The sequence below is a fragment of the Apodemus sylvaticus genome, chromosome 3, assembly GCF_947179515.1.
Source record: "Apodemus sylvaticus chromosome 3, mApoSyl1.1, whole genome shotgun sequence".
Classification (NCBI taxonomy): Eukaryota; Metazoa; Chordata; class Mammalia; order Rodentia; family Muridae; genus Apodemus; species Apodemus sylvaticus.
Genome location: NC_067474.1, coordinates 35228251 through 35296412, shown reverse-complemented (window position 1 = coordinate 35296412; position 68162 = coordinate 35228251). Strand labels below are relative to the sequence as shown.

General features: G+C 42.1%; 2 protein-coding genes and 1 long non-coding RNA gene across 5 annotated transcripts in view; 1 reads left to right on the top strand and 2 right to left on the bottom strand.

The window, feature by feature from the left end:
- Positions 1 to 5270, top strand: part of Tstd3 (thiosulfate sulfurtransferase like domain containing 3) — a 9694-nt gene extending 4424 nt beyond the window's left edge. The window contains exons 2-4 of the mRNA XM_052176144.1: positions 2463 to 2636; positions 2935 to 3094; positions 4382 to 5270. Of these exons, the coding sequence (XP_052032104.1) occupies positions 2463 to 2636; positions 2935 to 3094; positions 4382 to 4454 (407 nt within the window). The 3' untranslated portion in view covers positions 4455 to 5270. The remainder of the gene's footprint in view (positions 1 to 2462; positions 2637 to 2934; positions 3095 to 4381) is intronic.
- Positions 5271 to 7689: 2419 nt separating this feature from the next.
- On the bottom strand, positions 7690 to 9196 carry LOC127679840 (uncharacterized). Of its 2 annotated transcripts, none has more exons than XR_007976914.1 (3): positions 8769 to 9196; positions 8299 to 8585; positions 7690 to 7817 (listed from the first exon to the last, which is right to left on the bottom strand). It is a non-coding gene; the product is annotated as an uncharacterized LOC127679840 (long non-coding RNA). The 2 variants fall into 2 exon arrangements; XR_007976913.1 differs by having other exon boundaries at positions 8299 to 8547.
- A 6733-nt stretch (positions 9197 to 15929) lies between these two features.
- On the bottom strand, positions 15930 to 32531 carry Ccnc (cyclin C). Of its 2 annotated transcripts, XM_052176143.1 has the most exons (13): positions 32288 to 32531; positions 30776 to 30882; positions 29926 to 30010; positions 29687 to 29756; positions 28416 to 28467; positions 25897 to 25952; positions 24571 to 24606; positions 23858 to 23949; positions 23233 to 23300; positions 20338 to 20417; positions 19993 to 20111; positions 19087 to 19180; positions 15930 to 18546 (listed from the first exon to the last, which is right to left on the bottom strand). In XM_052176143.1, exons 1-12 carry the CDS (start codon positions 32317 to 32319, stop codon positions 19129 to 19131), a joined length of 849 nt encoding a protein of 282 aa, XP_052032103.1. In that variant the 5' UTR covers positions 32320 to 32531; the 3' UTR covers positions 15930 to 18546; positions 19087 to 19128. The 2 variants fall into 2 exon arrangements, with proteins under 2 accessions (XP_052032103.1, XP_052032102.1); XM_052176142.1 differs by lacking the exon at positions 19087 to 19180.
- Between the last annotated feature and the right edge of the window lie 35631 nt (positions 32532 to 68162).

Sequence of the window (68162 nt, the reverse complement as noted above, 5' to 3'; positions counted from 1 at the left end):
CTCCTGCTCCACACCTTTCTGGAAGCTGCCATGCTCCTGCATTGATGATAATAGACTGAAACTGTAAGCCAACCCTAATTAAATGTTGTCCTTCTAAGAGTTGCCTTGGTCATGCTGTCTGGTTACAGCAGTGAAACCCTAACTAACAATGCCAAATATTGTTGTTGAGGGCATGGGGAAATGGATTGCTCAGACACTGTCATGAAGAACTCTTAAAGGGGGACTGGAGAGATGGCTCAGTGGTTTAAAGCACTTACTATGTTTGATTCCAACATTTGATGGTGGTTCACAAAAAGAAAAACAGACAAGCAAACAAAAAATTGGACTCTGACCTATTGAAATTAGAGACAGCAGGCTGAATTCACACTTTTCTTGTGTGGCATGGTAAGAAACTGGAAAACTACATAATTTCATAAATTTTGTTAAGCCTGATTCTACAATTATTTATCAACCCTGGAAAATGTAATCATACCCACAATAGTAACTCTTGAAACTGGGTCAAATATAATTTCTTTTCCTTGTAGTCATTAAACTGACTTTTAACTTGCTAAAATTCAGTTTTCCTCACTCGTGAGGTAGTAGGTATGAAGATGGCTTTTCTTGCCTTCCCAACTCAATGATCAAAGCCTGAAGCAACCATGCATTTTCCTTTGGTCTTGTTTTCCCTAACACTCTCAGTTTGGAGTTAGATACATATTTAGCTCTTTAAAACTGCATATATTCCATAGTGGGGATGAACTATAGTACAGTAACCACTTATAGAAAATTGGCTACATCTTACCTCTCTGCTGTCCCCGTTCCAAAGAGGACTAACTCTTTCCCGCTTCCTCTCTCCTTCCCTCCAACCCAGAAGTCCCGCCTACTCACCCAGTGATTGGCTCCTTTATTCATTAGGGGATTGGTTCTCAAGAACAGCCCTAGATCCATCCACAACATTAATGAATTATGCATATAACTCAATTATTAAATATTTGATATGTTTCTAAACTCTTGCTAACTAAAGGGTCTGGAGAGAATCTGGAGATGGCAGAAGGCCAGCTGCCAAGCATTCAGAGCAAAATGATGGGCTGCATCCTGTTGTTCAGTCAGAATGTGTGCATATTGGAAAATACTTTTGTGATCTGCTCATGACACCTTTTTCTTTTTAGGGTATATAGGGTGGAGCCAGGGGCCTTACATATTAAAAGAGAGCACTTTACTACTGAGCTATCTCCCCATATAGCTTCCAACATCAAATGTATAGTTTTCCTACACCAAGTTAATTTTCTAATAATCTGAGTCCTAAATTTTAACTCTGAACCAACTACCCAGAGTTAATAAAGACACCAGTAAGGGCTTTCTAACAAAATGGTCCCCACTATAGACACTAAACCCAAGTCCAGGGCTCTCTTATTTCTGACCATCTGACTATAAATCGAAGATACCCATGACTCCTTCCTCGGTTTCATTAATTTGCTAACAACTCAGAGAAGCATCTTAATTAGCTTATTTTAAGATATTAAAGAATACAGATGAATAACCTGTGGAAAGAAGTCATGATATGTTATGTAGAGGAAGTCATGGTATGGGATCTAGAGGAGTCTTACATGTATGTGTTTCCATCTTCCTGGAGCTGGGGTGTGCCATGTTCCAACACATGGATGTGTTAACACAGCAGATCTCCAACTCCCTAGATAGAAGATTTGAATGGAAGCATTAAGATGCTTCCTGATACAGCACTGTTTTACTAATTCAATCTTCTAACCTTGTTCCACTGCACAGAAGACCAAACCTGAAGGTTCCACATTCTATTCATTGATTGGTGTTTTTAAAACGAAAGCCCAAATGTTTGATTTCACCAAATGAAGACTCGGGAGCCAGATGCTGTGAAAGCCTGCAGGCTCGGAAAGGCAGAGAAACACCTAATTGACCTTCCTCCTCAGTCCATGTCCCAGAACAAAAAGAACCAGATCTCCTTCTCCACACCACCTTAAAAACCCTTCCAACGGAATGTCCGTCCCTTCTTCTTCCTGTGAATCTCTTTATCTGTCCTTCTTGCTCCCTCCCACTCTGTTTCCACTCCCTGTCAACTAGTTGCTTGCCCCACCTCTTGACCTATAGTTGACTTTATTCAATCTGCTTTTACAATAACCAGAAGGCTCTCAGATTAAAGGTGTGTGCTGGAGCTGAGTCACACCTCAGCTGGGGATTTTTTCTAGTATACAGTCTCACCGTGTGATCAAATAACGTGCAACAGCTTGATCTTTCTGGCAGTCAGTGTCACCCTGAAGTTGTTTGGGTCAAAGTCAATCTCATTAAAACACAGGCATCATATATCATCCTCAGAAATTCTATGTACCAGGAACAGAGTATGTATTAGAGTAAAAAGGTAAACTCAGTTCAGTTACATCATCTAACTCTAACCTACTTATAGCTGTTAGTACCAGTGTCTCTTTACAGTTGTCTAAACTTATTTCTTTCAGGTTTGAAGTCAATATGGGCAAGCAGCCAACACTTTTGTTCTACTCCTCCCAAGGGTGTGACTTACAGTGAACTAAAAAGCCTACTGAACTCCAAAGATATTATGTTAATTGATGTTAGAAATACATGGGAAATTACTGAGCATGGAAAAATACCTGGATCAATCAACATACCATGTAAGTGATAATGTGTTTTTAAAGAGATTCATTTGGGACTAGAGAGGTGGCTCAGCAGTTAAGAGCTCTGACTGCTCTTCTGAAGGTCCCGAGTTCAAATCCCAGCAACCACATGGTGGCTCACAACCATCTGTAACAAGATCTGACTCCCTTTTCTGGAGTGTCTGAAGACAGCTACAGTGTACTTACATATAGTAAATAAGTAAATTTTTAAAAAAATTTTTAAAAAGAGATTCATTTGTATTCTTAATAACTGATTATCCAAAACTTAATTGAATGCCTTAACATTTTCTTCCAGTGGATGAGGTGGGTGAAGCTCTACAGATGCACCCGAGGGACTTCAAAGAGAAGTACTGTGAAGTGAAGCCATCCAAATCTGACCGTCTAGTGTTTTCTTGTTTAGCCGGAGTGAGAAGTAAGAAGGCTATGGACACAGCAATATCACTGGGCTTTAACAGGTGTGCGCATGAAGGAAAAGCAGATCGAGCACCATGTGCTGCAATATGACATTTGGGAGGCTGGGGCTATAGGTCAATGGTAGTGTGATTGCTTAATATGTGAAAAGCCAGGGCTGGAGAGACGGCTCAGCAGTTAAGAGCACTGACTGCTCTTCCAGAGGTCCTGAGTCCCAGTAACCACATGGTGGCTAATAACCATCTGTAATGGAATATGATGCCCTCTTCTGGTGTGTCTGAAGACAGCTACAGTGTACTCATATAAATAAAATCAAATAAGAGCAGTTGTTTCTCTTAAAAAAAAAAAAAGACTGACAACTAGAAATATTAAAAAAAAAAAAAGTGAAATGCCCTGGATTAAATGCCCAGTGTACCAAAATTAAAAAGAAGCATGACTTACTTTACTTAAGAATGTCTTGGAGAAGGGGCAGGACTGGAGAAATTGCACAATGGCGAAGAGCACTGTCTACAATTCTAGAGGACCCAGGTTTGATTCCCAGCACCTACATGGCACCTCATAGCTGTCTGTAACTCCACTTCCAGGAGATCTGCTGCCCTCTTCTGGCCTTTCTGAGCCACATATGCAAATACCTATACATATATATTATATTTATATATTATATATATTATATTTATATATATTATATATTATATTTATATATTATGTATAACAAAAATTTAAAATTCAAGGCCAGTCAGTACTACAATTATTTTTTAAAGATTTATTTATTTATTAATGTATATGAGTGCACTGTAGCTGTCTTCAGACATACCAGAAGAGGGCATCAGATCCCATTACAGATGGTTATGAGCCACTATGTGGTCGCTGGGAATTGAACTCAGGACCTCTGGAAGAGCGGAGTGTGCTTTTAACCACTGAGCCATCTCTCCAGCCCCCTATGATTGATACTTTGTCTCCAAAAAAAAAGTTTCTTGGAGTTGGTGATATTTAAAAAAAAAAAATACTGTTAATAAAAGCAGTATAACCAGGCAGTGGTGGTGTATGTCTGTAATTCCAATGCTCAGGAAGCAGAGACAGGAGGATCTCTGTGAGTTTGAGACCAGTCTGGTCTACAGAGTTCCAGAACAGCCAGGGCTATACAGAGAAACCCTGTCTTGAAAAGCCAAACAAACAAACAAACAAATACATGTAATATAGGGACCAAGAGCCTGTGTCTTTCCAACCTACTTTAAAACATTTTTAAGAGATGCAGACTCTAAATAATATGATGTGTGGCTATTGCAAAGTTCTTCTGTTGTAAAACAACACTAACTGATATATCTTTTCAGTGCTCAACATTATGTTGGAGGATGGAAGGAATGGGAAAGCTATGAAACTTCAGAGAAGAACCAAGAAAGTTGACTTTTGGAATAGCAGACTCTGTGTTCATATATACAAGGATGATGGGTTAAGCAAAAGAAAAACCTAGTCTTGGCACCAAAGGCTAATAGATTCTGTATGACTATTTGGTGACTGTTTTCCTCATCTGAGAACTGAGGGTGCTGCTTCCCTGAACATCTTCAAAGTCTACTGCACACTGAGACAATATGGATTGCCACTGAAATATATTTTACAGTTCATTTTTTTATTCTTTTCTCATAGATTACATCCCAAACCACAGTTTCTCCTCCCTCTTGTATTTTGGTATTCCAAAAAGATCAGATCATGTGTGAACATGGCTGTGAGCAAAAACAGTGTGTTAACAAGCAGACCGATTGTAAACAGTTACTGAGCTTCTGGTTTGAGCCCCGTATTTGTAGGTCCAGTGCTTGAAAGATGGAGGCAAGGAAGATTGGCAGAGTGTGAGTCCAGCTGGGACTACGGAGACCCTGTTTCTAAAGAAAAGACTCTGGGGTCTGGGGAAGTCAGCTCTACTCAGGGAATCCCATTCACTGCATCTGGAGACTCATGGCAGTGTATGGCCAGAATAGTAATGAGGCGACTCATTTAAAAAAATTATAATTAATGTAAGGCTAAGAATCGAAACTGGTTATGACTGTGGAGAGCAAAGTAACCTAGAAGAGGTCAGGAAACTGTGTGGGATACTAGAGATGTTCTGTGGCATGACAGAAATGTCAGTAGTGTGTGTCAAAACTCATTAAAGCAAACAAAAATGTTTTTTCCAAGTCATATACCTCAATTTCAAAACTAATAAAATATTAAAGTTTGACTCCCTTAGCATACATGAATTTCTTTAAAATGTTGTTATATGCTTGCTAGTGGGCTGGTATAATAGTAACAAGGTAAATTGTGTTTTCCCACCTGCTTCTTCTGACCATTTTTTTAAACTCTCATGTGTGTAGTTATTTAGAGCATGTAGGACCCACCTAGCAAAGCTCTTCAGGTACTTTCTTGTCCAAAATAAGTGGAAGCCATTGTAAAATGTGGAAATACAAACATTTGAGCATCTGTCTGATTTCTTGATTGTTCCTTCTACTAGGACTAGGAATGCTACAACACACACACACACACACACACACACACACCACCACCACCACCACCACCACCACCACCAGCAGCAGCAGCAGCAGCAGCAGTAGCAGCAGCAGCAGCAGCAGCAGCAGCACAGGTTAGTATACTTAAAGGCATTACTGAAGCAGCAAGGCTTTGGAGGATCTATGATCTTAAGGAGAAAGCAAACTGTAGAGGATAAACCCAAACTGTAGTAGTGGGCCCATGGAAGCACAGCTTTTAGTTACAATTAATGGTGCAGATAAGCCACAAATAGACCAGTCCCCTCAAGAACTAAATGTCAACTAAACTCCAAATGCAGGTGTCTTCCTGATCCTCTGCTAGATGAATATATAAATGTGACTACACTCCAGTAAAGTTTCATAAGGACATTAAAGTAGGAATTTTATGTTTCATGTGTCACCAAATGTTCTTTAAACTATTTAGAACTATAGTAAACATTCTTACCTTAAGGCCAGGCCAAAAGCAGGTGGCAAACCAGGTCTTGCCTATAGGACACAGTTTGTGGTTGTCTGAATAAGAGCCAAAGGCTATCTCAAGTTTTCATATAAAATGCCCAGACTTTTATCAAAATTTGCTAGTCACAACAGTAGTCAGGATCTTTTTTGGTTTGTTTCTGTTTTGAGACACTATCTTACTGTGTAGCTGTAGCTGGCCTGGAACTCATATGTACACCAGGCTGGCCTCAAACTCCTAGAGATTGTTTGCCTCTGCTTTCCAGATGCTGGGATTCAACGTGTGGGCCACCAGCAGTAAATAGTATCTTATAATTGAAAAGTAACTGGAAAAAAAAAGAGCTGGTATGGTGGCATATGCTAATAACTTCAACACTTGGGAGGTATAAGCAGAGGATTCAAGGTCCTCGGTTACACGGAGAGTAAAAGGCCAGCTTGAGCTATGTGAGGCCCTGCCTCAGAGGAAACAAAAGAATAGAAACAGAGCAATAGGGGATTTACATATTGGACTTTCAGACATAAGGATTAAAGTAACTGGGTTTCTATTTCTGTGAACAAACACCATGGCCACAACAATTCTTATAAAGGAAAACATTTAACTGGGGCTGGCTTACAGTTCAGAGGTTTAGTCTATTATTGTTATGACAGGAGACATGGTGGCATACAGGCAGACATGCTGCTGGAGAGAGGTCTACATCTTCATCTGAAGACAGTCAGTATGGTAGTTTTGAATATGCTAGGCCCGAGGAGTGGCACTATTAGGAGGTGTGGTCTTGTTGGAGGAAATGTGTCATTGTGGTCATGGGCCTTAAGACCCTCATCCTACCTGCCTGGAAGTCAGTCATCTCCTAGTCGCCTTTAGAACAAGAGGTCAAACTCTCAGCTCCTTCAGCCCCAATCTGTCTAGATGTTGCCATGAGAGTTCTACATCTTGATTCCCAGCAGGAAAAGGCTGTGAGCCATGGAGCCTGGGCATTAGCTTCTGAGACCGCAAACCCTATCCCCACAATGACACACTTCCTCCAACAAGGCCACACCTACCCCAACAAGACCACATCCACTCCCCTATGGATCAAGCATTCAAACACATGAGACTATGGAGGCCACTACTATTGAAATCACCTTAGTAAGTGCAACTAAAAAAAGTAAAGTAACTAAAACACATTCAGTAATTTGATGACTTAAGTGAGGGGCACTATATCACAAGACAGGAAGTATCAAATAGAGATTGTAGAATTTAAAATACAGTAACTAGGCCAGGTGCATTGGAGCATGGGGTAAGCTCAGCGACTCTAGAGGCCTGGGCCGAAGGACTGTGAGTTCAAAGGCAACCTGGGCAAACTAATGAGAACCTGTCTCAAAAACTGAAAATGGGGTAGGTATGCAGCTTAGTGATAGCATAGTTAGCTAGGATCACAAGGACCTGGTTTGATTCCTGGTAACCAAATAGAACAAAAGTTAGCAAACATCCAACAGATGGTAAATAGTTTTAACACAGATTAGACATAGTAAGTGTAACTAAAAAAAGTAAAGTAACTAAAACACATTCAGTAAATTTGATGACTTAAGTAAGGGGCTTAATATCAATGAAAAAGTAGAGATTTACATATTAATATTATAATGTTGAAAAGAACAAATTACAGAAACATACTATGTAGTCTAGGTTTTTTTTAAAAAGGTTTATTTATTTATGTGAGTATGTTGTCACTGTCTTCAAACACACTAGAAGAGGGCATCAGATTCCATTACAGACGGTTGTGAGCCACCATGTGATTGCTGGGAGTTGAACTCAGGACCTCTGGAAAAGCAATGAGTGCTCTTAACTGCTGAGCCATCTCTCCAGCCCAGTAGTCTAGTTTAAACCATGAGATAGCATAAGTCATTTCAACGTAGCTATGGAAGTAATGAATGCCAATTTCAGAATGCTTTCCACTGAGGGAAGAAAGACACAGGTCTTAACAACATTGCTAACAGTCTATTTAATGGTTGCTACTTATTATTGCCACTTTATGTAGGGGATAGGGATTATTGAGTTAGAGGTACATACAGAGAGGAAAAGTGAGACTCGGCTCCTTAGGAAGGTTTCTCTCTCTCTCTCTCTCTCTCTCTCTCTCTCTCTCTCTCTCTCTCAACTTTTTAAAAATATTTTCTTTATTTACATTTCAAATGTTTTTCCCTTTCCAAGTCTTCCCTCTAGAAACCCCCTATCCCATCCCCCCTCCCCTGCCTCTATGAGGGTGCTCCCCCACCCACCCGCACACCCACTCCTGCCTTCCTACCCTGGCATTCCCCTACACTGGGTCATCAAACACCCTCAGGCCCAGGGGCAGCTCTTCCTACTGATGATCAAACAAGGCCATCCTCTGACACATAAGCGGCCGGAGGCATGCGTCCCTCCATTTGTAGTCTTTGGTTGGTGGTCCAGTCTGCAGGAGCTTTGGGAGGGGTCTGACCGGTTGACACTGTTTCTCCCGCAATGGGGCTGCAACCCCCTCAGCTTTTGGAAGGTCTCTTGTTCCCAGAAAACACTGTGAGGAAATGGCCAGGAAGGCATGAGGCTAGGTATCTAAATGGAGCAACAGGGGGAAGGAGAGGCTCTAGAGGGCCTATAAGCCAACCCAGAGTTCATCTAGCAAACTCCCAGCACCTGGGTGCCTCCCATCCCACACGGAGCTGTTTGCTTGTTTGAGCAAAGCTATGGCAGTATCTTGCTGGGGAGGAAAGATAAGAGGGCAGGGTCCTTGCTTACCTCGTCTGGTGTTCCTTTGTCCCAGTACCCGTTGGGCTATATGCCTGTGTCTTCCTTGTGGTATCTATTGCTGTGGATCGTCACCTTGATCACAGCAACACTCATAAAGAAAAGCACTGGGGTTGTTTACACTTTAGAGATATAGTCAAAAGTCTGTTATCAGAACGGCGGGAAGCATGGTGGCACAAAGGCAGACATAGTACTGGAGAAGGAGTTTAGACCTCCACATCTGGATCTGCAGGCAGCAGGAAGCGGGGAGGGGAAAGGGAGGGAAGGGGAGAGGCAGGGGGGAAGGGGAGAGAAGGGGGAGGGGGAGGAGAGGGAAGGGGAGGGGGAAAGGGAGAGACTGGGCCTGGCTTGGGCTTCTGTAACCTCAGGAGCTTAGAGTTCCACATCTGGATCTGCAGACAGTGGGAAGAGGTGGGGAGGGGGAGGGGCTGGGGGATGGGAGGGAGAGGGAATGGGAGGGGAAGGGGAGGGGAGGGAGGAGAAGGGAGAGGGAGGAGGAGGAGGGAGGGGAAGAGGAGGGAGAGGGGGAGGAAGAGGGGGAAGAGGAGGGAGGGGAGAGAGGGAGAGGGGGAGAGAGAGGGAAGGGGGAAGAGGAGGAGGAGGGGGAGAGGGAGAGGGAGAGGGAGGGGGAGGGGGAAGGGGAGGGGAGGGAAGGGGGAGGGGGAGAGGGAGGGGGACGGGGAGAGGGAGAGGGAGACAGAGATGGAGACATGGAGAGGGAGGAGACTGGGCCTGGCTTGGGCTTCTGTAAGCTCAAAACCTATCTCAGTGACACACATCCTCCAACAAGGCCACAGCTCCTAATGATTTCCAAATATAGCACTCCCTGATGATTAAGCATTCAAATATATAATCCTGTGGGGACTATACGCTGAAAATCACAACCTGGGAAAGGACTATGGGAAAGATCACACCTCCGCTCTACCGCTTCCTCACCCCACACCCAGATACTCTGATGCCTTTTCTAGAGTTACATGGAGTTGGTCCTTCTTTTTTTTTGTTTTTGTTTTTGTTTTTTGGTTTTGGGTTTTTTTTTTTTTTTGATTTGGTTTTTTTTCGAGACAGGGTTTCTCTGTATAGCCCTGGCTGTCCTGGAACTCACTCTGTAGACCAGGATGGCCTCGAACTCAGAAATCTGTCTGCCTCCCAGAGTGCTGGGACTACAGGCGTGCGCCACCACCGCCCAGCTAGCAAGGCTAGCTTCTTGTGTCATATTTTTAGAAGATGCCAGATCAATGGATAATATCTGGGCTAGAGGTACTGTGCTGGTTTTTACCAAATTGACAAAAACCTGGACATATCTGGGAAAAGGGAAAAGTTCATATCTCAACTGAAGAACTGCCTCCATTAGACTGTCTTCTGGAAATGTCTGTGGAGCATTTTCTTCATTGATGTGCGAGGGCCCCCTTACTGTGGGCAGTGCCACACCTGAACAGGTGGTCCTAGGTAATATAAGAAAGCAGGCGTGGGCTGGAGAGATGGCTCAGAGGTGCTGAGTTCCCAGCAATCACATGGTAGTTTACAGCATTCTGTAATGGAATCTGATGCCCTCTTCTGGTGTCTGAAGAGAGCTACAGTGTACTTGCATATATAAAATAATAAATCTTAAAAAAAAAAAAAAAAGGCTCAGCAAGCTCTGGGGAGCAAGTCAGTAAGTGGTGTTCCTTGACGTCTCCAGTTTGTGCCTCCAGGTTCCTGCTTTGAGCGCCTGCTCTGATTTTCCTCAATGATGCACTGTGACGTAGAAGTATAAACCGAAATCAACCCTTTCTTCTCCCTAGTTGTTTTCAGTCAGAGGTTTGTCACAGCGACAAAGCAGCAGCATATGAGTTCTGGCAGCTTTTAAAATGAAAAAGGAATAGTGAAAAAGGTCCCTCGTGGTGCTAAGGCATATCCCTATCAATACTCTTCTGCTTGGCCTGCGTCAGGCGTCTTAGGAAGCTTGCGAGCACGTGTAGTCCTTGAGCTCAAATGGACAAACGTTAATCTTTTTAAAAATCCATCAGGAACAAGTTCATGTTCTGTCCGTAACCCATTTTTCCACTGCGTGTGGAGGGTGGGGGGGACTATTTATCAATACTTCCCAATGCTGAGTCTCTATAGTCTGCCCTTGCCCTGGTTGCTACTGCCAAGGAATCTCCAGAGGTTAGAAGATGCTGCCTGTCACCCCAGTGGCTGTGGTATTCTTGCAGACGTCAACTGGTTGCACTATGGGCCCTTCTAATCTTTTGTCCGCTCTTTGGGACACAGTCTCTCTGTATAGCTTGGGCTGTCCTGGAACTCACTCTGTAGGACCAGACAACCATGCATGGCTCACCAAAGACCCGCCTATCCTGATGGCCCTTGGCACATGGCTATTCTTTTGTTCTCCCAATTAAATGCCCCCTACCCCACCAGGCATGGCCTCTCCCCACTGAGGATCTACCATTACTGATACGCTTTTGTAAACCCTTTCTAGTAAGGAAACAGATGGCAAATAAAGTGTGTTGAGAAATGGTAGCACCAAAAGTATCTTACATCCAAACAGGCCCGGGCAGGCAGCTACACGGCTGGCATGGTTCTGCCAAATAAGACTAATGTGGGAACTGAGAGAAGACAGGGACTGAGCCAGGGTGGGTGTGGAAGCCCCACAACCTACTGGGACAGATTATACCACACTGCCTGTTAGCAGGCTGGGCACAGGACCCATCCCCAGTGGCCTAGGGGATATGGGTAGGGAAGTGGCAACCCTAGTCTAAGACTTCTCTGAGGTCTTCTCCTCATTGCAGATGGACAGATGCCAAGGTTTCTCTGAAGTTCTCCACTTGGCTGCCTTCTTAAATAGAGTAGAATTAGACCCTCAGACACTCAAACAAAAACCCTGATATTCTTTTGTTAGGAGGCATTGCTCCCATATCCCCTGGGTGATGGCAAAACAAACAAACCTGCTTTGGGCTGTAGGGATGGCTCAGCAGTTAAGAGCACTGTCTGCTCTTCCAGAGGTCCTGAGTTTAATTCCCAACAACCACAATAGTGTACTCACATTTAAAAAAAACAAAAAACAAAAAACTTTTAAAAAAGATAGATCTTAAAAGAATAAACAAAAAGTGTGCCTAGGGACCCTCAAATATGCACTATCCTTTCATTATAGGCCAGTTCTGGGGGGAGGGGGGAGAAATGGTCCTTTATCTGGTCTCCCAAGAAAGTCCTTTCCCCAGGGACTGGGATTTAAACAGAAGCCCCATTCCCTAGGACACTTGTAGAAAATTCCTGCTTACTAAAAAGGGAGTCATTTTTCTTATCTCTGGCAAGAGACACTCAAGGCTCTCTGCTGACAGGACTGTGGTGCCTATTAACTTGTCAAGGCCAGTCCTGACCCTTACTCTCTGCTCATACACCCAGCCCCAGCTCACAAGGCCCCTTTCTTCTGTTCCCATTTAATCTGGAAATCTTTCCAGCTGCTTCTCCTTGCTTTCCCAGGAGACAGCCTTGGCAGTTTGGAATACACTTTTCCCCTTTTCACACACAGAGTGCCCATTTTCATTCTGGCCCAAGGCTCAACTTTAGTCTTTGACAACACGTGAAACTGGCCTGCTACAGTTGGGTAGAGCCCATTTATTTTGACAGTCATCTGTGCTAAGTTTCAAATCCAGGACATCCATCCAAGGTGCCACATATCAAAGTAGACCTGGCCTGCAGGTTCTCCCAGCAGCCCTCAATCCCTTCCTGTGACAGGATAAGGCTGGCACACCCAACCCTCCGCCCTGAACTCTCCACAACCCAGGGCCTAGGCTGCCCTTCCCTTCACAGTCTTCCCTAGATAATCCACACATTTTGGTTACCCACTCCTCTTATGTACCTTTGGCCTTCTGGCCACTGTACTAGATGTGTGTCCCATCTACCTACTTCCCATATGGTGTTTCCCATGTGGACGTCCCCAAACGTGTCTGCCTCTGACTACTGTCTCCCACAGATCTATAATAAACTTTTCCCTCCACCAAACTTAGAAGCAGTCATGCCCCCTTCTTTCTCTTCCTTCTTTCCTTCCTTCCTTCCTCCCTCCCTCCCTTCCTTCCTGACATGAGACACAGGACAGTACCAGTTCTATCCCGGAAACAAGTTCTGGTCAAGATACCAAGGAGCTGCCTCCATTAGGAAGATCCTTACCCTGTACTTTTATCTGTTCCACAACAGAGTCAGCAGCACCCTAGCTGCCCCTGCCAGCATTCCAGTCCCTTTACACTGTTTGCTCTAGGCCACACTGAAAACAAGGCTAATACCCTTGAGAGTCTGACGCTCTTGTTTTCTACACCTGAGTCCTTACATGATTCTCCAGTCATGGTCTCCGGTGCTCTTCAACTCAAGATCCTCTTACCCCAGGCCCCCAACTGCTAAAGGGCCTACCACTTTCATCCCGATATTAAAAACATTACTAACACACAGCCAGAGGCCTCAAAATGTACATCATCCTGATATTAAATACATTTCTAACATAGTGTCAGAGGTCTCAAAATGACATATAACGCCTTATTTTTAGGGTAGCCGTTTTAGCCCCATCATGGGAGAAGATTGTGTTGATAAAGAGGACAAAATTCTGAACTGATCCCACATCTCTGCTTCCCTTCATTCTCGTCTTCTCCACCTACCTCGTGACTTCCATGAGGTCTTTTCAACTCTGTGAGAATGTATTTTGCTTTTTACTACGGATGTGTCATAACACTTAATGGATACAGGTTCAGCACCTAATCTATTGGAAGTTTTGTAGTTTTAAAAAAGTTTGCATATGTGAGTCTGTTTCTCCTGCACTTGGTAGTTCACACACGTATGCAGTAGCCATAGATGACAGAAAAAGGAGCTGAATCTCCTGGAACTTTTGTTACAGATGGTTGGCAGCTGACATGTGGGTGTTGGCAACTAAACCCTGGGTCCTCTCTAAGAGTAACAAATATTCTTAAATTCCTGAGCTATCTCTCTTACCCTAAATACCATAATTTTAAAAATACTTTTTATGTTTTATTATTATCATTATTATTATTGTTATTAGTTGCTGTTGTTGTGAGATAGGGTTTCTCTGTGTAACAGCCCTGACTGTTCTGGAACTCAATTTGTAGATCAGGCTGGCCCGGAACTCAGAGATCCACCTGCCTATGCCTCCCAAGTGCTGGGTTTAAAGACCTATGCTACTACAGGCAGCTTTAAAATACCTTTTAATTATTACTTTTATGTGTGAAGGTATTTTGCTTGCATGAATGTATGCATATCTGTGCATTACTTGCATGACTGGTCCCTGCAGAGGTCAGAAGGGGTAAGGTCTCTCCTGGAACTAGGATTACACAATAGTCACATAGGTGCTGAAAATTCAACCTAGCAGCTAGTGCTGTTACCTGCTGAGCTCTCTTCAGCCTAAATGATATATTCTTATTTTATTTTTTTGGTTTTGGTTTTTTTCAAGACAGGGTTTCTCTGTATAGCCCTGGCTGTCCTGGAACTCACTCTGTAGACCAGGGTGGCCTCAAACTCAGAAATCGGCATTCCTCTGCCTCACAGAATGCTGGGATTAAAGGTCTGTGCCACTACCGCTCGGCTCAAATAATATATTGTTAAAGATAAAGCAGCCAAGTCTGGTGGCTCATAGCTTCAGTCCTAGCATTATAGAGACTCTGGCAAGAACATCAGTGGTTTGAGGCCAGTCTGGGCTGTGTAAGGAGACCCTAATTAAAAGGAAAAAAAAATTCCTACACCTCCAGCAAAATACATTGTTTCTATGTGTATGAAAAATTAAAAAAAAAATTTCAACACTGTAAGTTTCTTCAGCACAAAGGAAAGGGGAGAGAGGGAAAGGAAAGAGCTTTCACAGGGGCTCTCCTGGCAGAATCCCACTGAGTGTATTTAAGCGTGCTTATAAATTCCTATTTCAAATTTTCTTTGAAGATTACATTTGATGATTGTTATTTTAACACACAGTCTTTCTGTCTTCTCAAACATATAGGATCCTCTAAATTACAGCAAGACCCTAACCTGAAACAGTGTGACTACGCCAGATAGAAGAAAAGGAACATGAAGGAAACTGTCAAAACAAAAGCCAGAGGTGGTGGCTCACACCTTCAATAAAAAACCAAACAACAAAAGGGAACAAAGCCACTTTAAAATAACCAACAGGTCTAACACCCTAAGACAGAATAACCTAAACTCTCAAGCAGAGTAAGGTGGTGCTTAAAAGACTTGAAATCCCTCTTTAGTAACTATGTACAAGAAACTACAGGGGAATCCCAATCTACTCAGTCCTACAAACAGCAGTGATACTTGGCCTTCAAAATAGCCATTCTAGCCAGTAGGGTCAGGCAAGCCTCCTTAAGTATGAAAACAAATAACAATCTTGGATGACTTAACAAAAAACACAAAGCAATTTAAGAGAATTATAACTAAGGTAACTGTCAAATATAAAAAGTCAAAATATTTTAAAGAAGTTATTAGAGTATAGACTATTATCTACATATACTAAATATTAATTTTAAAAACACCATGTACAATTTGTTGCTATTTAGAGATACTGTCTCATGTAGTTCAGACTGGCCTCAAATTGTTCATATGTTATGAAGCTATATACTTGAATGTCTGATCCTCCTGACTCGATAGCCCAAGTACTGTGGACCTGCTCAAACTGTGTAATTAAATGACAGAAGTCCCATTGTAGAGCTGAAGGGGAGGATATGTGAGAAAGCAAGATCTCCCATCTTCTGAAGCAGGGTGTTATTTACAGCTGAAAATAAAAAGGGGGGGGGGTAAGCAGAAGCAGCAACATGGTGAAGTGTTTGGAGTTCAGATGCCCTGGTCTTATCAATCAGAACCTGCATTTAAGCTGTCACTTCCTTCATCTCCAACTGAATGAGTTCTCACCTCTGCAGTAAGCCTTGCTCAAATCCTGACAACACACAGCATACACGAAATGCTTAAATTAACCGTAATATTAAGAGTCTGCTAACAACGGGAAATGCTGAAGCAAATAGCAGACAAATGACAAAGTTAAAAGAAAAAGTAGGAAATGCAAATGAAGGTAGATGAAATGAGACAGAAATCTAATATTTCATTATAATCTGGCAGCAGCACTGTCCAATGCAAGCCACTCTGTGATTTTAAATGTTCTTATATTTAAAAAATTAAAAAGAAACAAGAAAAATTTTAATAATGTTTTATTTAATTCTATGTATCCAAAATATCGTTTAAAACACATAAGGGTTGGTTATAAACAAATTGAGGTTTTTAACATTGTTTTGTATTAATAAGTACCTGAAATCCAACATATTTGTACATTTACAGCATATTTGCATTCAGACAAGCCACATAGTAACTGCTCAGCCCTAAGTGGCTGGTGGCTATGAGACTGGACAGTGCCTAAGACTAACTACTGATGCTGAAACAGTACTTGTCATAAGTGAGGACAATACAGCAACACTATGTGTTTATTAATGCAAGAGACGGCCACCCTACAGGATTCTAGCCAAAACAAAAAGAATCTCAATGTGATGAGCCTTCATATTCAATTATTAATTTACAGAAATACAAAAGAGCAAAAAACCCTCACTAAATGGCATGCTAAAGATGCTCACAGTAAAACTCAGGCTATGGGAAACTTACTACATGAACAAATGAGAACAGGGAATGTTTGTTATAGCATGGAGGAAGAATCCATGAATCTAAAACTAAAAGGATTTATAAATGAATACAAAGAATACTCTGCAACATTCAGGGAACTAAGAATTTTAAAATATTAAATAATTATGTTACCTATCAATAGTATGAAATATTTATGGATAAAATAATATATCTAGAAATTTCTTCAAAATAATCTATGAACTGGAGTCTGGTGTGGAGGTTTAAACAAGGTAAACCCGGCTCTGAGTCAGTAACAGCTCAGGCTGGATCACACACACACACACACACACACACGGAGGCTTATTTCACTGCTTTGTCTGCTCTTGCAAATCTTAATTTTCCCCAACAGTATTTGTAAAGAAAATGATGAAGCACAAAGATAAATCTGAAGAAAAAAAAAGCTTTAAGATAAAGCTATAGTTAATGGCTGTGATAAGCAATCACCAAGCATCCAACCTAAACTTGGATTAACCCCTTCAGGCCTGGGGAGAGCCTGTTTGTTGGTTTGTTTGTTTCTTGTTATACAACCTTAGGAGAACCCGTATCTGTACCAACGTAAAGACTCCTTTCCAGTACATCTGCATCTGATATTCTCAATTAGGAAGCAGAACTTTCCTTACAATCTATTCATAAACTATACAAAAATCACCCCTTTACAAAGTTTAGGGTTGGAATTTAACACACAAAGATTCTCAGAAAACCTAAGTCAAACTTAGCAACAGGAATTCAAGACATTTGTGAATATAGCTGAAAAACTTAACTTTTATTCTTCCAGTTTTAACCAGGAAGTCAACTTAGTAATTTTTCCCATGATTTATTTTTTAAAAAGTGCAAAACTGCACAATAATATCTCATTACTTCAAATTTTATTTATTCTTCTTCCTTTCAGTCTGAAGAAAATGAGTTAATTTATGAAGTCCCACAAATGTAACATTTATTCTGAAGTCTACATCCATGAGAATTAAGAATCTCACTGGTCTAAAACCTGACTAGGTTCCTTCCTGATTCAGAATACCTGATGTATATATGTTAGCTCACACTAAGACACAAAATTAAACTGGGTGTATATGTCTTATAAAAAATTTTCAGGACAGATTAAACATTAAAATTTCACCAAATTTTAACTTAAGCGTTTAATCAAGCTCTTAAAATGTTTATTAACTATAAATTAGTTGCAAATAACCTTTTCTTCCAGGTTTCTCAGCTTTTCAAAACAGCTAGTAAGTCAATACAACCTTCAAAAAATATATATATATATCACTTCTTTGATAGGTTGATAGGCTGGGCCAGTATCTTCTGTGATGAAACAAAATGTATTGAATACAATATATTTTAAAATCAGTAAGTTCTCAATTAATCTTCCTCAAATTGTAATTATCATTTCTAAAACCTCAGATTTTCTTTTTCTTTTAAAGATTTATTTTATTTATCTGAGTACACAGTTTGCTGTCTTCAGACACAGCAGAAGAGGGCATCAGATCTCATTACAGATAGTTGTGAGCCACCATGTGGTTGCTGGGAACTGAACTTAGGACCTCTGGAAGAACAGTCAGTGCTCTTAACTTCTGAGCCATCTCTCTAGCCCTCTTTCTCAGATTTTCTAAGATTTAATTTCTTTAATCCAGTTTTAAAATTTACCTGGGTTGGGGGGCGTTTTATTGACTTATGTCCTTTTTGGTCCGTCAATGCCCAAAGAAAAATGTGAACAAATGACATTTTATGTTTCCTGACTTAATTAAAAAAAAAGCTATTATTAATAAAAAAAAATCCCAATTACCTAATAAACCAGTATTAGTATGTGTTTATATACATATGTGTATGTAAGAGAGAAGTTAACCCTGAAATGTCTGTGTATGGCTATAGGTTCCTTTAGAGCTTCACTAAATTTTGTAATTAAGATTTAATAAATTACACACTAGAATCAAGTTAGGAAAAAACCTTATTTTGTGAAAATTAAGTCAATTCCCAATATGCTTGACAGAAACAAGCTATCCGTTTGCATCTGCTTTACCATGAAGACATTACTCAAACTGTCCAATGCTTTACTTCCAAGTGGTCCACTACGGGATTCTTCAGGGTGCTCTAAGATTGGCTGTAGCTAGAGTTCTGACTTCCATTTGGACCCTGCTCTCCTTCACTGTTCAAATGGGGAAGAAAGAAATTTTATGCCAATTAAAAGATTCGTTTTTCAATACTCTGATAGTACTATTAATTTCTGAAGTTCATTATTCTGTGGAACAATTCTATTAAACAGACATTCCTGATTATAAAACACAAACGAAGAAAAATTAAAATGCAGAAAGCTAACAGTTGGTTTTACGCTTTTATTCTTCTGTAACTTGAGGCCCTCATACACAACAAGCAGTCTGGAAGTTAGTGTCCACATACATTCAAAGACTTAAGTTAGAGTTTAGGATTTCACTATTATTACAGGTATCACTCAACATAGAGATTACAACTTCTTCTGAACAAATTTTCTACGAAATTAATTCTGACATATAAAATTCTATTCTCTTTAGGAAAGTGTCTTTTGAAAAAAAATGGAAAAGAAAAACCTGTTGTCCAATGGCATAATAAAATCATATGGTAATGATAACAAACCTTTATACATCAAAAATACGGTAATTTCTTTGAAAATGCTAAATATTGAAATAAAAATAACTAAAGCTGAAAATACCAGTAACTGTGACAATAGGAGATTGCCTTATCTTGTCCATCATCATCTCGCAGCTTCAGGCCCTGCCATTAGTGGAGAATCACTCAGGGAGCTTCTGTAAAAAACGCATCCAAAGGTAGCTGTTTCAATGACTGCCTTAAGCAGCTCCTAGCAACAGTTAGTCATCATTCTGTGCTCAACTGCAACATCCCTGTCACCAGCAGCAGCCTAGAAATGCATCTCACTGCTATGGAACCTGTCTACTTAACAACCTGCTTACAGCCCTGCCTCCCTTCTCACCTGTCTCGCTCTGAGTGGTCAGATACATACAGAGTACTGTATTCAATACTTTTTGTATCATCACAGAAGATACTCGCCCAGCCTATCAAAAAAGTGAACAGATTCATTTAAAACAACAAAAAACATCTTAGCACAGGAGGTTCCTCTTAGGAAAAATTTTATGTAACTATGTGCTATGAATGACAGGATCACTCAGAAGTCAAATTTATTATCTTTAGTATATCAAGTCATCAAAAAATTTCAAAATGCTTACTAAAACTTTTGAAATAGGAGAACAATCATTACTGAAGGGAGAGGAACAACAGAGAGGCAAATGGAAAGAATTACTTTCAAGCTTTTTATCTCTGAATTTCAAATGTTTGTCTAATTCAGTTCAATTTAAGTACAGAATGTGGCTATATGTTGAGGGATACCTGTAATAGACCTCCATTGCATTAGAAAGTTACTAGACAGAAGAATTTATCTTAAAACTGAGACATTCTCAATTTATCAAGACAGAGATTCCACAAACAGAAAGGCAATTTTAGTATAAGTTTTTAGAAAAAGATAAAAATATAACACAATCTAAGAAAAATATGACGAATAACTCCATTACACCATGAAGTTAACCCAGTAGTCTGAATGTACCTGTTAGGAGGTGGTTTCGGTTTCGGCATCTTACTAAGAATAGTTGCCATCTCTTTTCTCTCATCAAAATTCTTCCACTGCTCATAAAGTTTTAAAATAACCCTGATTATTTCCAAAATCTAGAAGAAAATATTTGAAAAACTCTCAGTAGCAAAAACTAGCAACATATTAGTATGTAAAGAACACACATCATGCAGGGCGAGGGGACGCATGCCTCAGTCCCAGCACTTGGGAGACCAAGGCAGGTGGGTTTCTATGCATTGGAGGCCAGCATGACCTACGTGGCAAGTTCCTGGCAAGAAAGGGCTGTACACTGAGGCCAAGTCTTCACAGTAAGAAGAGTACCTTCTCCATATCCACGGAAAGTTCTGCAAACCATTGTCTAGCATCTTTCTGTTGTACAACACAGGCTACATGTAGGCAAGCTAGAAGGAAAATTAGAGGTAACTGTTAAATTTAACTGCAAACATAGTCTTAGAACTAAAGATTTTCATAAAGATTGTCTTATTTTCTAGTACTATTTTTAAAAAGTGAGCAACAATATTTACACACATACTATAATAAAAAAAAAATCTCTAGCTACAGGATGGTTCTTGTCACCCTGTCTTCACTGTGTACTGGTCACAGTGAGGGTATCTTGAGGGCAAATTTGTTACAAGAGAAACAGCTACAACCAAGAAATTAGGACAGGAAAAATCACCTATGCATACATGTGTAAAGTGGTCAAATCACACCCAGCAGAAAACAAAGCCCTAACTAGCCAATGCACTGCAATGTTTGTTGAGGGTACAAAAGTCCTTGAATCCACAGATCACTAGCGCAATCAGGAATGTTAATAATACAGGATGTCTCCCCTCAAAGGAGGAAATAAAATTCCTGCGATCTATCCAGAAAGTGGGAAGTGGGTATTCTTAATGACCTAGTGATGTTTTTGCTCTCCGTAGTGCAGACTTCATGCAGACCCTCCAGAATGCCCATCCCAGATCCTACCTCCCTGGATCTGTATCTGTAGCTCCCAGTTAGTAGAACCCATCCTTAGGGGATATAATCTAAATTTTAAAAAGCTAATTTTCATTTAGGTGTTTATCGACCTTTGTATGTCATGTTTGGTTAGACAAGCTTTGAAGACTGTCTTGTGTAGTCTGGGTTCAATTCCCATCCACATTAAAAAATCCAAACTAACCAAAGCAAGGCTGGGAAGAGGGCTGGAGAGATGGCTTAACAGGCTGAGAGCACTGGTGTTCTGCCAGTATTCAGTTTCAATTCTCAGCACCCATATGATGACTGAATCAACTGTTACTGCAGTAATGGGGATCCAATGTACTCTTCTGGCTTCTGCAGGTAATACATGCACATAATGCACAGACACACATGCAAGCAAAACATCCATACACATAAAAGAAAATCTTGGGCAAGATAGCACACACTGGTAACCTCTGGGACTCAATGGTCAGTCAGCCTTGTTTAATAAATGAGCCGTAGGTCTCAATGAGATACCCTGTTTCAAAAAGGTGTATGGCTCCTGCAGAATGACAAGGGTTGACCTCTAGCTTCTACCCTGTGTACGCCACCTTCACATGAACTTGCCCATACTCACACCATACCCCCACCCCCACACACTTACTTTAATGTTTCAACACATAAAACACTATGTATAAAAGCCACTAAGCTAAGTAAGACTACCTGAGAGGAACACAGATCACACAGGTGGCAAAACCATGCCACACATCCTGCTATTTCTTCCTATCTATACAAACCCAGCATCTTTTCTGACTGAACATTGATACTACTTTAGAATCCTTCCAAGTCCAGCAATTTGCAAGAGTCACCAGTGAGGGGCTAGAGAGATGGCTCAGTGGTTAAGGGCATTGGCTGCTCTTCCAGAGGGCCTGGATTCAATTCTCAGCACCCACATGGCAGATTACAACCATCTGTAACTCCAGTTGCAGGGGATCCAACACCCTCATTCATACATACATGCAGTGGGGCAAAAAACACCAATGCATATGAAATAAAAATAAATCATTAAAAAAAAAGGCACCAATGCCACAGAAGAGTTGTTTAAGGATGAAAGCCAGCAATGTTTATGACATAACTGAAAAGGGGAGAGATGGCTCAGCTGTTTACAGTACTTATTGTTCTTGCAGAAGACCTGGGTTCAATTTTTTTTTTAAACTTTTTTATTAGATATATTCTTTATTTACATTTCAAATGTTGTCCCCTTTCCTGGTCCCTCCCCCCCAAAAGTCTCATAACCCATCTCCCCTCCCCTGTTCCCCAATCAACCCTCTCCTGCTGCCCTGTCCCAGCATTCCCCCACACTGCGGCATCCAGCCTTTCCAGTTCTTGGCACTCACATGATGGCAGACAACTATCTCTAATTCCAGGGAATCTAGTGCCCTCTTCTGGCCTCCATGGGCTCCAGGCATGTGTGTGTGACATATACATACATGCAGGTAAAAATATTCATACATATAAAAAATAATCTAAAAGGAAAATTTAAAAGACATAACTGAAAAAAGAGAACAAAGGAGGAAGAAGAAAAAAGAGGAGGAAGATGAAGAAAGAGAAGGGTTTTTAGAAAGGAGTTATGAAAATCAACAGGAGGAGGAGAGGAAAAAAAGGAGCAGAATCTATTAAGTCTTTGGATAATAGACACCTGGTGTTCTACAGGATATATCACATGATTATTGAGACAATTGTTTATAAAGTTATTATCCCTCCCACAATTTTTACAAACTCAAAAATAGGTAATTATTTTTACAACTGTAAAGTAGTCCACTTACTTCCCAAGACAATGCCAGCCCATCACTGTACTCTTCCTACACCTGTGGGATGCTAGCTAAGTTCTCCTAGCAACAGAAGCATAATGCTTTTTTCCTTAAGTTCTTGAGCATTTAACTGGATCCAGAAAAGGAAAACAGAACCAGTTATTTATAAGACAACTAGCATCAGCAGATTTAGTTCTGAATTTCCTCCCTAACAAATAAAAGTTTAGATACTAGTTAAAATTATTTTAGGTAAATAAGGGGGCGGCGGGAGGGTGGGGGGGAACCTTACCAAAACAGTGGAAGGGAGAAAATAATGTTTATTTGGGATGGTTGTAGTGTATATTTTTGAAAACTCACATTCAAGATTAGTCTACTACTACAAAAAACATAAAATCAGATGAAATTTATTCCAGGATGATCTAAATAGGTAAAAACAGCTATCCAATAAAGGCACACCAAATTTACATACCTAAAGCTATCATGAAAGGAGGATACAGCAGACAAAGATCCGTCCTGTAGGTATCATTCACTATCCTCCTGTAGAAACGTAAGTCTTATCATTACTAAAAGCATAGCTGCTCCATTAACTGCAAATTTTTCCTAAGAGAACCAGATTTCCCTCCCATCTTTGCGCACTCACATCCCTGCTCGATTACTGAGCCCAGCCACAGACATGACACACAGAGGCTGAGCAATGGATGTGTGAGTGCGACAGCAAAGGGACACACATTACTGAATATAAAACTCATGTAGTAGTCAGTCTAACTTCAATTTTGAGACCCCGCAAATAATGTAAAAAAGTTGTTCACATTTTGAAAAGTCAAAAGTAAACAAAAAGTATTATTTTAAAAATAGATTCATTTTTAATGTTCATGTAAAGTCTGTTTTTCATACAAAAGACAGATATCCTTATCAAATAGGTAATTCAAGATATGTTATGACTTTATACCTTATACTGCTATAGTATTTCAAATTTAACAAGCAGATATCTTGCTAAATATAAAATGTCTTGGGACATTTTAATATATTAAGCCATATATTTAGTTGTCAGCCCTTTTGTCTAGTAACATATGAGTAACTTCTGTTCTAGTTACCATGCAAGGGGAAGCAACACGTCTTCTTGGCCCATGTCCTGCACATACTGGAGCAAAGGTCTATAAGGATGATACACTATCAAGCAACAGTCCTAGAAACAGTTTAAAAATATGTATGTATAAAACCAGATGTATTACAACATAAAATGATAAAATGGTATAATTTTTCAACAACTTGTTCTGTATTTCAAATTAATTTCTCTTTCTCATATTTGCTTTCTTTTTATTTTTATTCGTTTACATATGACCCTATGCTACTGTAACAGTGAAGGCAGTACTCTCTCTGGAACATACCTTGGTAAATCCAATGGTACCCAGTCCCTTAGAGACTCAAAAAGTATCACATCTGCCACACACTGGAGTCTCTTATTAGCCTATAAATCCATAATTCTCAAATGGAGGAGCAGGATTCTGACAAGAAATAATCTATCTTCAACTCTACACACATGTACAAATTATGTACAGAATTTACAATGGTCCTAGCTTATTTGCTTGTAATCCTTATTAAAGTTATAAGAAAAATAAAAAAAAAACTTTTTTGCAGCCCAAGTAAGATAAACAAATTATTTTACAACCTTCAGAAAGGAAATAGGTGATGATGCTCTTATATTTCTATGACTTTGACATAATATATCATTTGAATATATTACATTTTAACCTCCTTTCAATACAATCCATCAAGTTTTCGCTGTATTATGGAAAGATATACATACCATTAATTCTAAGAGGTAAAATTCACATTCTAGTATCTGTTTAAAAAAAAAAAGCACCCAGTGAAAATAAGCATTAACTACATAATACTCTGTTTAAATAACTTACAGATACAGATGAATTAAACCATTTATCAATATAACAGTTCTAAATCAAAAAATAAACATAGTAGCTTATGTTAGCATTAACATTTATAATAAAAATTACTAATTTTGTTTGCTTTCTGAGACCGGGTCTGATGATGTAAACCAGGCTTGCCTCAAAGTCACAGAGCTCTGTCCACCCCCACCTCCTGAGGAGCGGGAGGAAAGGTTTGTGCCATTAAGCCTGGCAACAATCGCTTTTTACTGTTATATAACACATTTTAATTCTTATAAGGAAAAGACAGTATATCATATCTTTTTTTTTTTTAGAGGGGGTTACTTGGAATTGAACCCAGAGTCTCAAATATGCTAAGCACTTATTTTGCTACTGAGCTACAACAAGAATTCTTAAAAAAAAAAAAAAAATCACATTTATGTTAGAAACTTCAAATTTAAGGCAGGCCTGGTGGCACATGCCTTTAAATCCCTGAGTCTGAGGTCGGCCTGGTCTACAGAGAAGGTCTGAGAGCCCCATGACAGCCAGAGCTAAACAGAGAACTCCTGTCTTGAAAAACCAAACCAAAGCAAAAAAACTTCACATTTATCTATGTACTTTCTATTTGACAAATGCACAGTGCAACTATCTATATTTAATGGAATAAACAAATTTCTTGCAAGGTGAGAAAAGGTAAATCTATTAAAATATTAACAGAAACCTAACAGGTAATCTTTTTTTCATGTTTGTGAGTATATATACACTCCAGAAGAGGGCATCAGATCCCCAATACTGATGGCTGTGAGCCACCATGTGGTTACTGAGACCTGAACTCAGGACCTCTGGAAGAGCAGTCAGTGCTCTTAACTGCTGAGCCATCTCTTCAGCCCCAACAGGTAATTTTTTAAGAACAGTTTTCAAACTGTTCCAAACAAGACACATTGGTGTACCCTAGAAACATTGATGTAAGATCACTGCCACTCCAAGCCTGAAAAATTCTGCTTTAATTTGGAGAAGTCCCAACTTCAATATTATTCAATATAAAAGCTTCTTGAGATGATTTAACTGGGATTCAAGATTAATAATGACTACTGTTAAGTATCACCAGAAAAATATAGAGAAGCTACTGAGACTTAATATAAAAATAATATATTTTATAGTACTTGAAACTCCCATTTCTAAGAGATTCTGAAGTTTATTCTAATATAAAATGGAGTTAGTTAATACAGAGCTTTATATAATATACTTACATGATTCATCCTGTAAGGAAACTCCTTTGGAAAGGCATATGAAAATCTAGTTTTTACTATAGGAAACAAAACAAAACAATTAAAACCAAGAAAATGCCAGCATTAATTTATCCAAAATTCCTTTAACATAGCTCCACATATATAGAAGGTGTGCTATATTACCCTAAATAGGTGCTCTTGGAAATATTTAAAGCTTTGTTTCTAGGGAGGACAGAGATTGAGTGGTAGGAAGCAACCTTGCCTATACAACTGAACAGATTCAATACCAAAAAAAAAAAAAAAAAGTTCATGTTGGCCAGGTGTGGTGGCACATGCCTTTAATCCCAGCTCTCTCGGGAGGCAGAGGTAGGCGTATCTCTGTGAATTTGAGGCCAGCTTTATCTACATGGAGAGTTCCAGGATATCCAGGGCTATACAAAGAAACCCCATCTTGAAAAACAAAAACAAACAAACAAACAAAACAAAACAAAAAAAGAAAGAGAACAAAGAAAAAAAGGGGGAAAAAAGGTCCTGTAGGAATGGTGGCATGTGCCGGCATTCCCAGCAGCGGTGAGTATTCCAAGAATTTGGAAAGGTAAAGGAAAAGGGAAGAGGAAAGATCAGGTAGGGAAAAAGAAGGAAAAGGCTTTTGCTGCTTTTTTAAAAATTAAGACTGAAAAAAAATCACTAGATTCTATCATTTCTAAAAATCTCTTCAACTCTAGAATAGTATTTTTCTGTGTAATTTAGCTTAGAATGAACACAGAACACATACAAATCAACCTAGAACAAAAAGGGTCAGAAAGAAAAGTTAGGATAACATACTAGAATGTTGGCAGTAATCACTGAGACCCAAGAAAGTTTGTTTTAACTAATTGATACTTTCAGAACTTATTTATAAGTGCTTCTTTTCCAAAAGACAAACAAACAAATAAATATATTTATTTACTTATTTTTAGTTTTTTGAGACAAGTTCTCATTATTAGCCTTGGCTCCCCTGGACCCTGCTATATAGGCCAGGCTGATCTCAAGGTCATAAGAGACCTGCTGGCCTGCCTTATGCTGGTATTAAAGGTTTGCACAACCATATCTCACCAAAACATTTTAATAAAAGTGTCAGTATACATGCAAAGTCTCCAGGTGATCTGCTTATACTACATAGTTATTATGTGTATTCACTAATAAAGTACAAATGAAAAGCCATTGTTTACTATCTCAAGAAGTCATAAGTTACATACATTTAAGTACTATTGAGAAAACTGTATTCAAGTCATTAGGTACAATACTTACACCAACTAGGATTATCAACTGGCAGCTCCAGCAGCTCTGATTTATAAGCCTTTCCACTGGTACAAGTGACTTCATTCAAAATAAGACCAATCCTGTGCATTTTGTTACATTCTCACAAAAGGTATTTTATAAATTAGGCACTCTACAGTGAATTTAGGTAACACTTGCCAAGATCTGAAATCTTGAAGTACTTAAACTTGACACTAGGAAATTCATTCCTATTAAGGTTTCCGGGTTTTTATAATTCCTTTAAATGTAAGCAGGGTGTAAAGTACATATATAAAACTGGTTCCTATTAATGGCAGAAAAATCAACAAAGTAAAATAATGTCTACACAGGACCAGCATAGTGGTGCACATCTTTACTCCCAGCACTAGGGAGCCAGATGAATCCAAGTTTGAGGTCAGTCTGGTCTACATAGTGAGATCCTGTTTCAAAAGTCTGTACACTGAGCCACCGAGCATTGGACTTGGACACCACCTTTATGCTGTCAGCTTCTATCCCATTGGATGCTGAATCCATTTTGTTTTGTTTTGTTTCGTTTTGTTTTGTTTTTCAAGACTGGGTTTCACTATATAGTCTTGGCTGTTCTGGAACTTGTTCTGTAAATCAGTCACTCAGCCTTCCTAGTGCTGGGGTTAAAGGTGTCCACCACCACAGCCTGATCAACATGTTTTAAACACTTATGACATATCCTATGTTTGTGCAGGCACACATGTGTACACTATGATGTGGTTGGATATCAAAGGACAACTTATGAGTTCTAGGAATCAAAAACTCAAGTCATCAGGTTGAGCCATCTTTCCAACGGTATGTAGAAGAACTATGTCTCAAGAAAATAAAACAAAATAAATAATTTACATGCTAAAGTCCTAACCCCCTACTACCTCAGAAGGGATTGTACCTGGAGAGGACCTTTCCAGCAATAAAGAGGCTCAGCAGTTAACCCTTGCTGCCCTTGCAAAGGACCACATTCAGTTCCCATTACCTACATATGGTGGCTCACATCTGCCTATAACTACAGCTCCCTTTTTTGACTTCTTCAGCCTCCCATATGCATGAACACCAAGCACATACACATAAATAAAATACATAGTTTTAAAAAAGTAAAGCTTAAGGACATAGTTCTATAGAAATGCTTGATGGAGTCTGAATATAAAGTATCCCCCATGACTCATGTTGAAAACTATCAGCTGCAGGAGCTTTCTTTAGATTTCATCCTTAAAGCAGAAAACACTTTTTGCACTTACATACAGAAGTAGTAGCAGCAATCAATCTTGTATTTGAGACGACACCAAATTCCTAGAGAAAAGTGAATGAGATCAAGTACTCAGTAATCTACAGAGTCTCTCCTAGTCTTTTGCTCTCCACCACTGGCTTGTTATCAGAGAAGACAGGTGTAAATAAAAAGCATATGATATGGATGAGGAGCAGAGACATTCTCAGGCCATAGTAGATAAGCTGTGCTACCTAACTTAGCACCAAACAATGGTGTTTTTGTTTTTTGGTTTTGTTTGTTTGTTTGTTTTTTTGTTTCTTGTTTTTGGTTGTTGTTTCAAGATGGTCTTACTATATAGCTCTGGCTGTCTTGGAACTCACAATCTACTATGTGGTTCAAGCTGCCCTTGAACACACAAGAGATCTACCTGCCTTTGTCTCCCAGGTGTTGGGATTAAAGACATGCACCATCACACTCAGCCAGCCAAATAGTCTTTTAAAGAAAGCAAAGCAATTAAGCTACAAGATGAAGATATAGACTAGTAGGACCCACTGACCTAGTATATGAACACTTCTCTCTCTATGCCTTAGTTTATAAGATGAGGGTTCTAAGTATTGCAGCTCTGAGGGGGAAAGTTCCCTCATGGAAGTGTTACAGCTCCGAGGGGAATGGTTTCCCAGTGTTGCATCTCTGAAGGAAAGGCGTCCTTTTAGTCAGCAGTCAAAGACCACCACAAAGTCACACCACACAACAAACTTCACACAGAGATTTATTGGGAAGGACAAGGGAAGGTGTTTACAAGTCTGCTTCGGCGAGAAGGAGAAAAGGAAGCAGAAGCCACAGGGAACTGAGAAGGCAGGCTTGATATGAGGAGTGGGGGTGGGGTTGCTTTTCAGGGTAGCATGGGATTGATGTGATGATGTCTGTGGCCTGACCTTGGGGCAAGCTCAGGGACTAGCAGGATTCTTTTTCTTGGCCTTGCTTTCTTGCTGAGGCTCAAGTCAGGGTCAGGATGTTCTTTCCCTGGCCCTGGTCTCAGGGTCAAGTAAGGTCAGGGTATTCTTGGCCCTGTCACCCTGCATGGATACTGCTGCTATATATTCCAGTTATAGGATTGAATTAGAACTTGTAAAGGGTCTCACTAAATCACCTGATACACAGTGACATATTAAAAATAAATAAAAATATTTGCAAGATGTGTATATTAGTTCACATAAACTACCACCTATGACTAATCATACAAAGGCAATATATAACCAGATATATTAATACTTTGATGAAGAACAGAAAATTGTTTTATACCTCTACTTTGGATGCCAGAAACACACATGTAGGAGCCATTAATACAGGATCTATACTTTTCAGAGAATACCTAAAATACAATTAGACAAGAGTTAAATGATGACTATTTAGAAAATACCTTGGGGGTGGGGTAGGGAATGATAATTCTATAGTAAACAAGTGATTTACTTATATATTGTACATGGAAATTAGAAAAGAATTTCAACCAGACATTAAAAAATAAGTAAATAAAACCATACCTAGCATAGAATCTCTTGAAATAGACTGTAGCAGTAGCAATAACTTGTTGTCTTAATTTAAGATGTTCACCTAATGCTTGAATAACTAAAAAAGAATAAAGTTTAAATGTATCATCTGCCATCATTAGAATAACGCTAATAGCATTAACATTTATCAGTGATTTCCACAGGTTGCAATCATGATCATTCACATGACATCCTCTGAACCTCAGTAGTCTAAGACTTGCAAATGCAGCAATATTCATAAACAAGAAAAGAAACTGCCTACAATTTTTCCTTGCAATAAGCAGGATGAGTATCAAATATTCTTTTTTACTACATACTTTAATGCTTTTCATAGTATCTATAAAAAGTTTTAAAAATTAAGATAGATATTGTTATTTACCAAGAAATCTATAGTTAATCTTTGATCTAAGAAAAAGGTAGGTTTGCCGAGAGTAACAGAGCTAAGGTCAGGTGACAGGATGGGAGAGATGGCTCAGGAGTTGGGAGCACTACCTACTCTTGCATAAGACCTGGTTCCATTCCCAATGCCCACACGGTAGCTCATAAGCATCTGTAACTCCAGTCTCAGGGGATCCAAACCTCCTCAGCATCAGGCACAGCATATAATGCACAGATACAGGCAAAATACCCATACACATAAAAGAAATAAATAAGTCTCACTAAAAATGCCCGAGATTAGTCAATACTTTTCTTATGAAATATAAGTTCAAAAAGAGTTACCTAGAACACGGAAATGATAAATGTATAAATAAAAGCATTAGCTATAGACTGTAACAACAATGAAATCACCACATAAAATAGTGACCAGCTATACCATACTCCTTCAACCAATATAAAAGTTTACCATTTGTAAAAAATATTTGTAATTTCCAATACTCCTCTTCTGAGAGAAACTTTAGATCCTTCTGGCGCTCTTTCAACAGATCTTGTTTATCCAAAATCCACTGCAAACTAGAAAAAGTAAAGATGTTAAAACATGGTAGAGAAAGCCAACAAGCAGGAATGGGAGGGAGAGGAGGAGTTGCATGAGGTGGGGGGGGGAGGGGAGAGCTGATATTAGGATGTAAAGTGAGCAAATAAATTAATAGAAAACAAAAGTCAACACACAAAATTATCTAAAGCTGTAAGATTTAATAAGCTGATCATATTCTAAGAGGTCCATCTCTCTGTTTGTTTGTTTGTTTCTCTGTCTAGCCCTGGCTATCCTGGAACTCCTTGTATAGATCAGACTAGCCTCAATCTCATAGAGATCGGCCCCTCCCCACACTAACAAGTGGGATTAAAGGCATGCAGCAGTACACCCAGCTTCTTTTTCTGGAGTTATATCCTTATGAAACTTCAGCATTAATTCTTCCGAACAGGTCTCTAAAATACTGAGTAAATTATGTGCAACAAGGAAATACTTGAGTTCTTCAATACACGCTCACCTATTTCAAGTAAATTCAGCCCTGGAGGAAATTTTACATTTTTCTAATTTAATCTCGTTTTCAATCAGTGTTTTCACCATCTCCCCCAAGTTTCTCGGTCTTGTTGGCCCAGTGGAATCCCTTTGGTTTTTGATGCTATTTGTGTGACTGCTTTGTTAACTATCTTCAAATAAATCTGGGTCAATCGTCTGAACTCCCATTCTGTCTGGCCAATAAACAAGGTTGCTGTGGGTGCCATTTTAAACTCTTAGGTAAATTATTCATCAATTTCTCTAGATTTTCAGCAGCCCACTGGCAGTCTCAGCAAGATCGTTTGACGAAAATACCGGAGAACTTGAAGATAAAGAATCTCTTGATGGTTTCAAAGGTTCTCTACTTCTTTCTCAACTTCCCTCATAGTGTCATGTGTACAATGCACCAGTACTCAGGTTTTCGGACTCTCTAGAGTAAGGCCCATCCTTATTGGTAGGTAGAAACAAGCACGACTCTAAGTAAATATTAAACCTACAGTAAGGCGAATGGCAGATTATAATATCACTGCTATGAAGAAAAAAAAACTAGCAAAAGCAAACCATATCGGTCCAAAACAGGAAACCTCACAGAGCTACAATGGGTCACTTTCCCTTGCCTGTGCCCACATCATCCCACCAACCAATGCCCAAATTTGAAATGAAAGCGCCTCAGGGTCCCTTCCTGGAGACCGGACCCTTTACCTCTTACCTATCCTTCGAGCTCACCTCCCCTCAGCTCCCGGAATCTCTCTGGGCGAGGAGGGGAGGCCCGCCATCGAGTGCATTACGCTTCGTACCTCCGGCTTCCCAGGGTGGGCTCGCCCCCAGCGGCCGGGATGGAAGCCCCGAGGGAAGGGCAGGCCCGGTCCTCCCGTGCCCCAGACCCGGCACCACGCCGGAAAATGGAAGCTCACTTACTAGTGGGAGCTCTGCCAGAAGTTCCCAGCCATGGAATACTGCTTGCCCTGATACGAAAGCACCAGCCGGCGAAGCGGCCCGCGGAGCGACCATAGACACAGTCCGGGCGACTGTGCTTCTCAACCAAACCGGCTGGACTGAACTCCAAGGCAACCGCAGCCGGAGGAAGAGAACAGCACCCTCGTCGCCTTGACGCCGGTCGACAACACTGAGCGGCGTACACCGGTTCCGGCCGACAAAAGTTCCGGCCCGCCCTAGCAGCGGAGGAAGCGAGCAAACACCAGACTGCCAATGGGCGTGTTGAGGCGGATCCCCGGAAGTAGAGTAAACACGGGCGGAGGCTCCTGGTGGTGAGAGGCTCTCCCGGAGGTTTCCTGCGAGTTATCCCTAGAGCATCCACACTCTGATTTTTTCTGGTCTAGTGCGGTTTTCTTTTGGGTCCATTTAGGGATCTTGTTAATCCATCTTGTAGGTCTTCAAAAATAGCACAGTGGCATTGAAAGAAAGCATGGCATTATATGACTGCTCTTTACCTAGGATTGAAATAAATAAATAAAAGTAATTTTGGCCTTAAGATCTAAGTGCTCTTAGTAAAGCTCCTGTCAGCATTAAGTCTAACGAGTTAGTGGATTTTGGTTTGGCAAGTGTAGACTTTCTAGAGTAGCAATCAATCTTTTTATGTCAGAGCCGGCTACTTGTATACCTAAAAACGTGAGCATATGAACGTACATCTAGCTACACTTACGCTCCAAATGGGTATGCCGCAGAAATGCAATTATTTAATTTTACAAAATAAAAAACATTTAAATGTTTCCGTTATCATTGCAACATTGCATTTAGTACTGTACTTCGGTGGCTGAGACAGAAACAGGAGGCGCTTCAGGCCAGTCCTCGCTGTCACGCTGAGACGCCATCTAGGGGATGAGGGGGAAGGGGTAAAGGGATGTAGCTCAATCGGTAAAGTGCTTGCCAGTGCCTCAGAAGCTCTGGGTGATACTCAGCGCTAGCTAGTTGTAGCTAGCCTAGGCCAGCCTAGGACAGGTGAGAATCTATCTAAATCTTTTAAGTTTTAATTTAAATTAAAAACGTCTCTAAATGATTGGACACACCTGAAAATTACTCTAGAAATCTGAGGCAGATAACACAAATGTTTTTTTTCCTTTGTGAGTGGAGTCTAATTGAGATTTGGAACGGAGTGAAAACTATTGCTTTAAGTGAAACTAGTATGCCAGCTATACAAAAGATGTTTTTAAATTCCACCCACTTAGGCACACACACCATTAACCTGTGAAATACATTTATTCTTGAGTTTGGATGAGCTAGACTAGGCCTCATTGTTATAATATCTCCCAAAAGTCTATCTCATTCTCATGATGTTCCCCTAAATCTGGATAGTTCTTCCTGGCTGCCCTCTAGATCTTCAGAGAACTAGAGGGTTTCTATTTCCCAACTTTTCAGTTCAAGGTTCCTTGATTCCAAGATCAACATCTTTCTGGATAGAACATACAGGACTCAAGCTAGCTCTTCATTAACTAGTATTAAGAGTCTTGAAATAGAAACAACACAATCAATTTTCATGACCTACTGACCAGAATACCCACAAATGACTCCATCTTAATTGCCAAGGTAACTGAAAAATGTTGAGGAGAAGGCAATACATTTGTGAACATTACTGTCTGCTTCCCTGCAGATCATATTTTTCAAAATGTGTTTTAAAGACACAGTCACCACCCAAACCATGGGCTGCATCACAGAAATTTAGAATTTCTTTAATTCTCTCTGCTCTTTTCCTTTTGTTTTGTCAGTCTTGCGTAAAGATGCTGTAACAAAGTGCTATTATTACCAGTGTTTTATGCGCTTCTATGATGCTTCTTCCTTCCTTCCTTTGCTTTTTTCTTTTCTTTTCTTTCTTTTTACTATTTTAGACAAGATCTCACTATTTAGCTTTGGCTGTCCTCAAACTCACAAAGATCTACTTTCTTCTTTCTCATGAGTGCTGGGATTAAAAAGTGTGAGCCACTACACCCAGCTCCTATAACCCTTTAAAAATGGGGCAACATTAGTATACGTCTTTAATCTCAGCACGCAGGAGGCAGAAGCAGGCAGATCTCTTAAGTTTGAGGCCAGCCTGGTTTACAGAATGAGTTCAAGAATAGCCAAGGCTACACAGAGAAACTCTGTCTTTGGGGAGGGGGTTGCAGTATCCTGGGCTGGCCTGGAGCTCACTGTGAACTCAAGTGTTCTGTTTTGCTTCTCTGTTACTGCAATAAAACACTGACAAATGCAACTTGAAGTAAAGGGTTTGCCTCGCCTTACTGCTCCATCATCAAAGGAGGCTATGGTGGGAATCTGCTTCAAAACTGAAGCAGAAGCCATGGAGAAAAGCTTCTTAATTCACGCTGGCTTACTAACTCCTTTTCTTATGTTTTCATGGGCTCACCTGCTCCAGGATGGCACTGCCCATAGTGGGCTGGGCCCTCCCCATATCAATTAGCAATCCAGAAAATGCCTCACAGTCATGCCCACAGGCCAGTCTGATGGAGGTAATTGCTCAGTTGAGAGTCCTCTTTGAAGGGACATCTAGGTTTGTGTTAAGTTGACAACTGTGATAACATTAATGATGCAACCTTTCTGATCCTCCTGCCTGCACTTACTGAATGCTGAGATTGCAGGTGTGTGCGGCCGTGCTGGGCCTCTTTTACATACTCCTATTAATTTACATATTGTACAAGTCTGTCATTATCCTAGCACCTAACATCTACTTTATGTCTGCATCTATATGCTTTCCCACAAACCAGTTTCTTCATCTTTGTAACATGTAATACGCACAGCAATACTGATATTTGTGGGGTTTGGGGATCTTTTTAAGATGTGTGTGTGTGTATGAAGAAGAGGTCATTAGATCCTCTGGATCTGGAGTTAGAGACAGTTGTGAGCTTTTCAAGCTGGCGATGAGATGGTAATCACACGCATGTCTTCTGGAAGACCAGTGAGTGCTCTTAACCACTGAGCCATGCCTTTTTTTTTTTTTTGAAGGGGAAATAATTTATTTTAGCCTATAAGTTATAGACTATCGTCGAGGGACACTGAGGTAGGAACTTGAGGCAGGAGCATAAAGCAGAAACCATGGAGGGATTCTGCTGACTGGCTTGCTCCCGGGCTTCAGGTCACTCTTTTTCTTACACAGTCCAAGCCCACCTGTCTGAGGATGGTGTCACCCACAGTGGGCTGAGCCAAGCCATGTCTTTAGCCCATATACTGATATTTATATCTAACTCTCACATAATTTGTGTGTGTGTGTGTGCTTTAATATCATAACATGGATACAAAATCAGGTTGAAATGTAAATGCAAAAGCAAGCTGTAACATGTTATTAGAGCCATTATATAACACCATCCAGGTGTCTTTCTTCTGTGAACACTTTTACACAGCTTACCAAAACCACATAGAATTTTTTTGCTTATATTCTGATTTCTGATTCCAGCCCATAACATGAAACATGCAGCACTTTCCAGAGCTCACAGAGGGGCCATGTAAGGTAAGGGCCTAAAGCTCGGGACTCCTGAGCTATGCAGGAAATTAACTTTGAGTGTTCTCTCCTCCTCTCTCTCTTATAGTTTCAAGCTGACTTAAAACTCACAGAGAGCCTGTCTTTGCCCTCCCGAGTACTGGAGTTAAAGGCATATGCCATTCCCTGTCCAGGTCATTCTCCCCATTTAATTTCCCTGTCTAATTTCAGAGGATTTAGCTCATTTATTTTAGCGACCAGTATGTTTAGCTTTGTTTTTGTTCTCCAAGACAGGGTTTCTCTGTGTATCTCTGACTGTTCTGGAGTTCTGGAACTTACTCTGTAGACCAGGCAGGCTGTCCTCAAACTCTGAGATCCTCTGCCACCAACCACCCAGCAAAGGCCTACTGATTTTAATTAGGATTGCCTACATAAACACGGGAAAGGAGGCTATTTAACTGGAATGTGGACAACGTATCCATTGGTACACAACTGAGGAAACTGTCTTTGCCTCCCTCTGTCCAGAAAAACTAACTGCTAATAACTCCCGCAGCAAGGGTGGAGCATCATGAGTCCGTCCCCTCCTGACGATGGAACAATCTGTCCCTGAAGCTCTGTGGAGTGGGCATGTCATGTCCAGAAGACTGTGATTTAGGTTCCCCATCATACAGATTTTACATTTGTTGGACTCTTCTGCAGTGTTTCTTGAGCTCTGGAAGTGTTAGGTCTCAAACTCAGGACAAAGAGTAACTGAGGTGCCTATTTATCAAAGCACTTCTGGCCTCCAGGCTTCCTCAGTCCCTACCTGTTACAGTATCAGTTACAGGGTCATCCTGGCTGGTGTGCCCTGCCACCTGTACTAAACTCTCCAGCCCAGAGACTGGACTGCGATTCCCTCCCCCACTAGCCTCTGATCACTATGGAACTCAGCCAGATTTTAGCTACAGTTGTGTCTTGGTTCCCGCTTTCCTGGCCTCTTGGCTTCCGGCTCTTCCCTCTCCTCTCCCACATGGCTCTGTTCAGCCCGCCCGCCCGCCATGTTCACGCTGGGTTTTCCCAGATGCCTCTACCTATGCTCTCCCTCGTAGCTGCAATCAGCCTTCCCTCCGCCACAGTGAGGAGTGTCGTGTCCTCATCGTATCCTCTCACTCAGGAAGGGGTGCCATGGATGTCATATTTAAGGCTGAGTATTCAACGACATTTTTTTTTGGCACTTTGGCCAATTAAATATGTCTTCGCAGTAACCTCTTTCCGATGCAAAATGGCCAATGCTGAGAGCGGTACCTATCTATAGGCATGAACATAAATATTTAGAAGGTGGTTTGGTGGGGACAACATGCCCAGTTAAGTTAATTGCACTTAATGACACCCATGTTGGAACACCGTGATTTATAAAAGCCTTTTAAATGCTTAGATACAGAAAAGAAAGGAAGAAAAAACAAAAGCATATAGATGTTAAGTCTCAGAACTGGGACAAATGGCCAAGGTGCCTATTTAACAGGCTCTGTCTTCGTCCCTTAGTTCCTACCTGGTACAGGATTCGGCTGGCATAATCCACCCTCTGCCCTAAACTCTCAAGGGCAGGGGCTGGGCTGCCCTTCCCCCACTGGCACTTCCATATAAAATCCAGACATTTTGGTTACCCCACCCCCAACTCTTTTGTATCTTTGGCTTCCTGGCTGGTGCATCCAAATCCCCTGTACCCTCTCCCTTCCCATTCTTCCTGTCTTCAGCTAACTCAGGATCATGAGCACTCTGAACTCTCCATGATGTGTCTGCCTCTGGCTAGGCTCTCCTTTTTATCTACAATAAACTTTCTCCTCCCCCATGCTTAGGGGCAGTCGTGCCCTTTCCTTTTTATTCTTTTTTTTTTTTTTTTCTTTTTCATCCAGTAGGTTTGCTTATTTGGGCCATATTTTGAAAATCTCCTTTGAATTTAGAAATGCTGATTTCAGTTCTCCTGAGACATATAATTGAAACTTAACTACATAGGCGAATACTGTCTTTTAATTTGTGTTTTCTGTCAGATTTTGTTGTTGTTGTTGTTGTTGTTGTTGTTGTTGCTGCTGTTCTTTTGTTATGTTTTAGACAAAGTCTCATGTAGCCCAGGATGGCTTTGAACAGGCTGTATAGACAAAAATGGCTTTGAACCCCGGATCCTTCTGCTTTGAGTGGGGTCTAGCAGGGCAAGCATGGCAGACACTGCAGACAGGTCTTCTCCTTTGCTCTCCTCCCTCCCTTTCTCGCCCTTGCTAAAGACCGTCAGATTACACCCCTAAAGCTGTCTCCCAAAGCCTGTTCACTTATTTGGCCACCAACTCATTCCTGAGACAAAACACTCAAAATTCCAGCAATCAAAGTTCTTGATTTGGCTAATATGTCCAATTAGGATTTATCGGCCCACCCCTCATTTTTCCCCTTTGAAAACACACTCTTGTAAAAACTGCTTGCTTGCTTTTCTTCTCCTGCTACTGACTGCCGTCTTTCTTCCTCTCTTTGCCTCCGCCCCTTTCTTTGCCCCTCTGGGGTAATACATCCCTTTGTGCTGAGATATTGGTGTCCAGATGTGTCCTGTACTGACTTCCCGGGAGTTGCCCCCTTGTGCTTCCATCTCTCCAAGTACTGGAGTTACAGGCATGCCCCCCCCCCCCACACACACACCTAGTTTTATATCAACCTGAGGATCAAACCCAGGGCCTTATCCATGCTAGACAAGCAAATGACTAAGCCACATCCCCAGCCCTCTAGTGATTTCTTTTTTAAGATGGATGGGTGGGGCCTAGGGGCTCAAGCTTTCAATACCCAGCTCTCAGAGGTCGGCAGATCCGAGTCAGTTGGAGTCCAGCCTGGTTTATGTAATGAGTTTAAGTCCATCCAGGGCTACATAGAGAGATTCTGTCTTTAAAAAAAAGATGTAGGGGCTGGAGAGATGGCTCAGTGGTTAAGAGCACTGACTGCTCTTCTGAAGGTCCTGAGTTCAAATACCAGCAACCACAAGGTAGCTCATAGCCATCCATAATGAGATCTGATGCCCTCTTCTGGTGACATCTGAAGACAGCTACAGTGTACTTACATATATTAAATAAAATCTTAAAAAAGGGGGGGGGAGGGGGATGTGTATATGTGAGTGATGGGCTAGATAAATTCTCAATATTGATTATACCCTTGTAACATGAAACACTTATCTTTTTCCTCTTACAGTGCTTTCTCCAGCAGAACAAAGACTATTTCTTGATAACTAGAGCCTAAGACACACGTGGCTTTGTGCTGGTTAGTTTTTGTTTATACAAGCAAGTATCATTTGGTTTTTTGGATTTGCTTTTCTCAAGACAGGGTTTCTCTGTATAGTCCTGGCTGTCCTGGAACTCACTCTGTAGACCAGGCTGGCCTCAAACTCAGAAATCCGCCTGCCTCTGCCTTCCAGAGTGCTGGGATTACAGGTGTGCGCCACCACCGCCTGGCTGCAAGTGTCATTTGGAAAGAGGGAACTTCAATTGAAAAAATGCCTCCATGAGAGTGGCCTGTGGGGCAGGCTTATGTGGAGTGGCTTATGGGGCATTTTCTTGATTAACGACTGATGTAAGAGGGCACAACTCACTGTGGGTGGCATCACTGCGGGGCAAGTGGTCCTATCTGTTGCTGTGATAAAGCACTGTGAACTTAAGCAGCTTGGGTGAGAGGTTTATTTGGCTTCTACTTCCATATCGCAGTTCATAATCAAAGAAGGTCAAGTCAGGAGCTCCAAGCAGGAAGCTGAAGGAGGCACTGAAGCAGAAAGCAGAGACCATAGAAGAACTCTTCTTACTGGCTTGCTCCTCACAACTTGCCCAGCTTGCTTTCTTATATGCCCCAGGATCACCTGCCCAGGGATGTGCAGGTCTAATGTGGCTTGGGTCTTTCCCATCAAACATCAATCAATAAAGTGACCCCACAGACTTGCCTGCAGACCAGTCTGATGGACATGTTGCTCAGCTGAGTGTCCCTCTTTCCAAATGACCCTAGTTTGTGTCAAGTTGACCAAAAACTAGCCAGGACAGTGATTAAATTTTTCTAGACACATTATTTTAGGAATGGCATGCAACTTTGTCCTCTCAAATACTATTATTGGATCATATTATAATTTAATTAAATTATTATCTTCACTATTCTGCTTTGAAACTGATAGCATGTATTGTAAACAAATATCTCCTTCCCTATACCTAATCATTATTCGTTTTTTCTTTATTTTAAATTTTGGATTGCTGTGTTTGTTGGCAATAACTAAACCTCAAAATTATTTTACAGCATAGTAGTTAAGAATTCCATTTTAGCTGGGGGGTGGTGGTGCATGCCTTCATCCCAGCATTTGGTAGGCTGAGGCAGGTAAATCTCTAGGCAGAGTTTGAGACCAGCCTATTCAATAGATTGAGTTCCAGGACTGATGGTAACACAGAGAAACACTGTCTCAAAAACCCAACCCAAACAAAATGAAGGCAAGAACCTCAATCTTGCCAGGCATAGTGACACATTCCTTCAACCCCAGCTTTCAGGAGGCAGAAGTGTCAGATCTCTATGAGTTCAAGGCCAGCCTAATCTACATAATCAAAGATATAGATAGTACATATCTACATAGTACATCTCTAAATAGTCAGAGATGAGTCAGAACATTCATAGCTACATAATGAGACTGTCTCAAAAAAAATCAAAGCAAAATAAGAATTCAGTATTGATCTGTAAAATGCTTCAGTGTGTAAAAGCGTTTTTGGCAAGCCTGATGATTTAATATATGACACTCCTCTGTAATCTGAGCATTCATACAAAATACCATCATCCGTAGCTCATAGGCCAGCTAGTCTAGAGTACATTGTATAACAGGAACAACAAGAAAGACCTTCAATAGGCAGGTGGAAGGAAAGAATCAACCCTAGAATGTTGTCCTCTGACATCCACATGGATACAGTAGCATAGATGTGCCTGTACTAACACAGAAACAAAGACCTCAGTCTCAGCAGGTGTGGTTACAAAGATCTGTAATCCCAGCATTCAGGGAAGCAAGCAGGAGGATTGGGTGTTCAAAGCCAAGATGGGTTACAGAGTAAGCAACTGTTTTTTGTTTTTGTTTTTAGTTTTTTGATTTGGTTTTTTCGAGACAGGGTTTCTCTGTATAGCCCTGGCTGTCCTGGAGCTCACTCTGTAGATCAGGCTGGCCTCAAACTCAGAAATCTGCCTGCCTCTGCCTCCCAGAGTGCTGGGATTACAGGCCTGCGCCATCACTGCCAAGCTGCAACTGTTTAGCAAGCAATCAGAAGATCAGTGTCTACATTGGATTGGTTTTACCACTTCTTACTACTCATGTAAGCTTAGTTAAAATATGTGGCTTCTCTGAACTGCAGTTTGTTGGGAACAAGCAAAAAAGACTTTCTCTAAATACTGCCATTTTGTTTTCAGACTCTATTTTAATCATAAAGTGAAACCAAGTTCTGGTTTCCAGACCCTGGGGGTTCTGGGGACTCCCCGGTAGCTTCCATTATCAGTCTTTTGTTCCCCAAAACATTATGACTGTTTCTGACCACAGGTTCCATTATTCATTTTTTTTTTGTTCCCCCAAACATAATACTCTTGCTGACCAGAAAAGAACAAATGTCTTTGATTGATTGGATTATAAAACCTACATTCTGTATTTGTTCGTGTAGATCAACCACTTAAGGAAAGCCCTTGTCCATAAGTGGAAAAATGTAACTATAACTTGGCATAGACATTTGTGGTTATCAAGTTTTAAAACTCTGTGACATTCTGGCTCAGTGTGTGTGTGTGTGTGTGTGTGTGTGTGTATGCTCCATTATCATCATGGCAGGAAGGAAGCATGGTGGAACACAGTCAGTCAGTACTGGACAGGCAGCTGAGAGTCCTAAATCTGGTCTGCAGGCAGCAGGAACTGAGACACACTGGCCAGACTTGACCTTCGGAGACATCAAAGCCCACCTTTTAGTGCCGCACTTCCTCCACCAAGGCCATGCCCACTCTAACAAAGCTATACCTCTTAATACTGACATTCCCTAAAAGCCTATGGGGTCATTTCCTTTCAAACCACCACATTTGATTCCTTGGCTCCATAGGCCGATGCCATATCATAATGCAGAAATGAGTTAAGTTCAACTTTAAAAGTCTCCATAGATTATAACAGTCTCAACCCTATAAAAGTCCAAAGTCTGGTCTGAGATTCAGAGTAATCTCTTAATTCTAATCACCTATAAAATTAAAATAAAAAAGCAGATCACATCCTTCTAACATAGAATGGCACAGAATGTATGTTACCATTCCAAAATAGAGGAAAGGGAGCCCAGTGAGGAAATATTGGACCAAAGCAAGCTTGAAAACCAGCTAGGCCAACTTAGTGTTCTCTTTTATACTGGTGCATAGAGACCTTCTGTTTCCACACACACTGTTATCCAGAGGCACCTAGAAACTCTCAAACCTGTCTCTCAGTCTTTGGAGTTGGGATCTGAAGGGCAGCAGCAATCTTACTTGTAGACAGGTTCCTTTTGCCTCTACCCAGCTGGTAGGAGAACTAGGCAGCCTCTGATGCACAAAGTTGGACTTTCCTAGCTGATAGTCTGTAGCCCAATGTTGGCAACTTTTGCAGCAGTCCATCTGTGCCCTAAATGACCAGGGCCTCAGGAATCTCTTTGACCAATTGCTGTCTAATGCTTTGGAGGAATTTGACACTTCCACCCCAAAGGGAACCTTTAGAGATAGAATAAAATAATCTATTTTAGTTTTAGAAGCCAGGAGGGGGGTCATTTACATGTTTTAAGACTATTGTCTGGGGGAAACCTCTGAAGGAAGGGCAAGACACCAAATTTTGCTGGCTATTTGTAAGTCTAACTGCATGTCATCATCAGAGGTGACAGTGGCTTTCAGTTTATCCAAAAGTTCTTGTCTCTCAATTGTTTCTCTGTTTTTATATACCCATCGGCAACTGGGAGCTATTTATACCTATAAACCTTTCCAAGTTAAAACTTTAAAAAAAAAATATCTGAGGTAAACTGGGTGACAGAGGAAGCCATTTTAACAGTTGTCTTTAATCCTCAAAAGAGCCTAGCCCCCTCCCCCCAAATTAAAGTCTCTTTGGCCAGTTTTGGACAGAAGGGAAAGACCCGCCCCTGGGAGCACCTATCTCTGGGATGTTTTTTTCTACTTTTTTCTGAGAGTGGTGGGTTTTGAGTTTTCCAATTATATGGAACATTGTTTGAATACAAGACATAACTCAATGAAAAGAGGACACAGTGGGATTTCCTCCTTTCCCTTCCCGGGATTGCTTAGATTGGGTAGGGGAGTGGAGAGAAGGTGCACTATCTTGGGGATCTATTTCTCTCTCTCTCTCTCTCTCTCTCTCTCTCTCTCTCTGTCTCTGTCTCTCTCTCTCTCTCTCTCTCTCTCTCTCTCTCTCTCTCTCTCTCTCTCTCTGTGTGTGTGTGTGTCTGTGTGTGTGTGTGTATGCAGTTCTCTGAGATGGTAGTGGGCCTTGGGTGAGAGGCCATTCCCTTCCTACCTCCACATAGACACCGGAACCTACTGAAACCTTGAGAGGTAGCGAAGAGAGCGACTCATGCATAGGACAGTCAGAGATTTTTGTTTTTTTCTGAGTGACCTGGTAGAACCAAAAAGATTTTGGATTGCCAGCAAGAAGGCATAGTTCTTAATCTGAGGTGGGAGTGTATTGGGAGTGTTTCACTCTAGAAAAGGACACTGCACAATATAGAGAAACACAACTGACAGAAACCCAGAGAACATACAGACACACAGTAAAGACAACCAGGGGTATCTTCCTAAAAAATGTACCTGAAAAAATCTGGTGAGGATTGGGGTTGGGGAAGTCTCACATGAACCTGTACATTGCACCAGTGGTCACATACAGCCTCTCTTTTGTGTCCTAAACAGAAGGCACCTGTCTTGCTTAGGGTCTCCATTGTTGTGAAGATACACCATGACCAAGGCACCTCTTCTAAAGGAAAACATTTAATCAGGGCTGGCTCACAGCTTCAGAAGTTCAGTCCATTGTCATCACGGTGGGAAGCATGGCAGCCTGCAGGTAGACTTGGTGCTGGAGAAGCTAAGAGTTCTACATCTTGATGTGAGGGTATCCAGGAGGAGACCGGGTCACACTGGCAAGACCTGAGCATATATATGAGACTTCAAAGTCTCATCTCCACACTGACACTCTTCCTCTAACAAGACCACACCTCCTCCAATAAGGCCACACCTCCTAATAGTGCCACTTTCCACATTCAAACCAACACAGCATCTTAACCAGACTTATCTCTGAAGGTGACAGACCAGGAAACTTTCCAATTTGGTTCCCTTTGGGGAGGAAGTGTCAAACTCCTCCAAAGCGTTAGACAGCAATTGGTCAAAGAGATTCCTGAGGCCCTGGTCAGTTTTCTCACCTTCTAGGCTTCTGCTGACCTCTGCTCTCTTCCTCCTTTTCCATCCACTCTTCCCCATCTCTCTTCTCTCATGGCCCAGCTGGATCTGCTGGGCATTTTCAGTGTCCTCCTTTCTCTCTCTGCTTTGGACAGCAGCTGTCTCCGGCTGTGCTCTCCCTCATATCTACAATAACAACCTTCTCCCCAACCATCACTTGGAGCAGTTATGTTCTCACGTCATTCACAGATGGCAAAACACTGGGAGTCTCAGAGCCCTTCATGGCTAGTCAGAGTTTACCAACTATCTCTAAATTTACCCTGTTCCAATTATACTGTCTGAGTTTGCTCAGGGGCAGATATCTTAAAAAGATTCCTGGAGTCATGGCCTCTTAAAGAAATTCCTAGTATCTTTGTGCTTATCTGACCTCGTCATTCTCCAGGGCATAAGGAAGATCCCCAAATATGGTTAGATAAAGTTATTTTCCTAAAAGCAGAAGGGAAAGACTTTCCTAAAAAGACTCAGACATACTTTTCTTGGAAAAAAAAATCAGATGAGTTATAATGCCAGACGTCCAAGAATACAACATGCAGAGACCAAAACCTAAAAGTGAGAGACAGGATGACTGTGATCTCAGCATTTAGCTCAGCTTTGTAGAACTGTGTCAGACAGCTGTGCTGGCTTCATGACCTTCACCATGTCCAGTGGTCACGGCTGTGCCAGTCATCCACTCTTCTCCATACCGATACAATCAATATAGTGCTTGATATTTTAGCTGGAGCAATAAGATAGCTCAAGAAGATCAAGGGGATGAAAAGATATTATATGTACACTCACATGCACACACACACATTTCAACAAGAAACTCTTATAGCTAATAAACATTTATAGCAAAATAGCTGGATACAAAGTTAGTTCACAAAAACCTGCAGCCCTCCTGTATGCAAATGATAAACATACTGAGAAAGAAATCAAGGAGATAACCTTTCACAATAGCCCAAAAAATATAAAATATCTTAGTGTAACTCTAACCAAGCAAGTGAAAGGCTTGTATGACAAAAAATTTAAGTCAGTGAAAAAATAAATTGAAGAAGACATCAGAAGATGGAAAGATCTTCCATGCTCATGATTGGTAGGATTCATATAAAAATAGCCAGCTTACCAAAATAAATCTACAAATTCAATGCACTCTCCATCAAATTTCCAACACAATTTATCACAGATCTTGAAAGGACAATTTTCAATTTCATTCGGAAACACAAATAACCTAGAATAGCTAAAACAGTCCTGAATAATCAAAGAACTTCCGGAGGTATCACCCTCCACCAATTTCAAGTTGTACTGCAGAACATATGTACATTAATATATTACTATATAATAATTTATGTACTAAACAGCATGATATTATTATTAAACACATGATGATGCAATAAAATTGAAATCCCATACAGAAATCCACATACCTGTGGATACCTGATATTTGATAAAGAACCCCAAAACACATAAAGGGAAAAAAAAGAAAGCATCTTCAAGTGCTGGTCAAACTGGTCAAATGGTATGTAGAAGAATGCAATTAGATCCATGCTAGAGAACGTGGGGACATCAGCCACTGGGGACCACACAGATGTCCAGGGGCCATGCAGAATTGGCCTTGCCCCTCACTGGCTGTGGCACTCTGGGTAGCTGGCACTCAGGCCCTGTGCTTTACCCTAGCAGCCTAGTGGAGCTGGCCCTGGTGGCAGGGCGTGTGTGAGCTGGCCCCAAGGCTGTGTAAGTAGAAGAGTTGACTCCAGCAGTCAGGAAAGCTGCCCACAAGGTCATAAGCATGGAGTAGCTAGCTCTGCTTCTTACCAGCTGTAGTACTCGGGAGAGAGCCCAGCAGAGCTGGCCCTGGTGGAGTGGGGTGGAGGTGAGCTGGGCTTGAGAGCAAGATGGAGGGAGAGCTGGCCCAGCAACTCCTGTCATGAAGAGACATGGGTGTGTGGGTTTGAAGGCAATGCCCTCTTCCTCTTCACTCCTCACCACCTGTGGTAGTCGGGAGAGCTGTCCCTAAGGGCATGAGATCAGGAGAGATCACCCTGTCCCTCACTGGCTATAGCACTCAGTAGAGCCAGCTCTGCATCTCACCTGGGCAATGTAATGGAGCTGTCCTAATGGTGAAGGCATGGATGAGTCAACCACAAGGGTGTGAGAGCAGGAGAGCTGGCCCAGTCCCTCATAGGATGCAGCCCTTGGGAGCAAGGACTTCCACGCCTTGACTTGGCAGCACATTGGAATTGGCTATGGAGGCATAGGTGCAAGTAAGCCAGCCCTGTTGGCATGAGAGCAGGAGAGCTTCCCCTACCTCCTGCTGATGGTAGGCAGCATTGGGGGGCCCTAGCCAGGGCAGTGCTAGAGAGCCCTGGTAGTGTGGACAATGGAGATTCAGTGGGCTGACCAGCTCTGCTACCACCTTAACCCAGATCCAGGGCTCTGAGATGGCCCACCCTGAAATCTAGATCATCTGCAAATGATTGGGATACAGGAAAGGACCAGTCCTGCTGTTCTGAATGTGGATCTTCATGGCACAAGGCAATTATAGGATAACTGGGAAGAGTTCCAGTAAAGATCCAATATTAATGGTGTCACAGAAGTCAGATTTCTTACACCATACCAGGCAGTGTAAGAGGCTGGGATTCTCTGGGACTCTTCCTCCCCTGGGGTTGGCTTAGGTCCCAGACCTGCCATAATGCACCTGAGTTCCATCCTGCAGACCCAACTTGTGGGCTCTTTGGAGTATCCACAAGTACCTAGCTGTGGTGCTTTGAATAGGCATGGCCACCCCTAGACTCATGAACTCATGAGTGTGAATGCTTGGCCCATAGGGAATAGCACTGTTAGGAGGTATGACCTTGTTGAAGTATGTTACTAGGAGGTGAACTTTGAGGCCTCATATACTCAAGCTAGGCCTACTGGGAAAGTCTCCTTCTTCTGTCTGCAGATCAAGATATAGAATTCTCAGCTCCTTCTCCAGCACCAATCACATCTGCCTGTATACTGCCATGCTTCCCACAATGACAATAATGGACTAAATCTCTGGAACTGTAAGCCAGCCCCAATGAAATGTTTTCCATTGTAAAAGTTGTGGTCTTGGTGTGAAGATATGATCACTTCTAAGCATCATTGAGGAGAAGGGTTTTAATGTAGATATATGAGGAAGAGGATAGACAGAGGCATCTGGAAGGATCCAGACTGAACCTGGCCATGAGAAAAGGGGGTGGCACGTGAACAAGGAAGAGACAAGAAGGGCAAGAGAGGGGACCCCGAGCCAAATGAGGAGTCAAGAGGCCAAGGGAGTGCATGGGAACCAAGTAAGTGAGTTATATAGGAATCCAAGGCTAGGGGAAGGTACACCCAGCTCCCGAGCTGGGGAGGTTTAGGGCAGGGTGCAGAAATACAGGGGGCATCAGTGGTACTGAGTGAGACTTGTCCCAGGTGTCTTTGGAACCTCACCCCTAACCCAGAGGTCTTTGAAGGTAGAATATGAGTCTCTATGAGGCCTTCAAAATTCTGAGTCATTTTCTCAGTGTTAGACAATTTGGAATGGAGACAAGGAACCAAATGGAAGGGCGGATGGACTCACTCATTCCTTCTCACTTTGGTGTTCTGAGGCACTTTGGAGCACCATGAACCTGAGCATCCCTGTGAGTAAACTCTCATGCTCAGAGAGATCCTCGTTTTTTTCTTGGTCACAGATGACCATTCATTCACTGGGAAATACTACTAATTGCACTGTTTCAGGAAGGAACATCTTTAGACATCCCAGAATTTATTGTAACGGTTCAATCTCCAGAATAAATTCTCATTTATTTTCTGAAAAGGAGGTAGAGTTGTAATGTTGCAGGCTTTGCTAATCCCATTGAAGCCACTACTACAGTTTTGGAACCGAATTTTTTAAAAATTGTATTTATTGAATATCATCTTCATTTACATTTCCAATGGTAAAACCTTTCCCAATTTCCCCCCTCCCCCAAAACCCCCAACCTCTCCTCCCATCCCTTGCCTCCACGTATATATATGCCGCTCCACCCAACCACTCCCACCTCCCCCCACACAGATTTCCCTTTGTTGGGGCATCTATTGAGCCTTCACCTGGCCCAAGACCACTCCTCTCACTGATGCCCAACAAGGCATTCATCTGCCACACTTTTGGCTGGAACCATGTGTACCCCTTGGTCGGTGGGAGTCCTGGGGCGTCTGGGTGGCTGACATCCTTGTTCTTCCCATGGGGCTGTAAACCCCTTCAGCTTCTCCAGACCATCCTCCAGCTCCTCCATTGGGGATCCCACACCCAGGCCAATGGTTGGAATCTAGCATTTGCCTCTGTATTTGTAAGGCTCTGGCAGGGCCCCTCCAGAGACAACCATGGCATGCTTCTTTTGGTATACACTTCTTGTCGTCCATAGTAGTGTTGGTATTTGGTGACTGTTCATAGGATGAATCCTCAGGTAGGACAGTCTCTAGGAGGCCTTTACTTCAGTCTCTGCTCACACTTTGTCTCCTTTATTGCTCCTGTGAGTATTTTGTTCCCTTTCTCAGAGGAATCAAAGCACCCTTACTTAAGTCCTCCTTCTTGAGCTTGCTGTGCTGGGTGAATTGTAACTTGTTTATTTTGGAGCCAAATTTGAAGTACATTAACCAAGGTTATGTTTTTGTGCTTAAATGTTCTGTAGTCCCCAGCGTGCAAAATCAGCCAAGGCAGTGTCTGCCTTGGGCTTTGGTGAGATGACCTAGTAGGAGCAGTCAAAAACGTCTCTCTAATGCACTCACTAATAAGTGGTTATTAACCTAGAAAACTGGAATACCCAAAACATAATCCACACATCAAATGAGATACAAGAAGAAAGGAGGAGTCGCCCCTGGTTCTGGAAAGACTCAGTGAAACAGTATTCGGCAAAACCAGAACGGGGAAGTGGGAAGGGGTGGGAGGGAGGACAGGGGAAGAGAAGGGGGCTTACGGGACTTTCGGGGAGTGGGGGGGGCTAGAAAAGGGGAAATCATTTGAAATGTAAATAAATTATATCGAATAAAAAAATTAAAAAAAAAAAAAGACATGCCTCTGCCTGCGGCTGTCAAAGGAGCTGTCCACGGTGGCTGAGCAGCTCCTTTCCCTCCTCGCAGGAGAGTCCCTCAGGAGCTGTCCACGGTGGCAACATCTTTCCTGCCTCAGACTTCTGAGGAGCTGTCCACTGTGACAACTTCTTTCCTGACTCAGCCGTAGCCTTGGTGAAGTAGACGGAAACTGTCCTGCAGGAGCTGTCCACAATGGCAACCTCCTCTCGCCCTCTCCAAGCAGCTCTATAGAGATGGTGCCTCAGCCAAGGACTTCCTACCCTAACCCATGAACCTAATGCAGGGGAAGGGGGTGAAAAAAAGCCACTAATCCTCGAGCAAGGAAAACTCACCAATCTTAGAGCTTCTCACAAACCCCCACCAATTCCTGAATGGGAAAACTCACCTGTCCCTGAACTCCTCAAGCTCAGGACTTAAAATCTTGCCAACCCTCAACTTGGAAATCTCTGCCCTGAAAAGCTCCACCCTCTAAGAAATCCGATATAAGTCCTGCCCTTTGTCCAATTCCCTGCCGTCTACTTCCACGAGGAAGCAGAGGCAGCCACCCCTGGATTTGTCCCTCCTCATCCTGGACCCTCCAATAAATCTCTTTTATGACATTTGTTGCCTGGTGTGACTCTCATCAAAAGGAGCCTGGAAGAAAAGAAGCAATGAAGAGAAGAGAAAAATCAAAGAAGTGGGGCAGAGCGGAGGCTCCTGAGCTCCTGAGTTCAGCTGGGGAGACCCCGCCTCAGGAGCTGCTATGTCTCTGCTGAGGAGGCTTCCTCTCAGAGTGATGTAGTTCCTGGGCTCCCGTGTCTCAGGATGCCCTTCTTTTGAGACACCATGCCACCTCAGAGCTGGGCATCTCAGGATGCCCTTCCAGGACACCTTTCTCCTTCAGAGATGCATTGTTCTTGGGCTTCTGAGTCCCAAGATACCCTTTCATCTGAGCAGAAACACTTAAAGTTCACCCTGAGAAAGGCTTGCAGCTATCTTGAAATTCTATTATAGTTTCCAGCCAGCTAATAAAGACTTTTTTGTTTGCTTGTTTTTTGAGACAGGGTTTCTCTGTGTAGCCCTGCCTGTCCTGGAACTCACTCTGTAGACCAGGCTGGCCTTGAACTCAGAAATTCGCCTGCCTCTGCCTCCCAAGTGCTGGCATTAAAGGTGTGTGCCACCACTGCCTGGGTAATAAAGACCTTTTTACTGGCTTTCCAAGTAGTCTTCCCTGTTGGATACCACACAACATTTCTGGAGGTTCCGCCAACATCCCCAGAGACCAGACCCCAAGACATTCAGAGTTTCAGAGTCTTTGATGAGGAAGAGTTCAGTGATCAAGACTCCTAGGGGATTACAACCTGGAAAGTTAGTTCCAGGGCTATTGGAATCTCTTACTGCCTAATGCTTGGCAGTAATCTGACACCTCCATCCCCAAAGGAAACAAACTAGAAAGTTTCCTGGCCTGCCACCTCTGTAAGTCTGGTAAAGGAATCTTTTGTTTGGGGCACAAAGGAGAGGTGAGACTTGGCCTCTGATACAGTGTTGGGGATCCGTGTGAGAGATCACTGACTGCCCTGGTCTGTTCAGGTGTATGGGTGTGTGCTGGTTGTCCTTATTGTGTATCTTTCTGTTTTTGTCTGCAGAAACAAATCTAGAATGAAATGGGAGTGAGCCGTTCTGGGACTGTAGCCACCCACTGTTGCTGCTGAGACGACTTCCTGTAGACTCACGGGCAGCTCTGCACTGTGCCTCCCTCTGGCATAACTAGGGCTGCAGCTGGTGGCTGCTGCTGTTGCTATGGTGATGTGATGTTGAGGGCGATGTTGGGCGTGGCCTGCCTTGACCCAGAGGAGTGTTTTTCTGGCGAGCATGAATATGATGTCTGTTTTTTACAGAGGAAAATTCCAGGCCCTCTGTGAAATCAATTGGCCCTCTTTTGGAGTTGGGTGCCCAATGATGTTTCAGGTTGTCTGGACCATGAAACCTCTGTCACCACAGCCAGTTCCCTTGTAGTGACCAGTGGCATTCACTGCTACAAGACCCACTCTGGCTTGAGACATGTGACTTCTTGTTGGGGATCAAGAATCCTGTTGGTCCTGCCAGGTCTCCCAGAGAAATCCAAAACCTCCATTCTCTCAGCCCTACTAGAGGAAAACTAGAGGACCTTCTCCCTCCCACTTCCTGAGTGTTTGCTTATTTGGTTACTTGACTCCCTGCTTGTGATCAGTTCCCTGTGTGGAGGGACCTGGGCTCTCCTCTGGGGGCCCCATGCCACCTAAGAGACTGCAGACAAGGAGGGAGAAATAGTTCTCTGAGCTGTGCACTTCCTAATTCCCCACTGCCCCTATTTAACCAGCCTCTTGTTGTATCCTAGGGAAGGGGAAAGTTCCCCAGGACAAGGCCTGGGGAAAATTCCACCCTTTCTTTCACAGTATATGCCTTCCTTTCAACTAATGATCTGTATAGTGGGAAAATCCAAAAACTATTCTCTGAATATAGTAGGGAAATCATCCCGAGAGTCAGGCTGGGGAATCACTGCAGACAGTGCAGCCTGCATGGAATGGATTTCCTCTTTTGTCTAATACTGACCAAGGGAAGGAGATGTTAAACAATTTTGCCAGCTTTGTGAAATTTTAATCCTTTTAAAAAAGGGTTGAAAACAGCTGCTTAAATGATACTGCTTTTGTTATATTTGGCCTCAGATATTAGAAAAAAACTTCAAAAGTTTAAAAGGTTTAGATATATAAATAGGCCAGAAGGTAGTGGTTCACTCCTTTAATCCCAGCACTAGGAATGCAAAGGCAGGGGGATCTCTGTGAGTTTGAGGCTAGCCTGGTCTACACAGCTAGTTCTAGGATAGCCAGGGCTACACAAAGAAACCCTGCCAAGTAAATTACATCACACACACACACACACACACACACACACACACACACACACACACACATGCTTATGAGCCAATTACTGCATATCGCTTGAAAGTTTACAATATAAGAGATCCCAAAGGAAAAGCCAGAGACATGAGGGTTGTGGGGGGAGCAAAGATGCTCTGTCTTATAAATAGGGTCCTTACCCAGGTGCTGGGACCCTAAAAGAGGCCAGTGTCTTTTTTTTCTTTTTTTTTTTTTTGTTCGATATATTTTTTTATTTACATTTCAAGCGATTTCCCCTTTCCTGACTCCCCACTCCCCAAAATTCCCATAAGCCCTCTTTCCCCACTTCTGCTCCCCCATCCACCCCTTCCCACTTCCCTGTTCTGGTATTGAGGCCAGGGTCTTATCTGCCCCAAACACTTAATCCTGTTTCTGTTGCTTATCAGGCTTGTTTGGGGCAGATGCCCTTACAAACATGCAAATGAAAGCTGACAAACTGACTTTGGTCGAGGAACTGTCTCTAACCACGCTAAACTCTGTAGTGGCCCTCTTGAGGAGAATCCCAGAGAGGTAGATATACAATGCTCAAATAACACGTTGTCAGTCACTTCTCCACCAGCCCCGTATCCCATTCTGTAAACCTTCCTCCATCAGCCCAGCCAGCTTGCTGCTGCCTGACAACCCAACAGAGCCTCTGCAAGACCTCAGTCAGGTTAGGTTCATCAGACTCCACCAACCAGGTTGGGACTGTGTGTGTGTGTGTGTGTGTGTGTGTTCACAGCGGGGTATTATTTCTTGATGAGGCAGTGCATGTGGTCCTCTAGCACCACACCCTGTGAGGGGAGATGCCCTGCCCCTCTGTCTCCAGGCAGCAGGATCTTGTAGCTCCGCTCCTCCAAGCAGGTGCTGGTGATTTGAAAGCACTCATTGCTGCAATGAAAGATGGACTCAGCTCCAGCTTCAGGCAGGGCCCCTGCCCTGGCTGCTGCTGTCTCCACAGCTGCGGCCGCTGCATCCTTTGCTCTGCTCTGCCCCAGGGCCTGGGCCCTCCAGCCTCTGACTGCACTTCAGATCTCTGCTTTGCCTGAAAATAACCGACGTGGTCCTACCCATCAGAACTAACCTAACATACAAGAAAAGGAAGTGGTACTGTACACTGGGGGGAACGGTTTTGTTCAAAATGAAATGACATATGCTGGGGTCTCAGTTGTCATCTTGGATGTCAACACGGAGGGTGGAGCTTCTGGAGTTAACCCAGGCGCTTGGCTGAGGGAACACCATCACCACACACATGGACAGTCGGTAAGCATTTGCCGTGGCCCATGCCTATGGGGTCCTCTATAGAGAGAGGGACGGTTCCTCACCTTAGCCAGAAAGGAAGAAAATAATGTGAATTCCCAGAGGCCTAAGGGAACAGGGCAGTGCACTTGACAACCTGGAAGGCATCCCTAGAGCCAGTGGGCCTCTCCAGAGCTTGGCTACCCTACCTGAACCTGAATTGCTCCAGATCTCAATCTGCGTAAGAAACCATGTGAACAAAAGTGAAAGATGCCAAACAGGAGGCAAATGGGTGCTGGTTCTTACCAGAGACGAGACCCATACACCCTGCCATTGTCAGAAGACAGATGGCTGCCAAACTTCATCGGAGGACTGAGTTACTCAAGCCCGCATATTATTTCTACATTTGGGTTGCTCCTCTCTCTGGGGTCTGACAGTGACCCAGACTTCAAGTTTGCCGAAATCTGACATTGGTCCTAAATGATGAATAACAATGACATTGTACCTGTAGGCCACGATGCTCAGGACAGGATAAAAGAAGGATGGGGGTGGAGGAGCACACACACACATCTTGAAAATATGTTCTTGAGACTAACAAAAATTGAGCCAACCTCCTACTTTTTTTGCCTTCCTAAGGGCCAGATGCACCATATATTGAGAAATTCATAAGACAAAAATTGTTAATCATTCTCTCTACAAGTTTGTGCAGGCCCTGCAACAGACCGTGATGACTGCTCATCAGAAAGTCTGAGAGGCTACATCCTTGTCTATGTCAGAGCCTGCTCACGAATCACAGTCTGGTGACCTTGTCTGGGTAAAGAGAATCCTAACCTGAAATAGCAGTGAGGCTCACTGATGTCGCTCCGTGGGCCCACATACTCAGCTGAAGAAGGCAAGAAGATATTGACATGGTTTGTCTCCAAAGATAAGAATGACATGGGCTTTACAATTGTGGATTTTGTCTTCTTTATTTTATCTGCCCATGTAAAAAGCCTCCAGACTCCATAATCCAGGATCTTGGGTATTAAAGTTAAGATTGATGGGAACTGGAGAGCTCATAGCTAGTCTATTCACTGAGAACCAACCCACCCTCCATTTAGGTTTCTGTAAAATATTGCATTCAGGGGCTACTGGAGGGTGGCTTGTTCACTCCTGGGGAAGACCATTCCATGGAGGCTGTGGGTGAGGAGAAGGGGCTCTGATCTGTCTTGTACTATGCCTTCCCTGAAGATGCCCCCTTGAGCTGCCAGAATTCAGGAAAATACCATTGGGCTCCAAGGGGTCACAAACCTAATCCTCCTGGGGCATACTGATCCCTTCTTAGCACTTACCTGTGAATGCTGGCAATGCACAAAGGTTTAGGGCTTGGCAGGAAGCCAAAATTCCATATTGGACAATCAGTAGACCCTGATGAGTCAGGTTATACCTGAATGGTCCAGATCCAAGCAGTAAAATCATTACTAAAATTATTGGGCCCATTGGGCCAAAACAACCTACCTTGATATCTCCAGAATAAGAGATCTTTAAGATAGCCCTGGAACTCCAATTTCACCAAGGATTTCTTTGGTAACCTCAGATAAGGATTCAGGAGGCATTGGAAGCCAGCCCCCGTGTTTGGGATGATAGAAACCGGTTCCTTAACCACATAGGAATGCTGGTGGTGCCTGGACCGCAAGCCCCCATATTACGCTAGGATGGAAACTAATCAAACAGTAAGCTCCACTTCCAACCTTAACAGCTATAAATGGGACCAATGTAAGCTCACCCTGGGGAACTTTTAGGGTTTCTATTGCTGCAATGAAAGACCATGCCTAACGAGCAAGTTGGGGAGGAAAGGGTTTATTTAGTTTACACTTCCACATTGCTGTTCATTATTGAAGGAAGTCAGGACAAGAAGTCAAACAACCCAGAGACAGGAGCTGAGGCAGAGGCCATGGAGGGTTGCTGCTTACTGGCTTGGTTTCCATGGCTTATTCTCCCTGCTCTGTTATAGAACCCAGGACCACCAGCCTAGGGATGGAACCACGAACAACAGACTGCACCCTCACTGTCAATCATGAATCAAGAAAATGCACTACCGTCAGGTCTTACAGAAGCATTTTGTCAATCGAGGTTCCCTCTTTTCAGATCACTCTAGTTTGTGTGTCAAGCTGACATAAGACTAGCCAGCACAAGGACCTCCAGGGGAAGTGTACCTGCTTAATGTCACCAAGGTAACCCCAAGATAGTGCCCCCCCTGTATATTCTTGTAGCCATTCACAGCTAGTTAATTCCAGAAAGAGCAAGAGAATGTATTTCCTGGCCCCAGAGTCTAATAGACTTGCTGGTACTAAAAGTTTAACCGACTGTGCATCTTCTGAATTGTTTACTCTGAAGGACGCCCCACTCCTTTGTAAGCTTATTCACATTATGCCACAGGTGTTCACCTATGAGAGAAAAAGAGGCAGAGTTTACCTAAATGGAGACCCTGGGCTTTCCCATATGAGAGGAGCCATCCCTTTTCACCCCTCTACTGGGGGCAGGTGTTATGGGCCCTGCTGCAGTTGAAATTCAGCCCTAGTTATGGGGGATAAAAACTTGAAGGAACTCAGTGACCAAGTAAATATAGACCTGGGTCATCTAGAAAAGTCTGCTTCCCATCTGGAAGCCCAGTTAGCTTCCTTAGCTGAGGTCATTCCTCAGAATTGAAGAGTGTCCTCTTTATGAGACAAGATGTTCTTTGTATTGTCCTGGGGAAAACTTGTTGCTTCTATGCCAACCAGTCAGGGAATACATTTTTAAAAATTGGCCATAATAAAAATAATCTTCAGAAAAGGAAAAAAGAGATTTCAGAAATCTAAAAACTGGTACCAATCTAGCTCCTTGGTTAACTACTGCACTTAAGGCCATGGCTGGGCCATTAATCCTCTTATTCATAGCTCTCACTATAGGACTCTGCTTGCTCAACTGCCTGCTTATCTATGTAAAGTAATGGATATATTCTGGTAAAGTACTAATGCTAAAAAGACAGCAATCCCCCTGCCCCTAGATGAATCTATCATTTGACTCATACCCAGAGATCCAGTGGGGAATGTAACAGGGTTACATGGCCTGAATGCTATTTCCAACATGGCACCAGTTTTGCTGAGGTCAGGCCATGAAACTCAGTATCTAGACAGAACCACTTGCCAAAATTAAAACAAAGAGTGAAGCGTTCATAGTCTATAGTTCCGGGAATGTCTCTACATATACTAACCTTGCTTTTCAGCTTCTGTAGTTCTGCTCTTGAATAACTGTTCTTGTTAATTGAATAAAATCAACCTAGGTTGTGATTTTTTGTGTTTAAAAGGCCACCCTGAGAAAGATTCTGGGCCACACTGGGATCCTGAACACTCAGTGTAGTCACCAGCCAGCTAATAAAGACTTCCTATTGGCTAAAACCCATGTCCAAGTAGATATTTCTGGTGAATACCCCACAACAGTCCCAACCTTTTAGCCTTAACCAATCCTCCTTCCCTCACTACTGAGCGATGCACATCCCTTGCCAAGCAGTTTGAATGTCAAATAACTATGGAAAGTTTCACCTTGAGGTACATTCTTGGTTCTGAGATTCTTGGATTTCTTGAATCACTTCTTGCTTTTAATAGTGGTTGGGGAGAGAGTCAATTCCTTTGCCTTCCAACAGGAGGCGTGAGAGTACCAGGATGAAAAGCTAACATCACTTCCCTCCTTTTCCCTCTAAAAGGGAATGACGCCAGCCAAAGGTGCTTTCTTTGTGCGTTTGACTGGCCACTCGATTACAGTGGTTACATCTTAAGGGTTTTGCATATGAAATCTGTACTTTTTATTGTAAGGCTTTATGATGTTCATCTTGAAAGCACTGGGCCAGATAAGATAGTCCAGACAGAAAGGACAACCTTTGTATGAAGAATACTTTGTACTGTGTGTGTGACCTCATGTGATAAAATTTGTGGAGAATCAAGGAAAATCCAAGGAGAGTGGGTGACTAGGGAATTGTTATTTGATGAATACAAAGTTTGTGTTGCGGATTATGTAGTGAGGCTTATACAATGATTTGAATGTACTTAATGGACTGAATGCTATACTTAACCATTACTGAAGTGATAAATAATTAAAAACTGGGAGAAAGGACCACAGTAAGGAGAATATGGAGATGGGTTTGATCTAAACATATTATGCACATATATGAATATTAAATGAGATATTTAATAAAAACACCACTAGAAAAACATGGTAAGGGTCACAGGGGAAGCTGGTTGTCTGGCTCTGGACAAGTGCAGCTTTTCTGTGCTTCCGTTTCTGACAAAACAACAAGAAGGCCAACTAACTTGATCTTTAAGGCCTTCTCACTTTGGTGGGTTTGTGATGGGTAAGGAGGATCAATCCTACTACTATTAGGTTTTAATTGTTTGAAATCCTCCCTCTTACAGTACTCATTCCTTTAGCCTTTTGTGAATCATAGCTATCACCATACGTCCTGCCATTATGATGACCAAGCTTGAAATTCTTTGACCTTATGTCACTTTCTAGTTATCACCTTAATTTCTTAGTTCCCTTTATAGAAACATCTCATATTAAAGGTAATCTGGAGTCACTGTATCCTATCTGATTGTCTTACCCAACACTCCTGTGAGAACTTGGACTAATGAAACAGATGAATACCAGGTTACCCCATATGAGGTCAAGTTCTAAACACCCATGCATGGCCTTTCAGTAGTGTTTCAAAGATTTTTTTCCTTACACTTCCTAGAAACTTCATTGAACTACATACTCCAGGATAGTAGATGTTGTAGCTTACTGGGCTCCCTTTCTGTCCTCCTCCAGGATTCCTCTCACCTCTTTGATTCCCGAGGTTTGAAATCACCAAGGCGCTATGCCTTGGGTTGTCCATCTCCAATAGTCTTCTTTCTTTAATTATATCATTTGTTATCATAGGCTTAAATACATAATATATATTTATGCATTGGCAATTTGTATTTCCAGCCTAATTTCTAGAATTTTGAATATGCATATTCAAATGTAAATACATAACTGTATATATTTCAATTTTCTGACTAATCTTTTCTCCATTTGAATATCTAAATAGTTAGCTCAAATATAATATGAACTTTTGCTTTCTATCCAAAATTTTCTGCTGAATCAATCTTTTTGATCTTAGTAAATTACAAAGCCATGTTTAACAATTTGCTAATGTAGAAAATTCCTGAGTCCTTTTCCCTTTTCCTATTATACTCTAACTCTAGCCATTAGGACATTTTGGAGTGTCTATTTTATAAACATTTTCAGAAATCTTCCTCTTTTCACCACCACCACCACCACCACCACCACCACCACCACCACCACCACCTTCATCCTTTTCCATGTTGTGTTCCTTCTAGATATTACTGTAGGTTTCTAGCAAATGTTAGCTTCCATATTTGTCCTCATTATCTTACTATCCTTAGTCTAGCCAGCACAAACTTTCTCACATAGAATTACCACACCTCTGTGCAAATTCAGATGATTTCCATCCTAAGAAAATCTGTAGTCTTTAAGTATAAGTCAAATTAACCTACACAAGTAGATCTCATTATTTTCTCTCTGCTATCATCTATTGTTCTCCATCCCCAACTCAATTCTCTGGTCTTCTTGCTAAACTTTGAAACTATGGTGCACTTCTATCTCAGGGCATGCCTTAGTTAGGGTTTCTATTGCTGTGACAAAACACCATGACTAAAAGCAAGTCAAGGAGGAAAGGCTTTTTTTTATTATTGAATATAATCTTCATTTACATTTCAAATGCTAAAACCTTTCCTGGTTGCCCCACCTCCAAAAACCCCTAACCCCTCCTCCCACCCCCTGCCTCCAAGTATATTCCCCTCCACCTGACCCCCTCCCACCTTGATTTCCCTTTGTTGGGGCATCTATTGAGCCTTTACAGGACCAAGGATCTCTCCTCCCACTGATGCCTAATAAGGCATTCCTCTGTCACATTTTTGTCTAGAACTATGTGTACCCCTTGGTTAATGGTTTAGTCCCTGGAAGTCCTGGGGCGTCTAGGTGGCCAACATCCTTGTTCTTCCCATGGGGCTGTAAACCCCTCCAGTCCCTTCTCCAACTCCTCCATTGGGGACCCCACACCCAGGCCAATGGCTGGCTGCTAGCATCTGCCTCTGTATGTGTAAAGCTCTGGCAGGGCCCCTCTGGAGACAACCATGACATGCTCCTTTCGGTATGCACTTCTTGTCATCCATAATGAGGAAAGGCTTTGTTTGGCTTATACTTCCTTATTGCTGGTAATCTTTAAAGGAGTCAGGACAGGAGGTCAAACAGAACAAGAATCTGGAGGCAGAAGCTGATGCAGTGGCTATGAAGGGATACTGCTTACCAGCTTGCTCCTCATGGTTTACTCAACCTGTTTTCTTGTAGAACCCAGGGGCGGCACCACCCACAATGGGCTGGGCTCTCCTCCATCAACCACTAATTAAGAAAATGCCTTACAGGGTTGCATATAACCCAGTTTTAGAGAGGTATTTTCTTAATTGATGTTCTCTCCACTCAGATGACTAGCTTGTCATAAAACCATCTTGCACAGTTTATTTATACAAACCCAGATGTTTTACACGACTGGCTCCCTCACTTCTTTCCAGTTGAATACCACTCATCAGAGAGACCTTTTTAAATCATTCCATACAAAACCCATCTTCCTCAGGATTGGCCTTGCTTTACTCTGCTTCACAGAATCTTATTACTTGAAGAAGCTGGTACATGGTGGTGAATGCCTTTAATACCAGCACTAGGAAGCAGAAGCAGGCAGATTTCCATGAGTTCTAAGCCAGACTGGTCTACATAGTGAGTTCTAGGACAGCCAGAGCTGCACAGTGAGACCCTGTCCCCAACAAAGGAATAAAACCATCCAACCAAACAACCAAACTTACCACCTGAAATACTATTTATCTGAAGGTGGATCTGCTGTAGGATTGGTTAATTCAGTGGTTAAGAATGGCCCAATCACAAGTATTTGGCCACTTCAACATTTGTTACTCCCCCTTAGATTTGTCCCATTATGATGACTGATGCTATTTCAAAGGCATCTTTTCATATAACATCCAAAGAAAGAAAATAATGGACAGCTCTTTGAAAGCTTGTCTGATGGCTCTAGTAGGGAGCACAGATAGTTATATATCCTTTTGGAGAACATTTGGTTCTCCTCTGTCTGGGAAGGTTCTTCTATTTTTGAGTACAGAGTGCCTTGAGAGATGTCCATCAAATATTGAGGGAATATGAGATTCCTGCCTACCTGACTTGATCGATGGGGTCGCACATGTCACATCTGTTATCCTTTTCAAAAAAGGGGAAAACACTCACCATGCTCATTCCCAAAAGTTTGCTCTCTTGATTTTGGCGCCAGACAGAGAGACTACTCTGCTTATAAACAAGATGAAAAGAACTGTCATTTCTGACTTAAGGTAATCAAGACTCACTTACTGGGCCCTAGGGGAATTTAGCATTTCCTAAAGCTCTTCTTTTAGGTGACCTTTTTAAGGATGTAAAATTAATATTTTCCTTCAGCAACACAAAGAATGACACATCTAGATGAGGAAAATAAGTTTTACTGTTGGTTGTTTACAGAGTCTTAAATGACTACAAACAACTGCATTTTTTCCCAAGTAGCCAGTTTCAACCTTTCTGAGCTCCTTTGTTGTTGTTGTTGCTTGGTTTTGTTTGTTTCTTTGGTTTTTTTTTTTTTTGATTTTTTAATTTTATGTTTTTGTGGCTCTCAGGCTACAGTAGAGGTCCTGCAGAACTGGTTTTGAAAGCTAACTACTGTCAAAGCAGACCGAGACTTGTGAGACACAGATAAGATAAGACTCTGGGAAAATGATATAATTGTGTGTATTCCATTCTTGCCCTCATCAGGGACTTTACTTGGTTTGGCAAACACCATCTCGTGGTAGGCAGAAAACACTGTGGCATGTAAAACAGCAAAGTGACATCAGGGCATGGGAAGACAGCTGATCACATGAGCCAAGGCCGATCCCTCTATCCTTCCCTGTTTTATATCTTGGTTGTACTTAATTGTATTAATTAATAAAAGTTCTAATCCCTGCTCCTGATTAGTAACGACACAGAACGTCAGTGGCAAGGCAGTTCATGTGCTCACAATGTGGCAGTTTGTGCTGTTCTTACCTGAGTGGACCTTCACTCGTCTGACCCATTCTAACTCAAATGGCGACAAGCCTTTGGCAGATAGCTGGAGTTTATGACTCCGCCTTCAGCTGGTCTTTTTTCTTTTTTAATGGAAAATATATTCTTTTTCTCATACTATACGTCCTGACCACAGTGTCCCCTCCCTCCACTCCTTTTCCTGACACCTCCTCTCTTCCCCAGGTATACCCCCTTCTTCATCCCTTAGAAATGAGCACCCCTCCAAGATACAACAGGTAAACGTGACAAAACAAGCTTTGGTAAGACAAGGCAAAGCCCTGACATGAAGTCTAGCTAAGACAATCCAACAGGGGGGATAAAATCTGAAGATCAGGCAAAAGAGTTAGAGATACATCCACTCCCATTGTTAGGAGTTCCACAGAAACTCCAAACTAACAGTCACAATGTATATGCAGAGGATGTGGTGCAGCAGTCCCTTGCAGATCCTGTGTTTGCCAGGTCAGTCCCTGTGAGCCCATATTTCCTTGATGAGTTGATTCAGTGGGCCTTGGTCACCCGGTGTCCTCCATCCCCTCCGACTCCTACAACCTTTCCTCCCCCTCTTCCGCAGGTTCCTATCAGATTTTGTCCAGCTGGTCTTTCGAGGAAACTAGATCAGGCTAATTTTCATGACACTGAATAACATTTAAAAAGTGCAAGCCCCAGACATACAAGTATTTAAGATTCTGGTTGTCACATCTACCGATTTCCCACTGATCAGAGAAGTCATTTGGCAAACTTCGCAGTCATTGTGAGAAGACTCTATCCATGAGCATGAATACTGAAGTTCTCTTTGATGGCCTCTTTTTTAGGCTATGTGGGGGAGGAGGTGTCAAGGGGGAAAGCCGAGGTTATCATAGACACGGCCCTCTGTCTCAACGGTTCTTCTGCAATCACTGATATCACTGCCAAAATAACTCTTTACAGCCAGAGGAAACCATGGGCTTTCAGATGGTTTTTGGAGACAGCACAGACCCCTCCCACCCTGGTTGCAGTAAGACCACAAACCCAGACAAGGCCCTTGGAGGCAGCCCAGTCAGGTGGCCGCGCAAGCCACTCACACCAATATGGCCACCAGAGGGCAGCACGGCACATAGACATCAACATGGCTACAGGTGGCAGTCCGGACTCAGGATATCCACATAGCCCTTGGTAGTAGCATGGACCATGGACATCAAGACAAACCCCGGCTGCAGTAACATCACGGACTCAAATACGGCCCCCCAGGAGCAGCATGGCCAGTCCATCACTGTGGCCTCAGGTCACAGCGAAGGCCAATCAGATTGGTTTAGCCCCTGGTGGCTCACCAACATCAACACGGCTTCAGGTGGCCTCACAAACCATGAACATCCACAGATGGTGCTAACATGGGCCAAGGACATCTACCAGGCTCCTGACAGCATCAGGACCACTGACCCTCACATGGCCATCACCGGCATCCCGGACCATGGTGGTCCTTCAAAGAGGTCCAATCCGGAAAACAAACTGCTGTAATGATTAAATCCTGGCGGTTCGCTTCCTGCCTCAATGGTTTATGTTTCCAAATGAAGGACACACACTCAGCCTTTCTATTTTAATATGTGTACATTCCCAACCTCCTTTTGTATACAGAAATTCCCTGCAATATGGTGTAGTCACAAAGCCAGATGCACCCAGCATTGACTTTGATTTGGAAGCAATGTTAAAAAGCAGGTGCCGTGTGGATCCACTTTTTGGTGAGAGCAGCCACAAAGAGAACTCGTCAGGTAGTAGTGTACATATCCGTGCTTGTAGTTATCACAAAAATGAGTAGGGTTTGGGTCAGCTGTAGTAGTCACAGCTGGAGAGTGGCTCTGAGGCTTCAGCACATTCTCGCTGTAGCATGTTTGTGTAGCAAGCTTTCTTTCTCGTGAGGACACCGGTTATGTTATTTTATTACAGTCTTTCCCAATTACATTGCTCTAACTTGAATCTTTAAAACGATCTTATTTTCAAGTAAGGCCACATTCTAAGCTACTCGTGAGTAAGTTTTCAACATATGAATTTTTAGGGACATAACTGTAGGCTTCAAAACTTGTCTTCAAAATGAAAATATTAATATGTATAGAATAATAATGTCATAGATTTTTTGACTATTATACAAATAAAATTAATGCAGGCTGCTTAAAATTGACTTAAGTGCAGGGCATCTTTAGTGGTTCTTATTCCAACTGCAAAAATAATGAAGAGTGTTATTCAATGTCATGAAGAAAGCTGTTTGGTTTTGGACATCATGCCTGTAGTAAGTACCTATTTGGCCATCCATTATGGTTATGGGCTCTATAATGCAGAACATTCTTTATGGTTCATTCTTTGTATGGATTCTTAAAAGTCCATAGAACCAAAGAGCCAGAGCCTGCTATTGTCAACCCCCCCCCCACACACACACACATACTGCACACCCCATCTCTTTTGTTCTTTACTGCTTTTGATTTTTAAACCTTATTTTGAAATAATATTCTGATGGCTCAGTGGCTAAAAGCACTGACTAATCTCCTAGAGGATCCTGGTTTGATTCCTAGCACCCTGTACAGGCATACATGCAGGGGAAACACACATTTTATTTAAAAAAATAGTATTTTATTTTTGAAAAGTTCCAACACTGTTGGGTTAACTTTTCTTGGGGAAGCATGGGGAAATGTCCGTTGTCCCCAGGAAGAGCACTAACAACAAACTAAGATACAATTCTACCACAGTGCGATCTGCTGAGCCAGTGAGTGTGTTGGGTGTCCTTACAGGACACAGCTGGCGAGTTACTTATAGGGCATGGATGACCCCAAACAGCTGCATTCTTGCAAAGTCCTGGTCTAGTGTGAACGACGGCCTCATGGAAGCTGCGTCTTGAATCCCCTCTTCCAGTTAACTTTTACCTTCCTATATCCTCTAGGACGACCACTTCCAGCTAAGGGTGTGCAGGAGAAGCAATAGAAGAATCCCAGGAGTCACGTGACCTTTCCTTCCTCCACTGAATGTCAATAACTCCGTTACCACAGATGTCACTGCTACTTTATTGCTTTGCTCCTCAATAGCCATGGCTGCCTGACCACGGTATCCTATGCTCTAAGATGGCACCGTGTTATGTCCAGAGGAGCCATTTATACTTTAACACATACCAGAGAGTAGTGCAATGAACCCCACATATTCATCATTCGACTTATACAGTTATGAAGTTATGTACTTTTATTTAATTTATTTTGGCTCTCAATCTGAGCACCTTTGTCTACAATGGACATTTTAGTGATGCTGCTATCCCACGGGGAAAGGATAGAAGGCCCCTAGTAGGTAGAGTCAAGGATGATGCTAAGAGTTAAACAATGCAATCCAGTCCAGTAACAGAGAATCATCCTCTCTAAAATGTCACTACGTGAAGGCTGGAAATTCTCAGTCTGTATCTTTCTTTATTGCAACCCCGTCCTAGACTTATTTATAGCAAATCTCAGCTATCATATTTCCACAATACTTATTTCCACGGAGTACTTAGTATGGATTTCTGCTGTTTCAGAACCCAAGACTATCAGCCCAAGAGTGGCTCCACCCACAGTAGGCTGGTCCCTCAAATATCCATCACTAATGTAAAAATGCCCTACATGCTTGCCCACAGCCCACTGAGGTAGTTTTTCAACTTAGGCTTTATTTTTTCTGAGGATGTTTGCTTGTGTCAAGTCAACATAAGACTACCCAGCACAGGCGACATACAGCAAGTTCTCCCAGACAAATGCTCATAATTAAACTTCCTAAGTGCAAAGTGTTATCTCCCTGCATTTTTAATTCAAAAGAGAATGGAAGGGATTTCTATTTATCGGATGAAACTAAATAAGTTTCTTAACTTCTCTGAACATCTTTTAGTGGTTAGACACATAGACAATTAAAATAAATTTTGCAATATTGTTATAATTAAGCATAGTAGCCTATTTTGTATCAAACATTTTGAAAGTTACAAAAATCTGTATTTATACAATAATTAAAACAAATAACCCAAATGAGAACATGGGGAAGGATTTGAACAAATATTTCTACCCAGAAGGTATACACAGTTAGGAAGATTAAAAAAATGCACGAAATGTTGGGCATTGGTTATTTAATTGCAAGCGGGAGGAAATCAAAACTACTGTGAGGTACCACTTCATTCCCAGGCAGATGCCTGCAATGAGAAAGACAGAGAACAAAAGATGTAGGAAAGGATGGAGAGAAACTGGATCCCTCCCATGCTGCTGCTGCAAATGTGAAATGGTTTGGGAGGCAGAGACAGGCCAATCTGAGTTTGAGGCCAGCCTCTGCTGGGTACACAGCAGCTCCAGGACAGCCAGGAGTAGATAGAGAAATCCAGTCTCAAAGCCAACCAACCAACCAACCAACCAACCAAACAAACAAACAAACAAATAGAGTTGTCACATGGCTCAGCATTTCTACTCTTACACATACAAACAAAAGAAATGAAAACACTTATTCATGGAGGTGACTCAGTGGAGAAAATGCTTGTTCTGAAGGAGTGATGATCAGTGTCTAGGTAACAGCTTGCCAGTCAGGCACAGTGTCCTCCTGTTATCTCAACACTCAGGAGGTAGAGACAGGTCATCCCAGAAACAAGCTACAGAGCTTGACTAGTTGGAATCGGTTTGCTCTGGTTCAGTGAGAAATCTTGCCTCAATAAATAAAGTAGAGAGGGATTGAGGAAGGTATCCAATGTTGACTTTAGACACATGCGGCTATACACATATGAACACACATAAATACATGCATGTATGACACACTGTGTGTGCCAATGTGTGTATCTCTGTGTCTGTATGCACTTCTTGTGCTTTTGCTTTGGTTTCTCTTTCTGTTTGTTTGTTTTGTTCTATTCCTATGTGTTTGTTGTTTTTATCCTCTCATTTTTTTTCGATGCCTGTTTGTTTTCTAGTGAGATAAGGAAATATGGATTTGGGGAGGGCCTTGGAGGAGTTGGGGGAGGGTAAACCACCATCAGAATATATCGTATGAAAAAATCCATTTTGAATAAAAAAAAATAGGTGAGGTCATGAGTGTAGGGTCTCCAGAATACAATTATTAACTTTGCAAGAGGAAGAGAGAGCCAGGCTGACAGGCTTGTTTTGTCTCAGGTGGTGTCCTGTACTTCTCTGGGTTTCTGCAGAGCCCTCACATTATGCCAGATACAGCAAACTTACCCTGAACTTCACTGCTTTCAGATTTTGAACCCAACTGAGTCTCTCTCTCTCTCTCTCTCTCTCTCTCTCTCTCTCTCTCTCTCTTTCTCTCTCTCTCTCTCTCTCTCAGATGCCACTCTTAAGCAGTCTGCTACAGGAACAGAAAGTGAACTAAAAGAACCTCTAAAAAACATGATGCTAAAACGATATAAAGTGCTCTCAAGAGAACGCATATATAAGTGCATATACATGAAATGCCAAGAGAAAGCAAATCTGTAGAGATAGAAATTACTAGGTGGCTGCCTAGAATAAGTTTTCTTGAAGATGGAAACAAAAACTTTCTAAAAATAGGTAACTGCAATGATTGCAATGTCTGTGGATATGCTAAAATTTTTCTTTCAGTGGGTCAGTTTATAATGTGGGAACTATATTTTAGGGGCTAGAAGTTTAGTAGAGTCCATGTGAATCCCAAGGCTTGATTTCTAGTATGCCCTCCAATCACTGTATCTATCTAAAACTATTTAGAAAGAAAAACATGTTTGTGTGTATTCGCCTAAAATTCATTTTTGTAACCTCGCCCGAGTTTTATGTCATCATCCTGAAGGATAACCCCAATGTGACCCCTCCTCTGTAATGAAAGCAGGACATTCAAACACATTCTTAGCAAGCTAAGACTATCCCTTGCTTGCAGACATAAGAACAAACATGGAAAACACAAGTGCTGGGGCAATGCCCGAGGCAAGCCCGTGATCAGCAGGGTACTAGGTGCTAGGTACTAGAGCTGGGCTTGTCAGTTGTTCTTTAGAGATGGTGCTTATGCAGCCGAGTTGGGCTCTCGGCTGTGACATAGCTGGAAATTCCTATTGCTCTGTTCCTATTACTATTGCAGTGAATATTATGAACTTCCATAATTCATAGTTTGCCTCAGCTCCTATAAAATATGTCTGTATGGCCAGCCTCCTCCCGTTATGTACCGCCCACCTCCCAAAGTTGGACAATAACTGGTGATAAGTTGTATGAACCTGATCGAAATAAGACAAGAATATATAAAAATTCCACTATGAAATTCATGACTTGGTACAATCAGTAAATGACAATCAAAAGCTGTAAAGGGGGCTTGGGAGGCGGCTTGAGCCTGAGAACCTGCGTTTGATCCTGGGACCTCACATTAGGGAACTGATCCGGTATGTTTTCCTCTGATCTATGTCCATGTGCCATGGTTTTACACACACACACATATACATGCACACACACATACATGCACACATATGCACAACCCCAAAACATAAATAAAATATAATAGCTTTTTAAAGAAATAAGAAATGACAACCACAATGACAAACAAAACAGAAAACCTGATTTAAGAGATG

What these genes read in the sequence shown, in the direction of transcription:
- Ccnc (XM_052176142.1), bottom strand. Translation starts at nt 32,319, where the DNA reads ATGGCTGGGAACTTCTGGCAGAGCTCCCACTA. An exon ending in TTCTGGCATCCAAAGTAGAG is followed by an intron (nt 28,468 to 29,686) that starts GTATAAAACAAT and finishes ACTTTTCTCTAG; the next exon opens with GAATTTGGTGTCGTCTCAAA. An exon ending in GTGTTGCTTCCCCTTGCATG is followed by an intron (nt 23,301 to 23,857) that starts GTAACTAGAACA and finishes ACGTTTCTACAG; the next exon opens with GAGGATAGTGAATGATACCT.